We start from the raw sequence: 72,089 nt of genomic DNA on the forward strand, positions 1-72,089 counted from the left end.
TTACCCTGAAATTTCTGCACGAATTCGCCACCACACCACACCACATATATAGTATACTATAATATAATTTACCCAAACAACAGATCCCTTAATTCTGTTGCTTGCTCATATACATTTAATTTCTGTCTGTCTTTGCCATTTCAAAACCATGTTGTGACTCTTGGGTGACTTTAATATAAGCTATTGGAGCTGCAATATTGTCCGTTTTACACTCTCTTGATTAATGTGGAAGATCGTAATTTAAAATACATAGGATGATAATAAAGAATGTTTGCTTTCTTATTTGTCGGTCACGGTAAGCAACCGCAACGCCCCGCATACCATCGGACAGCTACAGCGATTCTGAGCAATATTGGCAGTATGATCCAATTTCGATTCCTGAAATTTCTGCCTGAAAGCACTCGCTCACTAATTGGAGCGAGCCAGCCTTAAAGGGCCCAGATCGCATTACTGATGGTACCACATATTGTTCTAATCCGTACTGTTGTGACACAGACATTTGACATACAGTGACTACTAATATTAGCAGGATAGGCTCAATGTATAATGTTCCGAATATTTTGGTATATTGCTCGGCATTACTGGTTCTTTAATACATTTATTTGAGTCACTCTGTTTACGTGACCTGATGTTTACGTGATCTCAGCCTAATTGTTACGTTGGCAGATTGTTGGGGGATGGGTAGCCCTGCATGTGCATCGCAGAGAAGTGCAAAACAGCTATCAAGGAAACAATAGCCCTAGGCTGGCAAGCCCAATCCAGGTATTTGTCCCCTCATCTCAGAAGCTGATGTTAACGGCTTTAGTAACTGACCTGCTTGATTCAAATGCTGATGACTCCCAGGCTGAGGAATTTGTAACTAAATAGTTGGATTAAAAATATTTGCATCATTGTAATTTGCTCACAACTACAGCTAACTTGCATGTGTGGCCCTGTTCCCTGTCCCTTGTTTTCTTCTGCTTATCACTTACTTTTAGTTGAATTTCCAATTGTCATCTCCATTGTTTAGTGCTCAATGTCTTTGATAAATATCATATATATAATATGTCTAATATAAGTTTAATAACTTTATAATTTAATATAAGTTAAGACAAGCTTAATACTAATTGTATATCAACTATATATATCATAATTAGCCCTTCTGAAGTCTGTTACCCGTCATCTCAGATGTTGATGTTAACCGCTTCAGTAAGTAACCTGTGGGTCGCTCTGGTAAAATAGTTGAGGTTATTTTTCCTTAAACGGTCATCATGTTTTTATGCTGTACTGTAGGTTGTCAGCTTTATTTGCCTGTGTACATTTTATATTGTCGGTCATTGCTTTGACCTCTGTGATTTTGCTAAGGTTATCCTGCTAATTCCCTTGCAAACTGTAAAATAAAAGCGTGATTATTTGAGTAGACGGGCTGTGTGTTTCAGTTCGTCACGTGCTTTGGTGTATTTGCGGTGTATTACAGGTCAGTGTGCCATGCATCAGATAGGTAGTGGCCCAGTCTATAATGCTCCAAATATTTTGAAGGGTTACTCTAAAACTGCTGGGGCTATTGACATGTGTCTGGTCTCTGTGTGGACCACAAATGTTGTGCTTTAATTTGACGCTTAATTTGGCTTTATAGCCTGAGGTAGGACCTGAAACAGACCTCATTCCAGGCATCCGTACAGACTGTAAGGCCCTTCCGAAGTCTGTTACCCCTCATCTCAGATGTTGATGTTAACCGCTTGATTAAGTGACCTGTGGGTCGCACCTAAAATACTGTAATACTTGGTGCAACGACAAGGTCTTAAACTTTATACATTGTCAAAAAAACAAAAACAAAACAATTATACCTGGATGTTACTAGAAAAGTGTCACTTTATTTCACATTTAAAGAGTTATTTCACATAAAAACTGCATACAAGAAAATAGTACAGTGCAATCAGGATGTACTTGGGCCAATAGATTAGAAATTAAGAGCTTTAAATTTGATGAATGAATAATCTTTTTCAAAATCAGTCGCCCTATTCTTAGGTAATAAGAAGCCCACCAATCAATCTCCGTCTTTTCCCTTTATATGCTCTGAGGATGGTTTTGTATACTTGGGTATTCATGTGACCCCTACTTTTGAAGCAATTATATAAAGTCAATTTCACACCATTGTTAGGAAATATCCATGATGATTTGAATAGGTGGATGGCTCTCCCTCTGTCATGGCTGGGGAGGGTGGCTCTGATAAAAATGAATGCCTTACCCCACTTACTGTATCCATTGCAAATGATTCCTATTTTATTGTCTAATAAGGCTATAAAAGAGTTAACTGGGTGGCTCAGTTCATTTATTTGGAGCAAAAGGAAACCCAAATTAAAACTATCTAAACTTCAGCTCTCTAATGCAAAGGGTGGCTTGGACCTCCCAAATATTAGATTATATCAGTTGGCTTGCCATCTTAGATTTATTAATGAATGGCTTATTAAAGACCCTAAATCAGTGTGGCTTGATCTAGAATCTTTACAGTGCAGCTGCCCCTTACAAAACTTATTATTTGTTTCTAATTCAAATTTATGCAGAACTCTGTATAATAGTCCTTTAGTACCCAATACCCTCAAGGCATGGCGTGCTATTCATGGATGGAAGGCAAGAGCGATATAACCTCACCTCTTCTGCCTATTTTGAATGATCCAGAGTTCCTGCCAAGTGTCACAGATTCAGGTTTTAATCTTTGGCCTATTCTTGGTATTTGTAGGATGGGTGACTTGTTTGAGGATGGATCTCTAATGTCTTTTGATAATTTAGTTTCTAAATATAATCTACCTAGACCACTTTTTTAGATTTTTGCAAATTAGAAACTATATATTCAAAAATACCACACTTATCTCTATAATACTCTTTTTCTGTTATTGAGGAAATCCTCTGGAACTCCCCATCACACAGGTTGATCTCCCTTTTCTATAAAGCTCTATGCTCCTATGGTGCAGATAGCACTTCATATCTAAGACTGATTTGGGAAAGAGACCTGGGGGTGGATATTCCAGTAGAGGAATGGGAGACAGTTTGGTCTCAAGCTAACAGGCTCTCGGTTTGTAATAGGGCAAGAGCCATTCAGCTTAGAATTTTACATAGACTACATATCATGCCACAATTAAGACATAAATATAATGCAAGTCACTCGCCACTCCGTCCTAAGTGTAAGTCTAATGTAGGAGATTATATTCATTGCATTTGGAACTGTTATAGGATCCAGGCATATTGGTCCAAAGTTGTGGCTCAATTGAACAACATCTTTGGCCTGGATCTGGATCCCTTGTTACTTCTCTTGGGCTTTCCTTGTAAGCTCATTCCAAATAAATTTGAAAGACGACTTTTTAGTTTGTTGTCTTTTGCTGCCAGGAAGAATTTGCTGATGTCATGGATCAGTGATAAGCCTCCCTCCATCAAAGGCTGGCATTCAATTATTAGGGAGATTATCCCTCTGGAACTCTTGACCTGTATTATTCATTTGACAACTGATGCTTTCATTCGCATATGGACTCCATACCTTAATTTCATAAATGCTTCTACCTGTGACATCTTGTGGTTTGGAATGTGTTACTAGTGGTGTATAGATAATTGATGTATTCTCCCCGGTTATTGTTGATTTTGATCTGTGAAATAATACTCTGTTTGTCATTATATGTATATTTTTTGCTTTCCTATTCCAGCCAGTGTGTGTATGGTTTTGTCTTGCTAAAATAAATAAATAAATAAAAAATTAGGGGGTGCAGTTCGGGTATGAGGGCCCCACCACCACTGCTAATTAAGCTGCTAATTTTGTTGCTAAAGCTGCTTTTGTTTGGTGGTATTAAGTAATTTTGTTTTAGGGACCAAAGAGCAGTCAGCTCAATTCATTAAAATGAGAGGTGAGAATGACCACCTCTTCACCGGGGCCAAGAATTCGGCTACCATGGCTTGGAGGTATAAAAACAATAATCTGTCAGTTTAAACATCTTATGCTTATGAATGCAGTTTAACCCTCATCCTGTATGGAACCCATGACATCAAGACAGGCAATATAGGGGGCAATATTGTGGGCAGTGGTGGCTTAATGGTTAGGGAAGCACCCTTGTAATTGAACGATTGCAGGTTTGAATCCCCACCAACAAATAATTTATTTTTGTATAGCGCATTATCACAACATTACATTGTCTCAAAGCGCTTTACAGCATCCCCACCCAAAGCCCCCAGTGAGTAAGCCATAGGCGACAGTGGCAAGGAAAAACTCCCCAGAAGGAAGAAACCTTGGGAGGGACCAGACTCAAAGGGGAAGCCCATCCTCCAGGGGCCGGCAGGGAGAGTCAAATACAGTTAAATCTGAGACACGAACAGGGAGCAGGGGGGAGATGGCAAGCCGGTGCCACCGCTCCCTCCAATCGCCAGGCAGCCAGAAGGCAGGGAGCGGGTCATACAAGGAAGATGACACGGGCAGAACGGCGAGCTGGATGCATGGACGTCATTGTTAGAGGCGACGTCACATGTAGCAGGGTGTGCTGGACATCTTGATAGATTGAGGTCTCCAGGAAGCTCCCCCCAGGAGAAGTAGGGGAAATAAATGCAATTAGTCAAAGTAGGGGAGACTATAGGCAGTGCTAAAAGGTAGATCGGCAGATATGGCTATGGCAGCATAAGTAGGAGGGAGAGGCAGGTGGGAATGCAGGCATGGGGAGTCCCTGAAATGTCAGCACTCCAATCCCACAAGCAATTGTGAAGCTAGAGTGACAGCACTGTCAATTCAGTTTATCCAATGCCAATGGCACCGATCCCCACCCAGCTCTACACCTCACACTATAGGTTTAACTAGGAGTGAGAAGCTAGCTAGAGCTAGAACTAGTGTCCCTAAAAGCTAAACTAAATAGGTGTGTTTTTATTCTAGACTTGAATATTGAGAGTGAGTCTGAAACCCGCACATCTGGTGGAAGACCGTTCCACAGCTGAGGAGCTCTATAGGAGAAAGCTCTGCAGCCTGCCGTAGCTCTTTCTACCCTGGGTACTAACAGATATCCCGCACCTTGAGAACGAAGCAAGCGTGGGGGATTGTATGTGGTCAGCAGATCACTAAGGTATTCTGGTGCAAACCAGTGAGGTACTCTGAGCAGCACTGCCAGAGACTCCCTTATTAGCCGAAAATCAGGCCTGGAGTCCTGCTGGTTAAAGAAGCGGTCCAGGACTGGGACGCTAAGTTTAATCCTGCAGAACAAGGGTCTGATCTGGTTAGGGAAAAGATGGAGAATAACAAAAACATCTTTATAGTATTACGGTAAGATTTGGGTTATTTTAAATGATCAAAGCATTATTCAGATTATTACACTTAAGTAAAACATACTAATACTGTCAGGGTCAGCCCCCCACTGTGGTCCTTCCGTGCCCCTTCCCCGTTTGACCAGCAGGTGGTGCTGGTCATTCCATCCTTCACGTCAGTCCTTGTTCTCCCCTGTTTCCTGTCTGGTCTCGTGGCTCAATGTTTTAAGCATGTCTGTTTGCCCCTCGGTCCTGAGTTCCCTCTTGTCTTGTGTTCGAATCCCACCTCCTCTGTTTTTGTATTTAGCTCCCTGGTTTTTTCCTTTGTGCTTGATATACCCTGGTGTCTGATTTAGTAATCTGTTTTGGTTTTGTTTCTTATTCCCCTGCCTGTGTTATTCCTATGTACTTCCCTAGTGTTGATATATGCATTCTTGGTTAGTTCTTAGTTTCCCTGATTGTTAGTTTCTTTGAGTTAATTGGTTTCACCTGTGTCTTGTTTCCCTAGTCCTTGTTAATCAGTCTCACCTGCCCTGTGTTAGTCATTACCCCTTTTAGTATATTAGTTCCTGCCCTTGTTCTGTTCCCCGCTGGTTCATCGTGTCTAAACTATTGTCTAAGCTCGTGTCTCTGATGTCTACGTTTGTCTGTGGTATGCCCTTGTCTCTGGTTTCCCCCATGGTTGGATTTTACTTCAGTGTCTTGCTTTTCTAGTTAGTTTTTCCATGTGTGTTACTTAGTCTAGTTTATTCCTCCCTGTTTAGTTTTGACCCCTCGTGGTCTTTTGGTTTTCTTGAGTTATCTGTTTGATTTAATAAACCCTGTTTTGTTTGCTGGAGCCGCAAGCGGGTCGTCCGCCCCTTCTTTGTGCACCATGCCTCGTTCCCGTTCCCGTGCCCAAGATGCCCACAACCATGACAAATACACTGTGGAAACACTCCAGTGTCATATACTTTATCTGTGGATATCAGGTTTGTGAAATTTTTCAAGCCAATCGATTCACACAGGCCAGCTAGAAGATCAAATGAACTTTAGGAAATGTTCTAGTTTATTCTAAATTTGAAAGTTATTTAGTTTATACAGCTACAACGTGTATCCAATCGTGGGTCATTCAGTTTCCGAAATTATCCGTAAAATTAAGTAACTAGCTATGTTATAATTTAATATTAAATAACATAGTAAACTCTCCAGTCGTTGTCACCACAATGTCAGAAATGTTGGACCAAAGTCGACAGCCAGGTTGTTTTTATTTAAGTTGTTTTTAAGTATTAGGTTTCTGCCATTTTAGCCAGTAGCAAGCAGGACCATTAAAGCTACAAGGAAAGCTGAAGAGAGCTTAACAGTGGACCTTTCTCAGCATTTCCCTGAAAGTGAACCTTAGCCCAGTGTTGTAAGTATTTGTATTTGGTATGTTCCATACAGCTGTGAGCATCGTGGCCCTTTTTTAAACATACTCACATCTACAGATGTGCACACTTTGAAACGTCCCATTATTGACAATTCATCCCTGATGCACACACACACCCTTTCCATCCTCCTTTCTACTAGGACTACTCCTATGCATTGGCCGATTCTCCCACTCGTCTAAAGGCTGGACTTGGTGACGCTTTGGCTAGAGTGGAAAGTCTGGAGGGGGAGAAGCAGAATGGTAAGGCCCGAGAATAGAGGGCAAAGATAACGGTGAAGAGTCTTTGCGAAGATCTGAATAAAAAGAACCTCATAAACAACAAGTAGAAAGAGAGGCTTGATTTCTACCCGGGTAAAATAAATTGATGAGTACAACTTGGAACTTCATGTATATGTTATGTTAACACTCTTTTTAAAAATTCATATACTGTAGGTATTGTTTCAATTAATTGAATTTCAGATCTTCAGATAGACCTCTTTGGGGGCCATGAATACACAAAGGACCAGAGAGTGTCTGCCCTTACACTCGACCTCCATGGTCCAAAAGCATACAGCTGCCTGAGGGAGTCTCTGCATCTTCCCCTCCCACATCCACATACCTTGCAAAGGTATTGTTCATGTTATGTGATTAAACGTTTTTTAAACATACTGGTCCAACTACTAAACCACTTCAGCCCTACATACTATGTTGTACGACAAACAGCGAACTGATGTATACGCTGTGAGCTTGTTGATCTGCTATTTTCACTACTTTTGAAAGTCTTAGAAAATGCGAACAATTTCAGAAAAAAATGAGAGATAGAAAAAGTGCCTGAAATAGGGATGCCAGGGTTAAAATGCTGAAATATGCTATTTGTTTTCTTTTTGCAAATGTGGATGTAATCAGTGGATGCCAAGCCTGGACTCAATACGATGATGTTGGACATGTTGCAGAGATGACTTACACAAGACCCACCTAAATATGGTTGTGTGGCACTCATGTTGGATGCCATGGCCATCATAAAACAGATTCAGTACAACCCCCATAGGCGAAAAATGTCTGGATTTGTTGGTATGGGGGATGGCAGGGATGAGACTGATGTAGCCACAAACATGCTTGTTTTCATGGCGGTTGGCTTACAGCAGGGGTGTCCAATCTTATCCGCAAAGGGCCGGTTTGTATGCGGATTTTCGCTGCAACTCCCTAATTAGATTACTAATTAGAGGACTGATTGGCTGAAGAGTCCTCACACCTGGGTTTGAACAGCTGACCTACAGGTTATCCAAAAAACCTGCATACACCCCGGCCCTTTGCGGATAAGATTGGACACCCCTGGCTTACAGGGTCATTGGAAAGCTCCAATTGCCTACTACCTCACAAAGTCGCTGTCACCAGACACACAGAAGGTCCTGGTTGTCCATGCTTTGGAGGAACTGCATGCACGCAGGGACGGGTTACGGACCGGGCCAGCGGGGCCGCTGCCCAGGGGCCCTTGGGGTGCAGGAGGCCCGTGGGGCCCCTAGCCCAAAACAATTTGCAACGCTTATCAACAATGTATTTTCGTTTGTCTATTTTAGAGGGCCTACATTCTTTGATCCTCTGCCTACAAGGGCCCCTGACCCTACAGGGCCTCTGATGGAAACATGGAGGGAGGGCGTTTGGCTGCCAAGGGCCCTTGAATTGTGGTGGTTGTGGTGGTGGTGCTGGTGGTGGTGGTGGTGGTGGTGGTGCTGGTGGGGGGGGGGGGCCCTCGCAAACGTTTTGCCCAGGGGCCCACACAACCCATAATCCGTCCCTGCATGCACGTAGCATAAGAGTGGTCTGCATGACAATGGATGGGCATGCCTGCAACACGAACATGTGCAAGCACAAAGGGGCAAGTTAAAAGGAAACCCTCATGAGCCATTACAAACCTTCTTTGAACATCCAGTGACTGGTGACAGGGTTTTTGTGTTGGTGGATGCTTGTCACATGCTGAAGCTGACATGCAACATGTTGCAGGCTTACAGTCCAATAAGCAGCACTACTGGAGAAATCAACTGGTCATACATTGTTGATCTCAAAAATGTCCAACCAAAAGATGGACTCTGTAGCAGTAGCTCTATACACATTGAGGGACCTTGATATTCACACTATAAACACTGTGAAGAAACAGTTGAATTCATTGAGGTAATACAACATGAAAACATTGTTATATAACATTGCATATTCTTCATGAAACCCAACTCTGTTTATACTTACCTTTCATACTTACCTGTAGGGGGAAATCCAAGCAAAGCTTAGGACTTAAATGTTTATTTGTTGTATATATTGAAATTAGATATTAATTTGATCTCTTTGATACCTACAGACACCCTGTTATGGTGATATTTAAGATGGTTTTGGTTAATAGTCATTTGTTTTCTTAGATGATTGACAGGCTCTTTGACATCCTGAACAGTTGCAATCCCTGTGCCACAGGTTTCAAAGCTCCCCTGGGTAGAGTTCTTCTTGAGAGGCAGTTTGGTGATGAAAGATGGCACACCCCTTCGTCAAACAAAAAGGTCTTTTAAAATAGTGAATGGTTTCCATGAAAAGTTCATGAAATCATAAGTTCAGATTATGCTCCATTATCTTGTTGTGCATCGAGTTCATAAGATGCTCTGTTCTCTTGTTCTGATATTCTTGCTATCTGCAGTTTTGTTTCTGTTGAGTTCTGTCAATGTTTTTCAGGTCATACAAGTGTCAAAAATTGTATGTATGTGCATATGATGCTGTGAAAAATGGTATTTTCATATGATGCTGTGAAAAATGGTATGTATGTTTATATGATGCTTTTGTGTGCAAAGCCTTTTGGTGTCTGCAGTTTTGTTTCTGTTGGAATTTTCTTGTGTTCAGTGTTCTTCTGTTCATACAGGTGTCAATTGGTTTGTATGGCATGTTCTTGTAAAACTTTCCCAGTTCAGTTTCTATATTGTTCCTAGTTGCTTTAGCATCCTCGAGGTAAATCATTGATTTCAAGGACCTTAATCTTGACATTCTGAAGAAGCACCCAGTAATTTTGCAACCAGTAGCTTTGTAGTCATTTGCCAGTCAGGGACATTACTGGAGAAAAAGATGTATTACTGTTACCATCCCTGTCATTACGTGTTGTCACATCTCATGGATATTTGTTGAAAAGTCATATAAATAAAATATGCTAGACGCTCTCAAGGTGTCTTGTCTTTCCATTATCATATTAATAAAACATTTTTTTTTAAGGTACCTGTCAGTCAATGGCTTTGTCATCAACACTGAGACATTTTTGATGGTGATTCCTGGCCTGCTCCAAGTTCAGCATTATGTCTGCACATACAGCTTCATTCAGGATCACTTGGAGCTTCTCTTCAATTCTCTCAGGGCATCAGGTAGGAGTTTCACATTTATAGCTACTCTTCTTCTTGAGCTGCCACCTTTGAGTGCTCATATGTTTCAGGGGTCTACCAAGGCAAATTGGTCCTAGGTGAAGGGCCAGACGAAGAGTGGTCCAGAAGACCTCAGGAGGTTACTGGGGCCCTGCCCTGGAGCCAAGCCAGGGGAATGGGCCCGTAGGTGAGCGCCTGGTGACTTGGCTTTTGCAGTAATCGGACCTGTTCCCGGTGAGGGTTGGACTTTGCCAGGGTTCATAACCTTAATGGACAGAATTTCTAGCCGCAGCAGGGTGATGGAAGGTTAGGGTTACATTAAACCAGGTAAGCGGAAGATGCTAATACAGTATGGTAATTAGTCTTTTCTAAAACTTGCCCTATGTAACCCCAGTTCCACTCACTATGGCGAGTGGTAGGTGTACAGGGACCAGTGTGCTAGGTTCGGTGGGAGCAGTGACAAAGGAGCAGACCCAACCACAGATTTAAGAGATTATTTACACCTCACTTTTACTGAGGCGAAAAGGGGAGAAAAAAAACATATATATACCCACCTAAATGCATATACAGAAAAAAAAACAATTGTAGTAAAAGTATTTTTGCCAACGGGCACAATGAGTTTACTCCCCTTTTAAATTATATTTCTTCTTTAAAAAAAAAAAGAAATTCCCAAAACCATATAATTACAGCTAATGACTTCCGTACGATACCAATTTTCAACAAAAAAAAAATACAGCGACAGATGTACAAATGTCAATTGGACAAGTAACAAAAAAAACAAACAAAAAAAAAGTAATAGAGGTACACTGATTAATTTCAGAGTCACCGTTGGTGACCTGATGAAGGAAAAACTTAGCTCAATGTCCAAAATAGAGCTCGCCATCGCAGTTAGGCTCTGCAGCGCTGAGGCCGAAGGTTTCCAATGGAAAAAAACCCAACCTGTATAGTAGTACAGTGCCGTACAAAAGTTGTCAATTACAAAAAAAAAATAAAAATTCAATACCCCATTTCCTTCCACTGCACCCAAATCACATAGGAAAAAAAAATTAAACAAAAGATTGCCGTACACAGCCTCCAAGATGGCAGATTCACGAAAAGGGTAACAGAAATGGCGCCGGTGTTCTGAAATTCTTTCCTACCCATGAAAATGTCCTACCCGAGTTAACTGCACATGCTCGTTCGCTACTTAACACACCCATAAATATCTGCTGCTTTCGAGTCTCTGCTTTTCGAAGAAGAAACAAGGTTAGTTTTATCGCAATTTTAGAAATATATATATATGTGTGTGCGTGTTTGAGTGTCATACATTTTCGACTTGCCATGTGCATGTGTATCAGAGTGCAGTTTGAATACACTCTTGCCTGCAAAGCATCCGCGTGATTTTCACGCTGCTTTAAAACTTGGCTGTGTGCGAAATTAACTCAGGGCTTGCAGTATCCATAGTTTGCATAACAATTTAAGTCTCTATGGTAACTGTTCATCTTTCATTCTGAAACATGTTACATAAAATCGCATTCCTATTATCTGTTAATAAAAATGAATAAATAAGATTTCTATTTCATGTACACGTTTTTACTCACGAAAAAGTGAACAGTATTTCTAATGATCTGAGCATAATGTTTGCATTAACAATCTAATACTGCACTTGGGCCCTGTGAAACGTAATGAAAACAAAATGTATGAATCAATAAAAACAGAATTTACTTAATTTTTTAGTGCTGAAAGTCATGTCGTGACTTCTCTATGCAAAGACTACGTTTTATCCCAAGACACATTATATTGGAACACGCATGAATATATTATCCTTTCTGTTACCATTTCTGAAAATATCAGTTTTCTGAAGAGTCATGGGTTATAAGAGTTTTATATTTTCTCTTTTACAAGTATGTGTCAGGGTCAGCTTTGTGTAACATTATAAAATTTCCTCTGTTTTCAGGTGCTGTATAACTAATGAAACTAGTGGGGACATTGTGATTGGACAAAAAAATCAATATCTATACTCTACACCAGGGCTCTTCAAATCTGGACCTTGATTCCAAATCCAGGCCTTGTTTTCAGTTCTCCCAGGTAGTTTAATAATTACTGATTCTGATTGGTCAGAGGCTTCACATCTGGCTCACAGGTAAAGGAAGGCTGGAGAACCAACAGTGCTTGGACCTCGAGGACCGTGATTTGAATAATAGGGCTCTACACTGTGGTCATCTTATATGAAATATTCATATTCCCAAATGTTTTAAATATGAAATGGGTTGGGATGGGTTAGGATACCCAGAGATACATTCACTAAAGGGAAGAACGTGGACATTTAAAGATTAACTATGACAATATGAAAGATAACTATATCTATATTTCTGTATCTTTAATAATGTCCTACCACCCTTAACATAGAGGGGAGCAGATATTTATGGAGTGTTTACGTCTATAATAATGTCCTACCACCCTTAACAAAGAGGGGAGCAGATATTTATGGAGTGTTTATGTCTATAATAATGTCTTACCACCCTTAACAGAGAGGAGAGCAGATATTTATGGAGTGTTTATGTCTATAATAATATCCTACCACCCTTAACAGAGAGGGGAGCAGATATTTATGGAGTGTTTACATCTATAATAATGTCCTACCACCCTTAACAGAGAGGAGAGCAGATATTTATGGAGTGTTTATGTCTATAATAATGTCCTACCACCCTTAACAGAGAGGGGAGCAGATATTTATGGAGTGTTTATGTCTATAATAATATCCTACTGTACCACCCTGTGATGGCTGCCCCCATTTTAAGGGAAGTATCATTTATGGTCATTTGTTATTCTATGTTTGAGTTTGTTTAGTTTAAGTTGCAATATATTAGTAATTAACATTTAATTTATGTATTTCTTTATTTGGCACATTTAACCAGTTTACTAGATGAGGCGCACACATTTGGTTAACTGGAATAATGTGTTGAGTATTTATTGAGTTTAATTTGTTTCTTTTGATTTACCGTGTGTGGAGTGCAGGGGAGAATTCCTTGCTGCTCCAGGCAAAAGAGGTGGCCAACATGGAAGCTGGGCTAAATGCAGGAAGTTGGACAACTCCAACTGGCTGTTTGCCGTGGGAGTGGAATGGTTTGCATTTAGTTTCTTTTTATTGTTTAGGTATATTTTTTCGGATTCACTTAATTTGATTTGATTTTGTTTGTTTTGATTGAAACATTATCTGACTTTTGTATGGGTGTATTTGTGGTATTTGTTATTGGTTTTACCCCTTTTGTGTCTTGTGGTTTGGCCAACCAGTGTATATATAGCCCTCATGGTGTTTTGTCTATAGGAGGTCAGTATGTTTGGTTTAGGTTATTTAGTTATTGATTAGTTGACTTTTTTTTGTGGGCCCAAGTTTATTCTTTGTTAAATTGCTTTCTTTTTGTGAATTAAAAAAAAAGGATTTTTTCCTAATCCGCCTGTGTTCCTCGTGCCTTCCATCTCGGTCCCTGACACACCTTTAAAGGGGAGCAAATATTTATGCTGGTAGGAAAAAATTTCAGAACACCGGCGGTATCTGCATGTCTCGGCATATCTCGCGAGCGCGTGTATATACCCCCGTGTACCTCTTGGATGTAGCCTCTGTTTACTTTGTATTAGTTAGTGTACATACTTCTTGTGCTGGGTATCCGGTTGTCGCGTGTGCCTACTTAAAATGCATTTATTCATCCAAACGTTTGTAAACGGGCGGGCGATTTTCTACCCGTGTTTTAAATAAGTTTTATAAAATCGCGCATGAATAGACGATCTGGGGTCTTGGTTTCACTTTAAAATGCCATCGCTTGAATGCCTGAAAAGTTTTTTTGGTCACCAGATGGCACTATCGCTCCATTATACAGATTGCTGTCTGCTTACCTGCATTTTTAACACTTGAAAAGCGCCGTTCATACCCTAATTTGTCTTCTTTCATGAGCAAAATTGTGCACGGGTGTGCAGATGAGATCTAAGTTTGTAATTAAAAATGAAAAATGGCATGTTTTATCTGCCAAAAAATCAATGTGACGTTTCCGACCCGTGTTTTTAAAATTCTTGTAATTGAATTAATCACAAGATTAATAAATGAGGTAGGTCTTGGTTTCATTTTTAAACGCCATTGCTAACGTACCTGCAAAACTTTTTTGGATCACCAGATGGCACCATTGCTCTATTATACAGCGGTCTCCTCATTAGCATTTAGCACCTGATAAGGGCTGTTCATACGTTTCATAAGTTTTTTTTTTCCATACCAAAATTGGTACACATGTGCAAATTAGGCCCCAATTTATAACAAACAAGGGAGAAATCAAATGCCATGTTTCTGTAAAATTTTATTTAATTTCAACTGTTGAAGCCCCATTCACTCATGCAAATATGTGAGTTTGTTCGAAGTCCATGAAAGTACCCTAAAGCTGATTTTTGCACACCCAGAATGTGATCACTTGTCCTAAACCGATCAAAGATTATAAAACAGAATTTGTAATGGAAAAAAAGATCAGGTGTTCCGGGCAATTCAGTTTTCCTATATTTCCCCTGTCGCGCGCTGATTTGTACACGGTTTCACTGTTGTTTTCATGTCTTTTTACGAAGCTCTTGAGGTAAACAAGCCATATATTTTAAAACATCACATGCCTTTTCGGTGTTTTTTGTTTTTACAGATAATACATGACAGTATTTAATTTGCTGGATAGAGATATTTCTTGATGAAAACGGTATAGTATTGCTTATAAGACTACACTCACCTAAAGGATTATTAGGAACACCTGTTCAATTTCTCATTAATGCAATTATCTAATCAACCAATCACATGGCAGTTGCTTCAATGCATTTAGGGGTGTGGTCCTGGTCAAGACAATCTCCTGAACTCCAAACTGAATGTCAGAATGGGAAAGGTGATTTAAGCAATTTTGAGCTTGGCATGGTTGTTGGTGCCAGACGGGCCGGTCTGAGTATTTCACAATCAGCTCATTTAATGGGATTTTCACGCACAACCATTTCTAGGGTTTACAAAGAACGGTGTGCAAAAGGAAAAACATCCAGTATGCGGCAGTCCTGTGGGCGAAAATGCCTTGTTGACGCTAGAGGTCAGAGGAGAATGGGCCGACTGATTCAAGCTGATAGAAGAGCAACTTTGACTGAAATAACCACTCGTTACAACCGAGGTATGCAGCAAAGCATTTGTGAAGCCACAACACGCACAACCTTGAGGCGGATGGGCTACAACAGCAGAAGACCCCACCGGGTACCACTCATCTCCACTACAAATAGGAAAAAGAGGCTACAATTTGCACGAGCTCACCAAAATTGGACAGTTGAAGACTGGAAAAATGTTGCCTGGTCTGATGAGTCTCAATTTCTGTTGAGACATTCAAATGGTAGAGTCAGAATTTGGCGTAAACAGAATGAGAACATGGATCCATCATGCCTTGTTACCACTGTGCAGGCTGGTGGTGATGGTGTAATGGTGTGGGGGATGTTTTCTTGGCACACTTTAGGCCCCTTAGTGCCAGTTGGGCATCATTTAAATGCCACGGCCTACCTGAGCATTGTTTCTGACCATGTCCATCCCTTTATGACCACCATGTACCCATCCTCTGATGGCTACTTCCAGCAGGATAATGCACCATGTCACAAAACTCGAATCATTTCAAATTGGCTTCTTGAACATGACAATGAGTTCACTGTACTAAAATGGCCCCCACAGTCACCAGATCTCAACCCAATAGAGCATCTTTGGGATGTGGTGGAACGGGAGCTTCGTGCCCTGGATGTGCATCCCACAAATCTCCATCAACTCACCTAAAGGATTATTAGGAACACCATACTAATACGGTGTTTGACCCCCTTTCGCCTTCAGAACTGCCTTAATTCTAAGTGGCATTGATTCAACAAGGTGCTGAAAGCATTCTTTAGAAATGTTGGCCCATATTGATAGGATAGCATCTTGCAGTTGATGGAGATTTGTGGGATGTCAAAAGTCAAAGTTGCTCTTCTATCAGCTTGAATCAGTTGGTCCATTCTCCTCTGACCTCTAGCATCAACAAGGCATTTTCGCCCACAGGACTGCCGCATACTGGATGTTTTTCCCTTTGCACACCATTCTTTGTAAACCCTAGAAATGGTTGTGCGTGAAAATCCCAGTAACTGAGCAGATTGTGAAATACTCAGACCGGCCCGTCTGGCACCAACAACCATGCCACGCTCAAAATTGCTTAAATCACCTTTCTTTCCCATTCTGACATTCAGTTTGGAGTTCAGGAGATTGTCTTGACCAGGACCACACCCCTAAATGCATTGAAGCAACTGCCATGTGATTGGTTGATTAGATAATTGCATTAATGAGAAATTGAACAGGTGTTCCTAATAATCCTTTAGGTGAGTGTATATGCACAGCAGTAAAAACGGTGGGTAACCATTTATATCCTTACCTTTTTTATCACTAATGTTAAGTAAACGCTGTTTTGTAAATTTAAAAGGTGCGTAAATGGCGTTTGTGTGCATTTACCCTCCACTACACCACTGAATGAAGGATTTGCGTTAAGTAATCTGAATAATTGCATAAAATAATCCAAAAACTCCACAACGTCACATAATACATCAGTGTCTCTCCGACCTAATTTCAGCTAATTATCATCAAATTCTGGCTTCTAAAACAAGATTCTGCTGTGCCCGCCTCCGCCATTTTTAAACTTTTTTTTCAATTCTCCCAGAATTCATCACGTAAGCTTCTCAAGGCACGCTATTGGTTCTCGTCACCTTTTTCCTTTTATGGCGATCGGCATCCAGCTTAATGGTACTTTACTGCCACCGCGGCTTTGGTTAGCTTACTGCTCCCAAATTAGGAGGTAACCACTGTACTTGCGTGTGTAATAACGTAGACCCAACTAATCGATTATTAAATTAGTTGGCAACTATTTTAATAATCGATTTTAATCGATTAGTTGTTGCAGCCCTAGTTTTGTACAAACAGCATGATATCATCTGCACAGATTATTTTGTGTTGAGGTATCGGTATGAATTCCATTTATTTCACTTTTCTGTCGTATTGCTGCCGCATGTGGTTCTATGAAGATGCCAAACAATGAAGGAGAGAGTGGGCAGTGATCCCATCTGTGACCACTGTAGCTTTGGATGAGGTGTACGGTCAGTGATGGGCGGTAGCCATGTAGCGAAGCTATTTGTTTACTTACATTTTCTAGTAGCTTGCCTGTAGCGTCGCTGATTTCTGAATCAAATGATTTTCCAGTAGTTACGTTATTTTTTTGATAAAGTATAGCGACCTAGCGTCCATAAAAGCTACAATTCCCAGGACATGTCTGAGAAAAGCATCTTTGGGATGTGGTGGAACGGGAGCTTAATGCCCTGGATGTGCATCCCACAAATCTCCATCAACTGCAAGATGCTATCCTATCAACATGGGCCAACATTTCTAAAGAATGCTTTGAGCACCTTGTTGAATCAATGCCACGTAGAATTAAGGCAGTTCTGAAGGCGAAAGGGGGTCAAACACCGTATTAGTATGGTGTTCCTAATAATCCTTTAGGTGAGTGTATATGATGTTATTTATCAAAGACATTGAGCACTAAACAATGGAGATGACAACTGGAAATTCAACTAAAAGTAAGTGATAAGCAGAAGAAAACAAGGGACAGGGAACAGACCACACAGGCAAGTTAGCTGTAGTTGTGAGCAAATTACAATGATGCAAATATTTTTAATCCAACTATTTAGTTACAAATTCCTCAGCCTGGGAGTCATCAGCATTTGAATCAAGCAGGTCAGTTACTCAAGCCGTCAACATCAGCTTCTGAGATGAGGGGACAAATACCTGGATTGGGCTTGCCAGCCTAGGGCTATTGTTTCCTTGATTGCTGTTTTGCACTTCTCTGCGATGCACATGCAGGGCTACCCATCCCCCAACAATCTGCCAACGTAACAATTAGGCTGAGATCACGTAAACATCAGGTCACGTAAACAAACAGGGTGACTCAAATAAATGTATTAAAGAACCAGTAATGCCGAGCAATATACCAAAATATTCGGAACATTATACATTGAGCCTATCCTGCTAATATTGGTAGTCACTGTATGTCATGTCTGTGTCACAACAGTACGGATTAGAACAATTATGTGGTACCATCAATAATGCGATCTGGGGGGTATTCCAGAAAGCTTGGTTAACTTACCATTTGGTAAATCTTAACCTCTGGGTTGATATACCCCAAACCCGCATACCATGAGTATGTCGGTTCCAAAACACCTGAGAAGAGTAAGTTCAATCAACCTCCTATTGGTTACCCAGAGTTAATGCGCGTGCACCGTGCATACATAAAGACGTTTTCAATTGATCGCCGATTTCACGAGTCAGAATGGAAAATCAAAGTGAAAAAAAAGAGAGCGGCATACTTCACAGAGGCGGAGTTGGAAGTTTTAATGCACGCATATGAGGAATTCAAGCCAATAATAATGAAAAAAAGCAATACGGCTGCATCGGCTAAAGAAAGAGTTGGCTTGGCAAAAAATAACGGACAGAGTAAATGCGTGTGTATTAAATTGCAAATTTGACATCGCCTCCCCTTTTATTATAATGCAAAATAATTAAACACATAACCCTTCCGCATCCTTTTTACTGTTAAATCACTATGAAAGCATTTACTTTTCCTGCCATTCATTTCTTTAGGTTAAAATAACAATGTGTATCGACTAGGAATATATGGTTTCTTATTTAATAAGGTGTAATCCTTCTGGAGACAGAAGAACTTTGAGCCAAGTCAAAATGAAACACAAAAACATTCTGCAAAAAGGTAATTGATTACACGATCACTTAACTATTTATTAAACATGATTTAGTATATTCTTTCTGTCATGTAGCTAATAGAAAAAAGGCTGAAGCCCGTCTAACTGGCGGGAGCCCACCACCACCTCCCCTCACCCCATCTGAGGGCAACCAGTGGTAACCAGCATTGTACTGTCCTGTAATGATTACCTATAGTTAGTGGAAAAAAGTAATGAGTTTGATGATTTTAACAAGGCAAAAAATTAAGGATACAAAATCAAGTTACCTGCACATTGATACTATGAATAGATTTCCTCCGCTATCTCGCTGTACTTGTATAGTGACAATAAAAACATCTATCTATCTATCTATCTATCTATCTATCTATCTATCTATCTATCTATCAACATAGTCTCCCTCATTTATTGAAGGAGCTTTAATAGGAATGTAGGTGCCATCAATGCACCCAATTATGAATGAATGAATGAATGCCTTTTATTGTCACTATACATGTATTACATGTATTCCAAATTACATTTGGAAACCCTGAAATAGAAAGTCATATAGGGAAGTATCAAGTGTGTGTGTGTGCAGGATGAATACATGTAGGCTATAGATATAAATAGTATGACTATATATTAAATATGCATCATAGATTTTACTACAAAGGACAAACCTACCATACCTCTTTAGTAACACGCAGAGCTTTATGGACAGGGAACTGTATAAACGTGTGTAAGAAGCGTTAAGTACCAGACATACTGTGCGAACGGCTCTACACACAGTTGTCTTTCCCACATGCTCTGCGTCGCCCATATTGTACAAAAAATGCCCTGACGCAAAAAACCGAAGTGCTATGCACAGAATGTTTTCTGTGCTAAGCGCAGACCCGCGGTTTGGGTTTGTGACATTTGCAATATGCGGTTTCAAGAGATGTTAAGTAAATGAACGATTCTTTTGAAAACTGATAACGCTTTTTCAAATAATCATTAGGAAATGACAAGACATCAATACGCGGTCTTATAACTCTCTCCCGGCGAAAAAAACCTTGTATAATTTATGCCTCCACGTTCACAGGATCGTCATCAAAAGGGCACGCCATGCTCAGTAACCTTCTGCAACAAACTTACCCTGGAACATAACCTGCTCAGTAGCAGGTTATCTTCAGAGAGTAAGCTGCTATGGTTACGTACATACCCAGAAAGTTAACCTCCGTTTTTGGAACCGAAAGTTGAGGTTATCCACTAACTTACCCTTAAACTTACCCGGGTATGTCACATAACCTGCTTTCTGGAATACCCCCCTGCTCCATTGGTTCACCTTGATAGCAAGGTAAAGTTCACCCATTTTACGCAATTTACTGGAGACAGCCTCGGCTTCTAGACTCTACTTGAGATATGTATATAGATATTAATTATATGAATCACTATATTATTCAATATATATAATATTATATATTGAATCACTGTTAATGTTTGGGTGTTCCATTGATAAATGATTAACATATTGACGTATTGTCCCTGAATCGCTGAAAATACATGGTTAACATATGATTAGTATGATTAACATAAGTATGATTAACATGATGCAATCAATTGCGTAACATATTATATTGACTACTACAACTACTTTAATAAGCTATAACTCTTTGTGCACCAGTTGGGGCGGCTTCGAGTCTCTTCTTGCAAGTGGTTTCTCCCCCCCTTTGCTCCACTGTCTGCCTCTCCAAGGTCCGAGCTTCTGCGGAGCCAACTGCAGGCAGCTGTCACAAAGCGAGGTCACACAGTATTCAAAATAATCTCTTCTGGCCTAAGGCCTAAGACATAACAGACCCAATATGCCTCCCCTCCCGGGCCTACTAATGTCCAATTTTGCTTCCACATTACGAGAGCCCAACCTTCACTGGGAACACGTCAGACTTATTACCAGCAATGCGGACCAAGCTTCTGCTCCATTCAAACAGGGACCAAATCGTCCACCATAGTGGACCATGAACCACATACTCCTGAAGCACCTCCCACAGGGCACCTCGGGGAAACCGGTCGTAAGCCTTTTCCACGTCCACAAAACACATGTAGACTGGACAGGCAAACTCCCATTTGCCTCTCCTGGAGCCGACACCTTATCGTGGTGGAGGGCTTTGCGTGTTCCAGTGATCCCATGAGCTAAGTTGCCTGGGGTTTTATGCCCCTGGTAGGGTCACCCAAGGCAAACAGGTCCTGGGTGAGGAACCAGACGAGATCCCTAATGATGAGAAATATATTGGATCCACGGCTTCCGTTGCCTGGACGCAGGCCACTGGGCCCCCCCCTGGAGCCAGGCCTGGGAATCACGATTTGAAACAACGCGATTAGCAAGTCGCAAAAATTGCGATTTAGGATATACATTATACAGCACGGCGGACCCAGGTTTTAAAACTGCTGTGAGAACTAAGAATAGTTTTACAAATTCATGCTGTGCTCCCTGCCTGACAGTCATTCTCACCAATCACGCGCCGTGCTTCTCGCATGCCAGTCATGCTCATGCACCAATCAGAAGTGGCCCAAGAAGGCGTATAGGCCCACAAACAGCAAACACGTGAAACCCAAGGAAAATGTTACGTTCGCGGTAGTGGTGTGCGATACTACAAGATTTGGTATCGATGCGATACCAAGTAAATACAGGGAAAGTATCGCCGATACGATACCGATATCGATACTTCTTAATAATTAAGGTGGATGCATCATCAAATTGCTAAAACTGAATTAATTTTCATTACCTTTAGGTGTTTTTGTGATTTTTTTTTTTATTAATTAGGTAAAACCCAGGACAGAATTTGGGCAAAGTTTATATGTAAATAAATACTGCAGCGCGGAGCTTGTAAATAGTTCTCAGTAATCCCTTGTGTGATTATAAATGTGCTGTGTGTTATGTCATGTATAGCGGTTAATGTTTATTGTTGTATGTAGTGTGTGTGTGTGTGTGTGTATGTGTGCGTGCGCCAACCATGTGTATGAGTAGTAAACGGGGCGACGTGCACGGTGAGCAGTGCCGGTGTGTGCGTTGTAGTAGTGCGGGTGTAATAAACGCCATCTGATGATTAAACCCCGAACTATCCCTGCTGTTTAATTATTGCGAGCATGACTCAGCCACCCACTATTATAATACTTTATTATAAATAATATAGTGTATGTCCGCCCGCCTGCGCCTGTTTGCTAGCCTGGCCCGCTGAGTCACGTGACAGCCGGGAGCGGCAATTGAGAGCAGCAGCGCGAACACAGACAGCCGCAGTGCATTCGGGAGAGAGATTGAAACTGAAGTATCGATCTCATTGAACTGGTATCGATCAATATCAATACCAACATTATTATCCATATTATCGATACTTGGATCGATCCGCCCACCACTACAGGAGTCTGCATTTGGTCTACCCTCTTAGTTCACTGGTTTATTCTGGCTGTATACAGTTGTGAACATGCAAAGGGGATATAGTAGGTATGTGAAGAGCGCGACCAACATGGCCGCCTTTTTTGTTCCAGATTCCTGTTCCACCATCGGGTCATCTGAGCGCTGGGTATACCCCAGAAAATACGCATTCTTATTGTATCGCATTGCGGAATTCCGCGGTATTCCCACTGATAACATAGATGGGGAACCCCTCTTCGTCCTCCGTTTTGAATTTTCCTTTTCCGGAAACGTTGAAAAATACACTCGATTTCAACATACAAAAACCACTTCAAAGGATTAAGTGACGCTTTTGAAAGCTAAATTGACATATTGTTTATCATTTCATCTTTCTAATCCTGCAGTTTCATAGCTTTCTATGAATCAGAAAAAAAGTTTACTGACCAGAACACCGGCAGCATACAGGATCGTCACGGGCCAAAAATCCTGAAATCTGCTGTATGTTCATCAGTGATTTGTTGCATCAATATGCCATGATATTAGGGAAATAGATGTGAAAAACCTGCGAGTGCAAATTCACACTTCTGACTACTATCTTCCCGTAAATACACCTTCATCTTCTTCAGCATGTTTTTTTACTGGAAGGCCAGGATTGGTTGTTACCTTACCTGCAGCTTTATGATTGGCTAGAATATGAATTAATTTGATTGGTGGCTATGCGAGCAAATGTTTATCTGCAAAGCTAGACAAGTTAGTGCCAAAATTATTTATATGCGCAAGTGTGAATTTGCACTCGCAGGTTGGTATTTGCAAGAGGACTTGGATTTGCAATACAGGTTTTGTACTTGAAAATCATTCTATCTTTGTAAAAAATATTTTTATGAAGATGTTTGGTTTCGCATTTACAAAAAATATTGACTTGTATTTGCAAAATATTTTTTTTTGCGAATGAAAATTGTGTTCAGTGCGAGCAAATTTCTTTTTACGGGTGCAAATTGGAAAGTACACATACAAGTACATATGGCACTATTCTGACTCCATACAATAATGTCAGCAGAATCAAAGCAGCTGCGGGACGGATCCGCGGGACGAGCGCGCGAAGCTTCATTTTCTGGAATCTGACAGGATCACCACAGCTTACGGTCGAGGAAAACCGAGGAAACCGCTTCATTGAGGTACGTACGAGTCACATAGTGCGATCAAAATATGCTAGAAGACAACTAGTAGCTTTTTGATTATGGTGGGTCGTTAATTGTTAAGTTAATCTTAACATCTGAGACTGTTAGCTATAGCGATCTTACTAAAATAAGCGTGGGTCGGTTAATAAAAGACAACTGAGAGTTAATATACTGTGAAATATGTTTTTATTTCAATTAATTGTATTCTTCAGGTGAGTTTAGTAGATTTAAAATGTGCAGAAACATTTGACATTCAATAGCACACTGTCTCCATTCTAGGTTCGGCCACATATCCAAGTTTAAGTATTGTTTTTTTATTCTTATTGTGTAATTCTAGCTATCTGGAAAGAGTAGAAATACCATCGTGTAAAACTGTTGTCTGACAATTATACAATACAAATTGGGGGAAAAACGTTTAAACGTTAATGAGTAAGTCAGAATCTCAGTGCACGGAGGAGTTCATTGCATTCATTGTTTATTTGCTTATATACCTTACTGTCTCATTCTTTTTCCCATGTAATGTTTCTCAGTAAATTTAAGAAAACCGTTTTGTAGCAACACAGTTTATTATATTTTCAGGACCCGAACTCGAGCAGCCGCAACTTCAGTCTTTTCCTCTTGATAAAACAATCCCCGTGAGTGTGACTACTGACACCTAGTGGTCAGGTTAATACTGGCAACTCAAATACATTCTATCACCACATCCCCTTTCCTTTAGATGTAAAGAACAAGTTATTCCAAGGAGTTATGCAAACGTATCGATTGAATAACCATTAAACAAACACTGTATAAATTGTAAGACTTAATACAGAAAATGACAGCCTCCAGAATTATTGAGCAGTCACAATCAACAAACCGCATTTTTTTTTTAAACTCAAATGACTCTTTTATGATTAGGCACTATTTACAGGTCAAGTCTATCAGGGGGCTTTACTGTGCGTTTAGATCTTCGCAGTACAGGTGAATGCATGGCTTCAGCTGGTTCCTTGTCAGCCAGTACTGGAAGCGGTTCAGGGGTTTTTGATGATTCTACACAGTCAATGTCCTCTGGAGACAAATCCGCTAGCACTGTCTCTTTCGTTTTCAACTGACTCCTCCGATTTCTTCACAGGATTTGACCATCTTCTGTCCTGACAGTGTAAGATCTCGGGTTCACCTCCTCTAGGACTGTGGCTCTGCTAGACCATATACTGCAATCCCCAAGTCTTACTGTGCCATTATTGGAGAGTGGTTCCAATCCTTTTGATGTCTTGTCATAATTTGTCTTTTGTCGCTGTCTCAGGAGCTGTTGTTTCCTCTTTAGATTTTTGTTCTTCTTTGGTGTTGCTAAGCAAGGACGTGTGGTTCGTAATCTGCGTCCCATCAGGATTTCCGCAGGAGACACACCATGTTCTAATGGTGAAGCACGGTAATTCAGCAGAGCTAAATAAGGGTCTGATCGACTGTCTCCTGCTTTCTTGAGTAGTAACGGCACAATGTGTACTCCTTTCTCCGCTTTCCCATTCGACTGTGGATATAATGGGCTCGATGTCACATGTTGAAACCCATACTCCTCAGCAAATCTCTGAAAGTCTTTGCTACTGTAGCATGGCCCATTATCACTACAAACAACCTGTGGGATGCCGTGTCTCGCAAAGATGGACTTCATCTGTGTTATCACACCCACAGTAGATGCACTGGTAAGCAACGCAATCTCTGGATAGTTTGACAGATAGTCTATCACAAGCAAGTAGTTTTGTCCATCCAGGAAAAATAAGTCAGTCCCAACTTTCTGCCATGGTGCGTCCGGTGGGTCATTGACAATCATTGGCTCCTTCTGTTGCTTAGCTCGATGCTTCAGACACGTATCACAGGTTGACACCATCCTGTGAATGTCGCCGTTTATTCCAGGCCAATAGATTGCAGTTCTAGCCCTTCTTTTACATTTTTCTGCTCCAAGGTGGCCCTCATGTAGCCTTTTCAACATCTCTTGATGCAGTGACTCTGGGATGATGACCCTGTTCTGTCTCAGCAGAAGTCCTTTGACCACACTCAGCTCTGTTCTGATATTGTAGTACTGGGCACATTCTCCTCTAGACCAGCCATCATTCAGATGCGTAATGACCTGCTGCAAGCAACTGTCTTTCTCAGTCTCCACTACAATTTGCTTGAGCTTTGCGTCTGTGACTTTAGGACATCCATGAGCCTTTTGTTGTGCTGTTCTATCATGGAGCCCCACAGTACAATATCATCCACATAAACACGCACACCCTCAATGCCCTCAATTATGTGTTCCATAGTTCTGTGAAACACTTCAGGAGCGGAGGAAATTCCAAATGGCATCCTTAAAAAGGAGTATCGGCCAAAGGGCGTGTTAAATGTGCAATACCTTGTGCTGCCCTTATGTAGTTTCAGCTGCCAAAAGCCTTGGGATGCGTCCAGCTTTGTAAAGAACTTGGCTCCTGCCATCTCGCTTATGATTTCTTCTCGTGTCGGAATTTGATAATGTTCTCTCTGAATGTTGGAATTTAAGTCCTTTGGATCCATACACACGCGTAGCGCACCATTTGCTTTTTTCACACACACCATTGAATTGACCCACTCAGTAGGCTCTTCCACTTTTTCGATGACTCCCATCGATGTCATTCTCTCCAATTCTTGTCTCAGTTTCTCACGAAGAGGTGCAGGAACCCTTCTTGGGGCAAGGAATACTGGCTGTGCATCTTTTTTCAACTGTATTTTGTAGGTGAAGGGTAATACTCCAAATCCTTCAAAGATGTCTGGAAACTGTGCCACTATATTTTTCACAGTGTCCTTTGTCTCTCCACTATTTATGAGTTATACTCTTTTCACCAGACCTAGGTCTTCACATGCCTTGTCTCCCAACACAGAATCATGTCCACCTGGAACAACCACAAACTTGAGGTGATGTATTTTGTTTCTCATTTTTACCTGTAGTCTGCATGTTCCTTTTGTTGGGATGTGCTGTCCATTATAGGCTTTGAGTCGCACTGTTTTTGGGCCTATTCGTGGCTTAATTTTTATTGCTCTGACATCAGGCTCTGAAATCAGATTGACTACACACTTCACTGTATCTAGCTTGAGTGACACGATAATTTCCAGAGCTGTCATCCACTTGTCCTGCGCAACAGTATTTACATCAGTCTGTTCTGTTATTTCCTGACTGGAATCATCCTGCTCCACCAGGCCAATAAAAAATTTGTCACTGAGATCTGTTTCCTCCACTGCATGGACACGCTCCTTTTGACCCTGTTTGGCTTTGGAAAAGCACTGTTTGGCAAAATGATTCTGCCCTTTACATTTAGCACAGACTTTGCCATAAGCTGGACACTGCTTTGGGAGGTGTCTTCTACTACATCTCTGGCAATTAAACAGTTCTTTCTCCTTTTGTTGCTTCATTTTACTCATCACACATCTCTGCATCTTCCCTGTTACTGCAGCTACAGCTGAACTGTCAATTCCACTTGTCTTTGCAGTTTCATAAAATGTTTTAGCATGCTGAAGTGCTATTTCACTGGCATGACATATACGCATAGCACCATTCAAGGTAAGCTCCGTCTCTCTCAAGAGCCTCTCCCTTACTTTTTTATCAGTGATGCCAAACACAATTTGGTCTCGAATCAGAGTCCTGCAACTGTCTGAAGTTGCATGTTTTTGCTTTCAACTTTAAATCCATTAAGAAACTGTCAAAAGTCTCCCCCTGTTGCTGCAGAAGAGAACGGAAAACATACCTTTCAAAAGTCTCATTCTTTTTCCCATGTAATGTTTCTTATTAAATTTAAGAAAACCGTTTTTGTAGCAACACAGAGTTTATTATATTTTCAGGACCCGAACTCGAGCAGCCGCAACTTCAGTCTTTTCCTCCTGATAAAACAATCCCCGTGAGTGTGACTACTGACACCTAGTGGTCAGGTTAGTACTGGCAACTCAAATACATTCTATCGCCACAGTAGGCTATATGCATTGATTATTATGACAGAATTCTGTGGTGGTGTGAAATTGATCTGTGCACCCGCGCAGAGATTTGCGCACTTGTATTTCAATCTTGTACACCCCTGCAACAAAAGGCAGACTCTGCTTGTAATAGAATTCATCACAGAATGTAAAGACATGAAATGACTATTGAAGGAAAATGTTTACCATAGATTCAAAAGTGTCAAAAAGGGTAGTAATATTTTATGGATTGTGTATTTAAATGTATAACAATTTCTTTTTCAGATGTTTTTAGTCGTTGAATTTCTGGATACCAAGACTGCTAATGTTATAGCTGAGTCATGGTTTGAGGATGGTGTCACTTGGTGGCCAAATTATACTAGTGATGAATGCATAAACAGAGCTGTACAAAAATGTGAGGAACCAGGGACTGGCTTGTCTCTTGTAGAGACAAAATTCAACCCAACTGGGTTCTGAAATATACAGACTGCATAATGACCATAATTAAAATTCTAATTATCAATTTGATTCACCAAGATTTGCTTATTTGATGTATACAAATGCCTGTTGCTGTGTCAATAATGTATTCCTTAATTTACATAAATTTAAGTCAGTACTTGGTTGAGTTGGAACACTTGTACTATTTTTTTTTACATTTGGCATTAGTTTCTTTTCAAAGAAAAGGACAGCAGTGTAAATTATTGCTGAAATGGAATCTTAAAAATGTACTCTGCTTAATAAACTACTTAGCTAGTATAGTGACCAAAGTGAAATAATAGTTCAACTTGAGCTCAGTGTGTAAACAATGTGCTTTGTAAGACACAACAGCAGGTAAGGTTGTAGCCTTGCTGTTGGAGTTTGCATGCATGAAAACAGCATTACTTAAAGGATCAGATTATGCCACAAAATGCAACTGCTTGTGTACTTTGTGTAAAGTGATACATTTAAGCATTTCTTACGTGTGAGTTTGCATTTATTGATATTTTGTGAATTCTGATCAGGTGATTATGGAAAGGCAAGAGAGAGCACATACTAGGTGTTGTGCTGCTATGGTAATATTCCATAATTATCAAATAATTAAGTAAAAGGTAGTTTGTAGTGTGGCTATTAGTCCTGCACAACTTCAAAGGTCAAATGACACAGGGATTCATTGATAAGATCTATAGTGTAGACTAATTGAATGTTTAGTGTCTGGTTGAATTTAAGCAATTCTTACTCATTTTAATGCAGTTTATTGATGTAGTTTAAACAAACTGAACAAGTCTGATACAAGGAGTCTCTGTCGGTTTTGACTGTTTTTACTCATGCCAAAATATTGACTACGCTTGACTGTGATTTGTTTTGTTTGTTAGGCAAGTTTTTGGTGATACAGACTCAGACAATGAACTAGAAGTGGGTAAAAAGAGGAGATGCAGCAATATCTCCTCTGCACCAGCACCACCTATTCCTCCACCTACTCCTGACATACCATCTGATTCAGCTTGCCAGACCTCTACTGGACCTCTGCTAAACCTGAGGCATACTGAATATCCTTGTTTTACGAGTATGTTCCTTTGTTTTCGTTGAATCATTCTGTAAGCACCGGTTATGCTAATATCCACCTATTAAACATTAATATAACTATTCAGTCAGCTTAGTTCCGAAGGACTGACAGTTACTGTAACTACATGTGCTTAGCAGAGCTCAGCCAGATGAGTCATTGAAACTTGTTTAATTTACTGCTATGATAGTGAATTCTTTTATATGGCTGTTTATTTCTAATCATTGTCATTTTTCACAGCTGCACCACCTGCCCCCATTACGACATTTGGCATGCCTTCCAGTCCTCTGCACCACTTCTCCATTAGACATTCTGAACACGGTCGTTACACAGGTACTATACTTTTATGATTACTTTATAAAGCTTTGCTCATCAAAGCGATCACTTGCATGCATTCTACTTGCCTCTCTCCAGCTCCAGTGCCTGCAGTTGTCACCCCCATCTCTCACATGCCCTCAAGCTCTATGAGCCAGGTCTCTGCTACACCTCTTTCTGATGAACATCAGGACCATTCATTTAACCCCAGGTTTAGACTGGGGAGGACAGGCACTGGACCTATTCCTTGCTCTGGTAAAATTCTTTCAATTTGAAAACTGAGTCTGTGACTAAACGATGTTTAAAAGAACTTGGTAGATAATATTGTCCTTCTGACCACATTATGAATATATATGTAATAAACCTAAATCAACAATTTTAATTAAATACTTTCCCAACTCTTTGTAGCCGCTCAACTGCACATCCTAACACTGTTGGAACATATCAAGGTACAGCAGATGCAGCTCGCTGCTGCCATTAGTAATCTCACTGCACGTATGGCGACAGACACCATGTCTGAAGTTGAGGAGTTGGAGGAGTGGCTTAAAGATTCAAGAAACTCGCATGCTAAGCAAACCATGGTATTGTAACTAGAGTTGAGCCGGATACTCGGCTGAAACGAGTATCCGGTACGGATAAAGCACTTTTGACGAGTACGAGTATCATACGAGTAATACAAGTCAATATCTGTGCTCGGATTGAATAAAAATTCTCATTGGGTAGCTGACTGTGTCTGCGTTCTGTGATAGACTAGTCACAGCGCCCCTCCCCTACACACATACAGATTTATTGTGTTGCTGTGTCCCGCACTGCTCACTCACACACAGAACACTGAGAAGAGAAGAGAACAGCGCTCTCTCTCTCTCTCTGTCGCTCCCTCAGTCACTCAGGATCGCGGGTTTTTTTCCGTTAACGTTTAGGGTTTCTTCAGCTTCAGGTTTGTTTGTAGAATGCGACTCGCGTCTCTGCCTGTCGGAGTTTTTTTTTTCTTTTTTAAACCGTCAGCTGGCTCTAGCCAGTTTTTTTTACTTCACGCACTGAGTGTCTGACACTTTCTTGCTGTATTTTATAAAAAAAAATAAAGGTAGTTGTGGTATAATTAATATTACAAATTAAGCTACACACACAAACACACACACACACACACACTCCCCCCCCTCTCTCTTTCTCTCTCTCTCTGTCTCTCTCTTACTCACTCACTCACTCACTCACACACACACACATATCTGGTGTGGAAATAAAAAAAATAAAAAAGAACCAAAAAAAAAGAAATCACACTGATCATAAAAAAATTAAAAGTTAAAAAAAGAAAGTTATGTTTAGATGAAAACTCTTGTTCATTACATTTTACTTCATAATTGCAACCGCATGTGTTGTATTCATTGTTGCAAAACTTGTTCTGTATATAGTTCGTTTGTTATCGTGATCAAAACCACTGATCTGAAGCTCAATGCTGATGCTGTCATGTAAATAGTTTTCTAATCAGCAATAAATATAACAATTTCTGATCAACCCATATCAATTGCATGCTTAAAATAACATACCGGTTAAAGCCCCACCCATTTAAAGACAACCCGACCCACTTCCAGGTCAAACCCCGCCCACTTCCGGGTTAGGCCCCGCCCATTCCGAGTACAGATACAGATAATTCATATGGTTTACAGATACAGATACAGATAATGCTGTACTCGCTCATCCCTAATTGTAACCTTTTTTTAATTTAAATAATTTAAAATGTAAATAAAACTGCATCATTACTGTGCCAATATACTGCTTATATTGTATCAGAGGCTTGACTCGTGTTCACAACATAGTTAGTATGTGGAATCGTATTTTCTGAGCAATAGCTGCTAACCTCCAAAAGGAAAAGGACATTTAGCATTTAATGTCATACCCTGCTACAATAACAGTGCACCCTGAGTGCAGCTGCAGCACATTTGTATGGCAAGATATAATGTTACAGTATAACCGTACAAAATACATTTCCTAAACGGCTGTCTGTAGCTGGGTCATGCAGCTCCTTGATGACGCTGAGCGAAACTTACACAAAGCCTACAGTAAATTGTATTCTGGACCTGCAAAATGCACCGTCATCTTGGGCCCGGGTGTCAAAGCAACACCAGTGCTCTGCCTTGCTGCCATGGTTAATGCGCTAGATTTATGTTTCAATGAGAGGAAGTGCCATGTGAATGCAGTGCAGGACTCAAGTGTGGCTGCCTGAATTAGCTCACAGGTGTCACATTATTTAATGCAACATTATAGAGGTAAAGTTTACATAACATTAAAAAGCATGTTCATAAGACATGCTCAATACATTAAGAACTATAAAAATAAGATTTTTTAAGACTTAAGCACCCGCATAAACCCTTTTAGAAACAGGAGTTGGACAACATAAAATAACTATTACCTCATTCTCCTGAAATGATTGAACGTCGGTTAATCACCCACCTTTCCCTCATGTCACCTACAAATCAAATTTGATTAAAACTTCAGATTATTTTAGTTTCATATCCTTCATACTTTTTTGCCAGTATGGATGTGAAATGTCTTACATTGTCCCCAAAGAGGTCTAAAAAGATTTTAGTCTTAAATTTAACTTTTTGAAACTTAAAGAAGCCCTGAAATTTATGTTTGTTTCTTGGTCTTTTTGTTTGCAGATGCCTCTTGGGAATTAAACAGCACGTTGGGAAGCAAAATATTTATGAAGTTTGTGTATAATTTTTCATTGAATTCACATTTAGTATTAAACAATTTCTAAATTTACAGTTAGTGAATTTTTGTATGTTAAAAAATAATTAAGTAGTCATAAATATACAGTCAGTACTTGTGCTTGTAAAACTGATGTAATTTTGCATAAAGTTTTCTTTTTTTTGGTCCTCTGTGTCCTGCAGTTGGGACAGCGGACCCGTCGTCCTGAGGGGAGCCACTCAGTCTCCGGGAACAGAGCATGGGAGGGGTCCTGCAGAATCCTACACGCTGTTCTTAGAGTTTGCTGCTCACTCAGGGATGAAACTGCTCTGACTGGGAGTCGGATGATCTTTTACTGTCCTGTGGAAAGCAATCACTGCAGCAACAAATGCAGCAAGCAACTCTTTGGGAAGCTTAGTGATGCTGCCACTGTTGGGCAGAAGCGTGGGAGGCGTGGGTGCAGGTGTGGTGAAGGTGGGGGCTGAAGGTTTGACTGAGAAGAAACAGAGGGGACACTACTGTTGGACAACCACTGCTTTAAAACTGGGCCAAATGCAGTTTCAATATAAACTGGATGGAAACCTCACCAGTCAGTCGGTATTTCAAGCTGGTCAAAACCTTCTTGTTGCTGTCCAGTAAATGGCACTGGTACAATCCTTGCTCGTCCAAGTTTATGTGATTCAGCACCATACTTGATGAAGAGCTGGCTGAGAACTGGTACAGCTTGTCTCCCTCCACCAAGTTGTGCCAAGGAAAAGAGCAGTCCAGGACTTTTGCAGCCTTTAAGGCTTCAATATAATACTCTGAGTGGAAAAAAAATCTGGTCACTATTGACAGTCACAATCAAGACTACAGCTGATAAGTGCCACACCCACCCGGTCACGCCCACTTCTGACATCAGCAACAACAGCCGGTCCTGCCCACGAATGATGGGACTCCCTATTTGAGCCCCGCACCGGCAACAGGTCGGTGCGAGGTATTGTTGGCATGCCACTACTGAGCATCTAACTCTGCCTTTCCCGCAGTTACGTTACGTCTCTCTGGTCCTCCCTTAGTTACCCGCACCTCCTGCCTGCCCTCCTTCCCGTCCGCCCTCCCCATAACTCCCCTCGTGGATCTCTCCCCTTCGTGTGTCTGCGTCCTCGGACAGACTCCCTGGCTCTTCGACCCATGGAATCCCTCTCGACTACGGCATCTGGACATGTTTTGGCTTCAGGCGATACCTACCGACGGACTCCTGGAAAGACCTCGCTATGACCTCTGACCTCTCTCTGTCTCATCCCAAATAAACTTGGTAGCTCGGAATATTCTGTCCTGGTCTTGTGTTCCAGTACAATAAGTTCGCAATATTTTTGAATTTATAATTAACAATTGCATTACTTGCAATTTGATAAATACAAACTACTTTTAAAAATGTATAATTCAAACGTGATAAGCATGAACAATTTTTTAATAAAATAATCTTTATAATTTATCAGTACATGTGATACAAGTGATAACTATGAACCATTTTTAAATGAGCTAATAATCTAAATTATGAAATCAAGAAGGAGCAGCTGCTGTGAAGCAGTAATGTGTGCTTCAGAGTGGATCTGTGACGTAATTTCCGGACCAACGGTGGACTTCCTCCCTGTCAATGGATGTATCATAGAAGAGCTCCTCCGCTCTAATTCGCACTAAACTGCTCTGCTCAACACCGCTCCTTGCTCCACTAAAATTTCCTCCTGCTCCATCAAATCGCTCCACGCTCGCTCCAATTTAAAAGAGGGACAAATAATCTGCATGCCTAACAAATGTCACCTCAAACCAAAGCCTTATATCTTAAAGAAATATGAGTAACGGAAACATTGCCACTCAGAATAGAAAATATTTATTTTTAAACAACATATAGGTGTAGGATTACAAATTTATAAAATGTAGCTTCCAACGTAATAGTATATGAACTGAAAGAGATAGGTACATTGGGTTTGCATTTTGAGGTAAAGATGGTGACATTTTAAGAATATCAAGTCTGGGAGCCCAGGTGTCTGACACATTAACCTTTTGTCTTTATGGACTTCCTGACCACTGGGTAGGGTCCCAAAGTAAATGTGAATGCTAATCTTTGTCGCTATGATAATGTGAAGGTCTGGGTGATACTGTCAGGCTGATTAGATTAGCACCTATGCATTTGAAAGGCACTGCTATGCTGATGAGATCAGGGCTGGGGAACTTCCAGGCTGATGCCTGGACTATACTTTGAGAGAATGTAATGTTGTGATAATGCGCTATACAAAAATTAATTTGTTGTTGTTGTTGTTGTACTATGCTTTGTTTAGATTGTCTCCACCTCTGTGTATCCCTCCGCCCTTCAAACATATAAACTCTCCCGAGCTGAGTTTTAGTCAGACTTGGATGACTACAGCGACACACGGCAAGTTCTCAATAAAGAGTAACTTCTGCTTGAAAGATATCCCAAGGTCTCCTGGTCTCTGCTTCGACAAAGGAAAACGTTTCCAACATAGGCAACAACGGACAGGTTTGCCAATGGCATTCCACACAAAAATAGGCTTAAAAATAAAGGAATCATAAGAACATAAGAACTATACAAACGAGAGGAGGCCATTCGGCCCATCGAGCTCGCTTGGGGAGAACTTAACTAACAGCTCAGAGTTGTTAAAATCTTATCTAGCTCTGATTTAAAGGAACCCAAGGATTCAGCTTGCACTACATTATCAGGAAGACTATTCCATACTCTGACTACACGCTGTGTAAAGAAGTGCTTCCTTAAATCCAGTTTGAAATGTTCTCCCGCTAATTTCCACCTATGGCCACGAGTTCTTGTATTTGAACTAATGCTGAAGTAACTATTTGGTTGAACAGCATCCAAACCTGTTAGAATCTTATAGACCTGGATCGTGTCCCCCCTCAGTCTCCTTTGCTTGAGGCTGAACAGATTTAGCTCAACTAACCTTTCCTCGTATGACATTCCTCTAAGACCAGGAATCATTCTTGTGGCCCTACGCTGCACCTTTTCTAAGGCCGCAATGTCCTTTTTAAGATATGGTGACCAAACCTGCACACAATATTCTAGGTGAGGTCTCACCAAGGAATTGTATAATCTTAGCATTACCTCCCTTGACTTAAACTCCACACACCTGGAGATATACCCCAACATCTTATTGGCCTTTTCTATTGCTTCCCCGCACTGGCGAGAATGAGACATGGAAGCATCAACATACATACCAAGGTCTTTCTCATAATCAGTTACCTTTATTTCAGTAGGTCCCATAAAATACCTGTACTTTATATTTCTGCTCCCTACATGGAGTACCTTACATTTGTCTATGTTAAATTTCATCTGCCAGGTATTGGCCCAGTCACTAATTAAATCAAGATCTCGCTGTAGCTGCTGAGTCGCTAGTTCAGTATCTGCTACACCACCCACCTTGGTGTCATCTGCAAATTTCACCAGTTTACTGTATATATTGGTGTCTATATCATTTATGTAAATTAGGAACAATAGTGGTCCTAAAATTTAACCCTGCGGCACCCCACTATGAACGCAGGCCCACTGTGACATTGTGCCTCTTATAACTACTCGCTGCGTCCTATCTGTTAACCAGTTATCAATCCAGGTCGCTACAGTTCCTAAAATACCTGTCGCTTTGAGTTTAAGTAAGAGCCTCTTGTGGGGGACAACATAAATCAGTGGGCTTAATAGCATAAAGAATAAACAGGCTAAGCATCCACGTTTTAAATTCCTCATTTTTTTCTGTTGATGCTGCTGCTGCGTCTCTATAAAATAAATTTTCACTGACAGCATTACGTGAAATTAAAAAAATCCCATTAGACCTACTTTGAATGAATTTTTTGATTACCAATATTTACTTTATTTAGGAATAAACTGGTGACCTGCAACCTCTCCACGTGTCAGCTGTGAATCTCTTCACCTGGTGGAGACGGTGTACTCCAACACAGCCCTGCATCAGGCCACGCAGGCAAATCATACATCAAATTAAAGTAAAGCATTTGTAGTCCACAAAGAGCCCAGACACATACTTATAGCCCCAGTAGTTTTAGAGTAACCCTTCAAAATATTAGGAGCATTATACACTGGGCCACTACCAATCTGATGCATGGCACACTGACCTGTAATAGATTGGAAATACACCAACGCACATTACATACTCAAACACACACCCCGTCTGCTCAAGGAATCATGCTTTTATTTTACAGTTTGCAAAGGAATTAGCAAGATAACCATAGCAAAATCACAGAGGTCAAAGCAATGCAATCAGTGAAAATAGCCTAATTGATCAGGCCTGATCTGCAGCAGCATCACAGACAATATAAAATGTACTCAGGCAAATAAAGCTGAAAACCTACAGTATTTGTGGAGCATAAAAACATGATGACTAATGGGACCATTTAAGGAAGCCTCAAGAATTACCAGTGTGACCCACAGGACAATCGTTAACATTAACATCTGGGATGAGGGGACACATACCTGGGATGGGCTTGCCAGCCTAGGGTGATTGTTTCATTGATGGCTGTTTTGCACCTCTCTGCGATGCACATGCAGGGCTATCCATCCCCCAACAGTCTGGGAACACAACAATTAGGCTGAGATCACGTAAACATCAGATCACGTAAACAGCAGGTCACGTAATAAAGCAGAGTGAGTCAAATAAATGTATTAACACTAGATCTACTGAGCTTTTTATTTTCTGGTGAAAAATACCTAGAACTACTAAGGCAGCGCAGATTTCCACAGAGCCATCAGCTCAGACTTTGAAACAGACAGACAGACAGACTGTGAGGGAGAGTAACCACTGAGACAAAAGACAGAATGAGCATGTTATCAACCATGGAGCATGACTTCACTCAGCTTGTGACATTTGGAGTGTGTGGAGTTTAAGTCAAGGGAGGTGATGTTACATTTATATAATTCCTTGGTCAGACCCCACCTAGAATATTGTGTGCAGGTTTGGTCACCATACCTTAAGAAGGACATTGCTGCCTTAGAAAAGGTGCAACGGAGGGCTACGAGAATGATTCCTGGTCTTAGTGGAATGTCTTATGAGGAGAGGTTAGCTGAGCTGAATCTGTTTAGCTTTGAGCAAAGGAAACTAAGGGGGGACATAATCCAGGTCTATAAGATTTTAACGGGTCTGGATGCTGTTCAGCCAAATGGCTATTTCAATATTAGTTTAAAAACTAGAACTCGTGGCCATAAGTGGAAATTAGCTGGAGAACATTTTAAAACAAATTTGAGGAAGCACTTATTTACACAGCATGTAGTTAGAGTATGGAATAGTCTTCCTGCTAGTCTAGCGGAAGCTAAAAGCCTGGGTTCCTTTAAATCAGAGCTAGATAAGATTTTAACAACTCTGAGCTATTAGTTAAGTTCTCCTCAAACGAGCTTGATGGGCCGAATGGCCACCTCTCGTTTGTAAATTTCTTATGTTCTTATGACTTTTGTGTACAAACATACATTGGAGACTGATGTGTAAGTATGTTTTCACTCTATTCGTTTCATTCTATTAGCAACTTTTCATTTCATTTTCACTCTATTTTTTATAAATAAAACAGACTTGTGTTTCCATATATTTTGTGAATATGTGTCTTTCATATTTGCAGGTCAGTCTGTGTGTGGGATATTTTGTATAGATATGGCAGGCTTTTGTGAAGGTTTCCATGTCACACACAAAGGTTTGGGCTACCAGTCTGAGTAAATGCAAATGTTTCAGGTTTCACAGGTAATTGGTGTGTTTGCACAACAAAAGCAGGAGGGCAATGAAGCTAATGGCTCAGCGAGAATCTGTGGCAGGCCTAGTAGTGCTAGAAAATTTAGCCAAATTTGTGCAGGTTTAGTACTTCTAGCGTTAATGACTTATTTTGGAAGTTTTTTTTCTTTTAACCAGTAATGCCGATAGCCCCATTGGATGAAGAGCAATACACCAAAATTTTAGGAACATTTTAGATTGAGCATATCCTCCTGCTAATACTGTAGTACTGTAGTAGTCACTGTATGTCAATTTGTCTGTGTCAGAACAGTACGGATTAGAACAATCTGTGGTACCATCTGTAATGCGATCTGGGCCCTTTAAGGCTGGCTCGCTGCAAATAGTGAGCGAGTTCGAGTGTGCGTTAGAGCAAGACGGGGGCGGGGTGGCAATTTCAGGCAGAAATTTCAGGGTAAAAACGGGGAAATCGAAATTGGATCATACTGGCAATGTTGCTCAGAATCGCTGTAGCTTTCCGATGGTATGCGGGGCGTTGCCGTGACCGACACATAAGAAAACAAACATTCATTATTACATTCTATTTATGTTAAATTGCGATCTTCCACATTAATCAAGAGGTAAAACTGACATAATTACAGCTCCGATAGCTTATATTAAAATCACCCCACAACATGGTTTTGAAATGGCAAAGACAGACACAAATCAAATGTATATGAGCAGCAACATAAGGGATCTGTTGTTTGGGTAAATTATATTATAGTATACTATATACATATGTGGTGTGGTGGCGAATTCGTGCAGAAGTTTTAGAACTGCACTCTATTTAGAAATATAAATTCGGTTCTTATCCTTCTTAAAAGTTACTTTGTTTCACATTTGAAATCGTCTTTCAAAGTGTCCCTCACAATGCCACTGGGGGTGGGGTGGGCGGGGCTACGTGGGGGGGGGGGACGCGGTCAGAATGGTATATTAAGAGGAGACCTCCACATGTACTGTTACTCTACCTCTGCTTCCAGCGAGACAAGAGCTAAAGACTCTGTAGAAGATTTCATCTATTGTTGAAGAATTTATCAAGAATGGCTTCCAAATTGTAAGTTATGATCAATTTATTATTCGATTTGAATCTGTAAAAACTGTGGATAAATTTGTTCTTCCTTGTATTTACTTTACTGACACTGTGCAAAAGTCTGACTACTTATGATTGTTAAACAAAACTAAAACAATTTTTCGAAACAATTTAAGTGTAGAATACTATTTTTTCATTTGCAGTGTTCACAAAAGGCTTATACTGCTTAATATCAATGTAACTAAATAGTCAACATGATTATGATTAAGAAATTTATTGTCATATGCATGGTAAAAACAGTCAGTTACACCGTACAATGAAAATCTTACTCCACATGTTCCGTTGCATCGCCCTAAACATAGAACAGTAAACACAGAGTGACAATACAATGTGCATTACAAAAATAAATAATATTTAGACAAAGGCTATTGTGCAAACACATAAACCTTCAGAAATAATTTACAGTATTGTGCAAAAGAGCAATTAAATGAGACCTGGAGTGAATATAAAGTTCACCGACTGGCCCATGTGGTGTACAGAGTCTGCAGAAATTGTTCTGTGTGTGTGTGTATGTGTGTGCATGGGTGGAGAGTGGTTATGGTTCTCCTTGTTCACAGGGTAATTGTCCTGACAATTAAGTCAGTGTTATGGGGGGAAGGGATAGTGGGTGTGAATCATTCACCAGCCTGATGGCCTGTGAATAAAAACTGTTCTTTAATCTGGTGGTTCTTGATTTCACACTTCTGTAGCATCTTCCTGAAGGCAGAGGTGTGAACAGTCTATGCTGGGGGTGGCTATTGTCTCTAATGATGCTATGGGCTTTCCTGATGACTCTGGGGTGATAGTTGTCCTCCAGTGATGGTAGAGCGGCTCCAATAATGGTTTGGGCAATTCTCACCACCCGTTCCAAAGCTTTCCGGTCCTTTGCAGTTGAGTTCCCAAACCAAACTGTGATGTTGCTGGTGAGAATACTTTCAATAGTACTTCTGTAGAAGTTTTTAAAAATTCTGGTTGCCATTCCAAATTTCCTCAGCCTTCTTAGGAAATACAAACGCTGTTGAGACCAGCTGATTGATGTTGTGAGACCAAGTGAGGTCATCACTCAAGTGAACACCAAGATATTTCACTCTCTCCACCTCCTTCTCTTCAATATGCAGTGGTGTGTGTTGTTTTTCTTTCTTCCGTGGGTCTACAATCATCTCCTTGGTTTTGTCAGCATTTAGGGGGAGATTATTGTCCTGACACCACTCCACTAAACTCACCACCTCTCTCCTATATGCTAACACTTCCATGACCTAACTGTAAATAAATAAATGTTTGTTTTTTTTTTATCCCAAGTGCTTCCAACAGGCATTTCCTGCTCTGCCCCATGTGCAAGAAGACACAGACACGCCTTCCAGTGCATCTGACTAGGGTGTGCATGAAGAGGTCTTCAAAGAAGGACATCCGTGAAGTAGTGGAGAAGGCGAAGCAGGATTCGCTTGAAGTTCTGCAGTGGGGCAGGGTGTTCAGCTACAGGCACCTGCAAGACATTTTGGATGATGCTAATCCTATGAGCAGGTTGGTGGGAAAACTCTTCAGTCTTTTTTACACATCTCGCGTCGTTTCTTCAGTATGACATTTACTAAGAGTTTTTTATTTACTTATTTATCTGAAAGGCTGATCCAGGAGCTGGAGCATCGGCACATGGTGGTGACAGACACACCCTCCCCAGCAGTGGTGGCGCAGACCAGCAGTGTTCCTGTGGTGGCTGGTACAGTCACAACCGGGCAGCGACCGGAGAGCGCTGAGAGTGAGCAGTCGGACGATGCAGTCAGTGTCAGCAGCGGCGAGTACTTTCAAGTGTGAGTATGAGTATCTCGGCTTTACAGCTTCATTGATACTCTTTGCTTTTGTTTGTGAGCCAATTGAATGTGCAATTGTATGACAAAATATATTTTCCACATGGCAGTACCCGGGAGGTGCAGTGGCCACAGACCTCCAGACACATGATGCAGGAGAAGGGACTGTACAGGAAACATTCTCTGGACCATCCCCTTCTGAAGGGCTTCGCCACATACTTAGAGAAGGATCTCCTGAATGAAAATTTTAAGCAGGAGGTGAGGATTCCCTTAAAATGCACTTTTCTTTTACCTTTATAGTAAGTAATATATTCATATATTTATTCATTTTCATTCTGTTTTTTTCTTTTTAGGTGGAAAATGCCAGCAGGTTCATGTTTTACATGAACCCTCTGAAGCCTTCCCTGGAATTTGTCAGGGAGAGGGAGAAGGCCAGGCTCTTCTTCCGGGAGCTGAGTGAGGCCGGGCTGTCCGGGCAGACCCAGGTGAACTACCTGAAGAGCTTGAGGAGGTTGGTAGCTTGTTTTGTATATTTTTTTTTAATAATATTTTAATGTGTATTTTATATATGTGCTTAGGTGTATATGTATATATGTGCATATGAACATATATGTATATCATACATATGAATACTTAGATACCCGTACTTCCTCTGACAGATTCCTGAAGTACCACACTGTCATCACCGACCTCCGGCATGACAGCAGAGGACTGTGGAACGACGCCAAGTTCTTCATGGAGGAACTGAGCTCACTACAGCTGAGCTGTGCTAAGCTGGCGAGTAAGGAGATCGTCCAAAGGAGGTAAGTTCAATTGTTATAACCTATTTCATTTTTTACATCGTGATTTGCTTATAAATTCTGCCCATAGTCTCCTCCGTGTTACTCGCATTTTAAAATGTAGACTGTATAAATCAGGATTGAGAATAATTGATTTTTCTATAGGCATGCCATTCTGACAGAGAAGAACCCTCTGAATCCAGAAGATTGCTGGGCCGTGCTGAGGGCTGCCAAGCACGACTTCTTGGCGATCGTCGGAAAGGTTTATCCAGAAGAAACACCCCTGGAGTTGAAAGAGTGCTGCCTCCTGCTCTACTACCTGGAGGCCATTGTCATCCTGAAGCATCTCCAGCAAGCAGGCGTGGTGGAGCACATGACTGTAAGTATTGTACTCTTCTTTTGTCTGTCACTGACACTTTTGCTGTTACCTTTATTAATCAGTGTGACGTCCTTGTTTTGTGCAGGTCCAGGAGTGGATGGAGAGGACCAGAGATGAGTCGGGCTACACGGTCATTGGGGTAAAGGAGCACAGATCGTCCACACGACGAGTGGCTGCATTTGCCCTATCCTCTGAGGAGGAGAAGGTAACTTATTCAAATTGGTCCAGATTTATTTCATATTTCCTGCATGAACCAAACAGCATCTTTTCAAAATTAAATCCTTGTTCATGTTTTTCCTCTGCCGACAGTGGTTTGATACCTACTTCAGTCACGTGCGTCCGCAGCTCCTGGCCTCCAATTGGAGCAAAAGAACCACCAATCAGCAGGGGGGAGATGAGAGGTTCTTTGTCTCCACCTCAGGGAGGCCGATATACAATGCATCAAATGACCTCCACCGGCTGCACCAAAGGTAAGCTAACCATCGTGATGCATTTCCCCCACAATATGTGCTGAATACACATTATCAGGCGTCATGTGAGAAGTTTTAATAAAGGCCATGTTAATTTTGAACTTTAGATACCAGCTGGACCCAGTGACCAGCCAGACTGCCCGGCGAGTGTTTGGGACAGCCAGCAAGAACATGACCGACTCTGAAAAGACTTTGGTGGCTGATTATCTTAGTCATTCTGCTGCGACGGCTCAAGATGTGGTGGCAGCCAGTAAGCTGCTGAGCAAGCTGGCAGGTGACTTAAGGTAAGCATGATTTATGTTTGCTGTCGGACTTTCAACACACACAATCAAAGCCCTCATAACTGAACACTAATCTTACACTGTTTGTATTTCAGTGCCTCCTCTGCAGAAGAGGGAACCATCCGTGCTACCCGTGGCGCTGTGCGGAGTGCTGCCCCCGGATCAAATCAACGGACCGACGTCCAGGCAGCATATGACCGGCTTCTGCAGACTCATCCGGTGACCCTGGATGGAGACGTGTCAGACAGGACCGTTCGTTCACAGACGTCAGGCCAGATCCAAAGGCAGCTTTACGAGCGCTGGCTGAAGGCCCAGATGAAACTGCGCGTGAAGCATGTCCTCTGTTGAGTATTGTTATTGACACTAATTAATGACCTTTTTACTGAGAAACTATCCTATGTACACGATTCACATGGTCTTCTTGACTAACCAACCAATTTCATTTGCTTTTGACAGCACACTTTGGCAGGCGGGAACCCACAGAGTCGAGGGTCAACGCTTGGATAAAGAAGCAGGGTTGGAAGAGCAACGTCCCCAGCGCTGCCAGGATCCTAAAAGACTGGAAGCCCACCGGATCTGTCAAGACGGCGATGGACTCGAGGCGCATCCAGAAGCTCATCACCACACAAAAGTGGAAGGGACTGGTGGTGGCGGACATTGTGGGGAAGGGCAAGGGCGTCTGCACGACCCGGCATTTCCAGGCTGGTGAGGTGGTCTGTGACTACCATGGGCGGGTAGTCACAGCCACAGAGGGCTGGCAGATCCACCAGGCTACAACTAAGGAGCAGACTGGGTATATGTTTTTCTTCAAGAACAGTAAAAATAATCACATGTGCATTGATGCACACGCACCTCAATGTGAGTGCCACCCCAAGAAGCAAACTTTTGGACGGCTAATTAATCATTCCAGGAAGAAAGCCAACATTCGGCCCAGGCTCTACACCATGGAGATGGACGGGAAAGAGCAGGACGTCATCCTTTTCTTAGCTCAGGGGAAAATTGATCTTGGTGAAGAACTTCGTTTTGATTTTGGTGTAGAGCGAAAGTCATTCAGAGGAGAGGGTTTAGAACTATGCTGGGTGTGAAAACCTGCATGGGGCTCTGTACATGTGTGGGTTCATGTACAAGAAGTTCTCCACTGACCTCAATATATAGTTAGATAATGTATGAATTTCTGTGACATAATGTAAAAATATGATCTTCCACATTAAACTAGAGATTGTGAAGCCAAGTGAGTCCAGCTCTAATAGGGTACGTTAAAGATGCTGCAGTTATTCATGTTACACAGTTTACATACCGCTGACACCAATGCCAACTGAAACCAACCATGATGGAGAGAATAAAACCGCTATCAGTCCTACAGCCGAGTCCGAATCCTATGGATGAGACTTTTATGTTGTACAGAATTAATATGTAAAATGCATTTTCTGATATGAAAGGTAAGCTTCAGTGTCTGGAGCTTATCCCAGAAGCTACAGGCACGAGGTGAGAAACAACCCAGGATGGGGGGCCAGCCCATCGGAGGGCACACTGACACTCACTCACACATGCACACCTACGGGCAATTCAGTAATTCCAATTAGCCTCAGCATGTCTTTGTACTGTGGGGGGAAACCAGAGTACCTAGAGGAAACCCCATGACAACATGGGGCGAACATGCAAACTCCACATGCATGTAACCCAGGGGGAGACTCAAACCTGGGTCCCAGAGGTATGAGGCAACAGTGCTAACCACTGCACCAACATGCCACCCCAGGAGACATTTAATAGTTATTTAATTAAGGCAAGACGTTTTGAAAAGCATTCAGAATTGCAAGAATGTTTTTATTTTAGTTACAACTAGTAAGTAAACAGTCTAACATCACACAAAAAGGAATAAAAAATATCTAATCATTCATTTCATTACCTAAGACACTGTTAACGAGTCAAAAGACAGACCAAAAGCTATTGCATTTGTTATCACACACAAGTCGCATTGGGGGAATGCATTATTTTTGTGGATTTCCATTATCTCAAAAACTAGAACCAATTCAGCAAAATTATTGATTTCAGCACCCTCAAAGTACCCTAAATCCATTCAAAAAACCTTGGAACCTGAATTTTTTTTGTAGACCTGTGTAATATATGCTCACCTACAGCAAAGACTCCCAATGTTAATGCTTCTTAATATGTAGTTGTTCTTCATCCACCTAGTTTTAGAGCAACACATCAAAATGTTAGGCACATTGTAGAAAGAGTCCTCCTGCTGCTGCTAGGGCTTTTGTTTCCTTGATGGCTGTTTCACACCTCTCTCTGATGCACACACAGAGGTACCCGTCCCCCAACACACTGGGAACACAGCCATGGCTGACCTGCAGGTCGCATAAACAAATAGAGTGAGTCAGATAAATGTAATAAAGGTCTTTATTGCATTTTTGCTATAAAATGTGGCTATACTTTTTTTTTACCAGTGAGATTCCTGTCTTCTCAAAGTTACACCCTTCTAAGTCGTACTGTTAAATTCATATGTCTCTGTCTGTGTCAACACATGCCTACACACGTGCCTACACATATAAGAACACAAACATATAAGAAAACAAAGTCTGAAGTATTACAGCTCAGATACTCCGGTCACTTCCTTAAGCTGAGAAGATCTCCATGTGTGCTGAAAGCACCTACACTTGGGAAGGCTCTTACAGTCTGTAAGCGTGCTTGAAATGCAGCCTGTTTGGACCACTACAACAGGCCACACAGGTCACTTATGCTGTTCCCTTTATTTTAGCTTAATCACAAAACCTGTCTGCTCAAGGAAGTGTGCTTTCATTTTATTGAAATTAGCAAAAAAAATAAAAATCACAGAAGTCAAAGCAACGCCATCAGAGAAAATAGCAGGCTGAATCTGCAGCGACATTACACAAAAAACATACAATGTACATGGGGAATCAGGGTTCGATTCTGCAGAGGGAGTCTGAGAAACGGCTACCACATCCAAGGAAGGCAGCTGCTGAATTTTTTCTGTTTTCTTCTATGTACTATTTTCTTGTATGCAGTTTTAATGTGAAATAACTCTTTAAATGTGAAATAAATTGACATCCAGTGAAATAAAGTGACATTACATTCTAGTAACATCCAGGTATACTGTATGTTTCAGTTCTGAAAATTGGTCAGCAATGGCAAAAAGATTATTTGGAGATTAGTCAGAAGCAAATAAAAAGTGGCTAAGGACAGTGTGGAACCAAAACAGGAACAAAGTAAAAGACAGAGATCTGGAGCATCAGACAGTGTTCTCAGGCCATGCAGAAATGAATCTCTCAAGCTTATCAAAACTTTCCTTTCCATCACAAGATCAGTATGTCCAAACTCCACAAGAAGATGATCCCACAGACAGCAAACAATACAGTCTATTAACAGATCACTCACCATGGAGTAATTATGAGGATTTTGTTGCTTCCACTGCACACCAGGAAGAAAGACGTAATGGAGACTTTGAGGATGCTACAATTGAGTATGAAGTCTGTTCCATTTCTTCAGTTTCAGATTAAGAGCAGTCAGTAAAAAAACAACCCTCCTTAATTATTGTTTTCTTTTTTGTTCAATGGATAAATGCTTAATGCTAATGTATTAAATGTGACGAAACACGTAATCAAGCAATTCAGCTGCGATACTTTTGCTTTGTCCCATGGTGCACTGCCTAATTCACACTTTACAACTTACTTATGGATAAATTTGTGTTATCAATTAACTGTCAATATGTATGAAATGGAGCAATGGCATGTAATATGGATGCGATGTAATAATTAATAACTGCTAGACAGAAAGTGATCTTGAAAATCCAAGGGGTGTGCATTGTCCCCCAGACTCCACTGATGAAAGCACACTCAATTGGACATGGCTGTCCCATTTTGTTTCAGAGCTATTACCCCTTTAGTGTGTTGCCCCATTGCACTTTAATTGGATGCAATATATTAACAAATAACTATTACAGACAAAAATAATCTGAAAAGGGGTGTGCATTGTTCCCTGTAGTCCACTGATCAAGGCACACTTTATGGGACATGGCTGTCCCATCTTGTTCCAGAGCTATTAACCCTTTAGTGCATTGCCCCTATGCCATGTAATATGCATACAATGTATTAATTAATAACTGTTAGAGTGAAAGTTTTTCTGAAAATCTAAGGGGTGTGCATTGTTCCCTGTAGTCCACTGATCAAGGCACACTTTATGGGACATGGCTGTCCCATCTTGTTCCAGAGCTATTAACCCTTTAGTGCATTGCCCCTATGCCATGTAATATGCATACAATGTATTAATTAATAACTGTTAGAGTGAAAGTTTTTCTGAAAATCTAAGGGGTGTGCATTGTTCCCTGTAGTCCACTGATCAAAGCACACTTCACTAGATGTGCCTGTCTCATCTAGTTTTAAAGTTATTAACCCATTCATGTATTGTCCCATTGCACATTATACGGATACATTCGAACATTCAAAAATTAATTAAAAATCGTACGTAAAGTAATCTGGGAAACAAAGGGGTGTGCAACAGTCACCATGAGCCCAAAATGACCACGTCATTACAGCTGACAGGACCTATTTTATTAGCTATTAACATGATTTTGCACAAATCACGAAACGGTTTGAAGCGAAAAAATAATCGGTGTGCATCGTTGTCTGTGGACTGGACAACACGATTTTATCACTAAAAACGCCCCACCTTACTTCCGTGAAAAGTTATTGAAGCTAGAAAACTGAATATCGAATATGAGTTAACTTAACCGCAGTGTACTGTCTTACAACTGCCGTGGCCTGCGTTTAGGGGATAAAGCTCGGCGTTCAGTTGTTGACAGTTTGCTGACATAATGTGACATCTTATGTTTACAAGAGACATTTTAGCTAAACAAGACTTAGAAAAATTGAACTGTATTGATCAAAACTTCCTGGGTGTGGGGGAGTCAAATATTGGTCTTAGTGAGACGATAGTTAGAGGTAGAATTCCAGGAGGGGTAGCTGTGCTCGGGGATAAAAAGCTCGATGGTGTAATAAAGCCGATTAGGCTCGATGTAGATTGGTGTATTGGTATACAATATACTCATGAATATAATCATTTTGTCATTCTAAATGTGTATATGCCATATGAGTCTCGTGAAAATGAGGATGAATATCTCAATAAGCTGGCTTTTATTAATGCATTTATACAAGACATATAGCACCTACAGTGTTTATGTGGTGGTAGACATGAATGCTGATATTACAGATAGTAACTCTATTTGCCAGTCATTTGATCCCCTTTTGTGGAGATAATAATTTTATCCTTTCAAGTAAGGTGTTGCTGCCCGCAAAAAGTTACACATACATATCTGTTCAACCAAATAGTTACTTCAGCATTAGTTCAAATACATTGACCATACACAAACCATTAACAATGTTAATGGTTTGTGTATTCAACTTGGTTTACCTTCTCAAATGATGTCTTAAAGAAAAAAAATGCAAGAAATTTGGTTTAGTTGTGGATTTTTTTCACATGTGGAAATGTATTTTTAAAAATAGAAATCACATAAAATTATATTTAAACCTGTTAAATGAAATTTTCACATGTGTAATTCCCAGGCATTATTAACATATATACAGAAATAAATACATGAAAAAATGTGGGAATACAGAAATAAACGAAGATGTGTATGAAAATAGAAATGTAGAAAAAGAGAAATTAAGTGTATAGAGCTAATTATGGCATTTTCAGGGTTGCCTACTCTCACACATCTGGCACGACGCTCGCTTTCAGACTCTCACACTCACAAAAGAAATCTTATAGCAAATCAATTTTATTCCATTATTAACCTAAAGTGAGTTTTATCAAAAACATTGGGGTAGTTTGCAAACTCTTCTGACTGTTTACAAAGTAATTGAACTGTTACATACATGGAAATGCATGTGCATGTGTGTGTAGATTTGCCTTCAATCGGGGGTTTGTTCCTGTCATGTTATATGCACAGTCCTCATCATTAATGTCATTAGGTTCTCCCTCCCTCCAGTAACTGAACAACAAACAAGAATACACAACATTAATAACAATCATAATCATTATCATCAAACAAAGGTGATTCATCATTTTACCAAAGACCACACACACGTTATTAAATAAGCACAAAACCTGTCTGCTCAAGGAAATTAGCAATAGCAGTTGCATATTTGTGTAAGTTAATGAGGGATTTACTGCTGCTTATCGTTATTTTGGTCATGTTACTAGGGCTGCAAGTAATGATTATTTTGGTAGTTGACAAATCGCTCAAATTTTTTGTCGATTAGTCACGATTATTTCATGCCTATGACCTGTGGTTACACATCCTGTTCTGGGCTCCAGTGCATGTCTTACCTCATCTGCTCACGTCTGTCCCCCTGTGAATGTCCCCCTGATGTGTCTGCATTAAAACGATTCAAATTTATAATAATCAAAATAAAATAACCAGTGATACATATGAATTTGAAAATAATCAGATGTTTTTATATTAGTGTGCCCATCACAATAAAAAAGAAACGCATTAAACAATACAACTAAAGTGCACATTGGTGACACTGGTGTGTCTTAAAGTCCAGAAGTTTAAATAAAGCTTCAAGTCAAATAAAATAAAACTATGTATAAAAGATTCAGTTCAGTCTTTGACAGTTGACGTCTCACTCACTATATCGTCAGTGTATTGTGGGTCGAATCGCCATTTTGGTTGTATACAACTCAAGTGCCAGCATTTGCGTGAAACATTATCTTTGGTAAGATGGGACACTTGTGCTGTGTGAAAGGCTGTCATACTAAATCACATGGTAGAAATGGCAGAAAGGTGGACCACAACATGAGATTTTTTCGGTTTCCCACTTGGAAAATAGGATATGGACAGCAGGTAGAGGAGGTAATGAAGAGGCGTCGGGTGGCCTGGGTCCCAGCGGTGAGATGGAAGGAGGCCACAACTTCATACAATTACTAACTTTGTCCCAGCAAATTGCTCACCACAGTGTGAATGTCATCATTGGACGTATAGGAGTGATGTCGGCTAACCGTTTGCAAAGGTTTCACTTATAGCAATGTTTTTTCAGAGCATAACGTTAGACCTTCTTATGCGTTAACATTAGCCTAATAACAAACCACACTGGCTAAGTGGCGAATTAATTTCAGAATGGCACAATTTATTTGTGATAAAATGAGAATGAAAACATAGGGTATTATGTTTATTATCACTATTACCCACTGTAATCCTTTGTATACCCACCTCTGTAGACTTCTAAGAGCATCATTACCACCAAAATAAGAGGGTTACTGTTAAATTGTCAGTTGTCAGCACCATGTACAGCAGCCTAGTGTTGCTTAAAAGGGCATTATGCTAGGGCTGCACGATTTGGGAAAATATCGAATCGTGATTTTTCTGACAGAAATTGCGATTACGATTTGATTTGCGATTTAATTTTTTTAATGTCAAGCTTCAGTTCAACATTCAGTGTGACGCAGCATGAGATACCATCAGTATTAACTGGTCTATATTCTAATGCAAGGATGAGAATTTAAAGATGTGATGTGTCAAGTTAAATAAAGTAATGAAAACAATTGCAGCAAAAAGAAAAATATAGATCTTGCAGGTAACGCTTATTACAATACTAATAACAATAGAACCACCTTTTCCCACGCCAATGAACAAACAAGAACTACTTGGGTGTATGCAGCCCTTTTGTTCGCGATATTGTGTTGTTAGCTGCTGTTATTAACACTAATAACACTAAAACACCCGTAATGTTAATCAGAGTGTGAATTACCCCTCCATAATTGGGGGGTACTGCCTTCATAACACTTCTATGACCATTATGGTCCGCTACCGCGTCAATACGAATAGCCACCAGGATCAATGTTAAGAGTGAAAGATGCGCTAGGGGTGTTTACTAACATGTATGCAACACACGGCCATGGTCTGGACATGCGACACAATGAGAATCAATACAGAAGATCTCATTGTCCTTATCCCTGTCCAAAAGAATTCGGATTTGATAACTCCCAGGAATTATCCTAGAAGTATACTACTAAAAGTAATAAGCCTATACATTTACAAACAGCCTGGTCTGGTCCAGCAGTCTGGTGTTATTCCTGCCCTCTCAGTCCCCCCAGCTCCAACAGGCTTCAGAAATAAATATTTGCCTATTAGGCTAATATCTGTCTTGATGATACAGTAGATCTTAAAGTGCAGCCTAATTTCTAACTCACCTCTTGGTTCTTCGCTCTGTCCTCATCCTGCCATCTCCCTGCTCCTGTGCCTCTCCTGCCTTCTGCTGACCACCACTTTCCTTCATACACATTAAGTTTGCAAAACTGCACCTATACTTTTAGTGTAATGTTCTTTTACCTCACCAAATAAGCCGGTTTTAAATAGAGAACTTAGTCAATTTAACTAGAAAGATAAGCTAACGTTGACTGTACCGGCCTCAGAAGGACAATGGTAAGTAATTCAACTTATAAAGACGTCAGCTTGCATTAGTAGATGAAACACTTAAACGAATAAATGAAGGTTGTAAAATAACAGATTTTCAACAGGCTAGACTTCTGCTGGCTATTTACACTTACCAATGCACGACAAACAGCACCATGACAGACAAACACAATGAACAGGTCACTCAATGAGAATGAATGACGCAACCGGCTGGCTAAGCTATTTCTAGCGCCGAGGTGGTTAAAATAGTACGGTCCACATTAGGGGTGTCTGAAATTGTTTTACATAGAAATTTTCCTACAAGGTGAAGGTAGCTTTTTTTTTTTTCTTTACAACAAAAGAAAAATGTTAAGACCCCCCAAACTGCTATATTTGTCTCTTTGGGGGGTTCTGGATCTTGATCGGGGGTTACTGTACCCCCCAGTTCCCCCCGTAATTCGAACCATGTGTCTATGCTGCTTAAATGAGCCTTGCATATTGCGAGTTGGACCGAAATCATCTTAGTGAAGTTTAGTTTGGTATTTGTAAAGCTGGCCTATCCAGTCATGCAAAAGGTTAAACTTCTTAATTAACTATATGCAGTGGTGTAAAATTCAGCTTTCTTACTTTTGACATGAATTAACTTACTTTAATTAATTAAGCTACATATCACCCATCCATGTTTCCTAGCATTTCCAGCACTGGAATGAAAATGATGCAAAACTTAATTAAAGCACTGAACAGCTGTTGCCATCCCGCCAGCAGGGGGCAGGGCTGCCCTTCATCATATCAAGCAACGCAGTGTGAGGCTTCCTATGCATCTTGCTCCCTCCCTCTCCGCCTTGGCTTTGTTCAGCCATCTTACTTTGTGTTTCTGTGCCTGTGTGCTTTGCTTGTTTCAACTGATTTTAGGATCTAAACTGGTCAAAGACCATGGGGCGGCTGGTTTAGGAGGCTCACCAAAGCCTACACTGTCTGTAGTCTACGCTGCCTACCCCTCACCCAACAAATCGTCAGTCTCATGACACCAGGCAGATGGTACTGGAGTGTTAATACCAGAACATCCCGACTCCGGAACAGTCTGTACCCCCAGGCCAACAGAAGGATCAACTACTGCCACCCTCTGCCAGCTGTGCCCCCACCCCAGGCACTATGGTAATGGTCACCCAGCTCACTGCACTCTGCACCTTACATGCAGTTGCACCTGCTTTTTATACTGGACTGATAAGCACCATCACTTCATGCTGCAGTTTCTTCTTCCCTACGGTCCTCATATGCATGTATATTGTCATGTATAGGTTAAGTTTGCTGGACTGATAAGCAGCAGCCACTTTGCACTGCACATTCCGACTCCATACCCATATCTATAGTTTACATTGTTATGTATAGTTCCTGTATGTATGCATGTCTGTTTTACATTGGTAACTACATATATTTCTTTATTCCATAAATTCTACAGAATAGTGGAATACCTGCATGGATTTAAATTCCCCGCTGCATTCCACTGTGCGTTTCTGTTTGTCAGTGCCGTCCTTCCACGCACACGGACTCTGCCACGGGCATGTGCACACGTACGCCACACACTCACACACATCACGTACTTCACATACTCGCGTATCACATCTGCCATTTCCTACCTGCCTCACACCCCCATCAAGATTATCCATTGTTTGTTGCAGTTTCTGTTAAGCAAATAAATGCTTTTTTATTAAACCAATCGCTGTTTTGTGTTCATTCAGGTAAGACAGAAGCCAGCATACTATCCAAAGAAGCCCCACAGCCTTAAGGTATATTTATGTTCATTGTTGAACTACTTATCTGATGGGATTTGGTGGGATATGAGACTGACTGAGACTGATTAAATTACCAGTATCACCCAGCATCAACACATCCCAGTTTGCTGTTTTGACCACTTTAACCCTCAATGGGTCCTTGTCAGAAAGTTACGTTCCAGGTCCTTGGGGTTCAAGTTGCACCCCTATCCATTGGCATATATAATTCAATGGTACCAAGCTCAAATTCAATTAACTAAAGTTAAGATACATTTATTAGTTAACTGAATGATGCTTGCACAGCTTACGCAGTGAGATAGTGCAGTTAAAGGGGTTGCGGCAGTGGGGGGGGGGGGGGGCAGCAGAGGGGACTGGTCATATAATGCACATTCCGACTGTATCCTCTTGCAGAATGTGTCGAAGAGCTTCAGCTGTGGAATACCTAGCCATGGTGTTATATCTTTTCTAACAGTTGAAATGTAAACAAAACAAAATGGCTGACTTTTTTTAATATCCGAAAATGTTCTAGAATATAATAACATAAAAAATTATAGTAGCAATTATCACTAATTAACTGAATTTGTCGATCATATCAATGTCATAAATTAACCCTAAAAAGGGTTATGTAATAGCAACTGGACTTTGTTTTTCATAGAAGATGTTTTGCACTCCATCCAGAGTGCTTTCTCAATTGTGACTGACTGGCATAGCAGGTTGATGAACTCTGTGGAATCCTCAAGTTGTTAGCACTAGATGGTCACCTGTGGGTTCTTGTTGTTCCTCCTGGCTTTCATGTGTTTCACTGATACCACCTGAGGCCGAGCGTGAACGACTTTGGAAGCGTCTTGGCAAAGGTGAAAGAACTGCATTGTAGGTGGACCGGGAGGACAACTGCTTCAAATGAATGACCGTCGTTGAACAGAGGAGGTGGCCTAAGACGTCTATCACCTACCTACAATGCAGTTCTTTCAACTTTGCCCAGAAGCTTCCACAGTCGTTCACGCTCAGCCTCAGGTGGTATCAGTGAAACACATGAAAGCCAGGGGGAACAACAACAACCCACAGGTGACCATCTAGTGCTAACGACTTGAGGATTCTACAGGGTTCATCAACCTGCTATGCCAACCAGTCAGTCAGAATTGAGAAAGCACTCTGGATGGAGTGCAACACTTCTTCTATGAAAAACAAAGTCCAGTTGCTATTGCATAACCCTTTTTTAGGATAACCATGACCTGGATAACTGAGAATCTCCACAGACATCTGTCATAAATTAAGTTTTTTTTGGGGTGCATTTTGCACCCCCGAAGAAAATACGCCAGCGATAATTGACGTAAACACTTTTTCTATCATTTTCTGCATGACCGTATGTAAAACTGGTGCACTTACAATATCCTAGAGGATAACTGCTGTAATTTTAATAACAACATGGTAGTAGCCATAGAAATGGGCAGGGGGTGCAGAACGCACCCCAAGGAACCATTGAGGGTTAAATCATGCATAAGATGTTGCTTGTTGGCCATAACTGATTACAGAAGCATCATATACTTTGATGTGAACTAATGTGTAGCCAAACTGTTTTCCAGCAAGCTCACAGAATAATTTTTATTGCATAATTATTTTTATATTTGTTTTGAAGAATAAAATATAGTTATTAAGGAACTGTGTGTGGTTTATCTGTTAAACTGACCACTGAACTTTAACATAAACAGAGGAAACATCACATAATGCTATAATCACAATTAACACAAATGCTTCGTCAAGAACCCCTGGGTTACATCACAAGCGACTGTCTCTGTGAGTGAGTGGAGTCTTTGGCTCTGTAGCCCTTTGTGATGGTGTCTGTATCTCATGGCTGTTCCCTTGCACGCTGCTCTTCCAGTGTAGGTATTGAGGCACTGATCAGGTTGTCTGTCAGGTGGCTGAGGTGAGTAGAGCAAATACTGCAGCACCGGCGGGGCTCATGTCCCAGCATGCCCCGCGCGCATTTGTAAATAGCCCTTGTATTGTTGTTGTTATTGCTAATGGTTATATTTCCTTATTGTCGCGTGTGTTTACCTGTGTCTTATGTGTACCCTGTCCGATCCTCGTGTGTAATTAGCGTCCGTAAATCTCCCACCGTGTATGCGTCTTACAGTTGAGCGTCTGACAACCTCGTGTTTCCTGTATGTAAGTGGTTCGGTGCTCTTTGGGTGCCTGGTGTAGTTCTTTTCTGGACTATTAATAAAGAGCGTGTTACCTCGGCAAGAGAGTGTTGGCAGCTGGGGTTACCAGAACAATTCCGTAAAATATACAGCAAAACAATAATTGCTTTTACCGAACATGTATTTTCTACGGAAAAAAACTGGCAGCTGGGGTTACCAGAATAATTCCATAAAATATACAACAAAACAGTAATTGCTTTTACTGAATAACATGTACATTTTACAGTTTAAACCAGCATATAACACACTGGACTTCTGTTATATTTACTGGTTTATACTGTAAAATTGACATGTTAATCGGTAAAAGCTATTACTGTTTTGTTGTATATTTTACGGAATTATTCTGGTAACCCCAGCTGCCAGTTTTTTTCCGTAAAAACTACGGGATTTTTTTTACAGTGTAGTGCATACAAATTGCTAATGGTTTGTCGACTCAATAACTTTTTCTGGCATTAACTCCTGCACAAAAACTGTGTACTGGGAGATTCTTGGAATGGGCTTCCATGGCCTTGCAAGCTTTACATCACCAGACACGATGCCAAGCATCGGATGGTGTGGCATAAAGCACACCACCACTGGGCTCTGGAGCAGTGGAAATGTGTTCTGCGGAGTGACCAAATCGTGCTTCTCTGTCTGGCAGTCAGATGGACAAGTCTGGGTTTGGCAGATGCCATGAGAACGTTACCTGCCTGATTGCATTGTGTCACCTGTAAAGTTTGGTGGACGAAGGATAATGGTATGGGTAGGGTACCATATTTGGTGAGATGAAAAAGAGGACGTGTCAGGCGATCAGAATATTACTGAGTTTTTCACGTTCACTGGCCAATCAGACAGCACTTCTTTTATAATAAGTGTTCCCTAATCATCTTGTAAAACGAAAATTCACGTCCGGTGAAGGCAGACACAGAAAATATTAGTATATGTATATGGAAAGTATGTCTTTTTAAACAAAAGTTACAAAATGGTAAAAACTTTTTTAAACCTAAAGCAAATTATGCAATTCACTATAATTTTTGGAAGTTGACTTCAGTCAATCATTCTTATGAGCCAAGTAGGCCTGTATACACTGAATTTGACATGATATATTCTATCCTAATAAATATTAAAACAAAGTCTTAAGGGAATAAGCAGGGGATTAGTTTTAAAGAAGCAAAAAAATATGTAATAATAAAATAAATTCAAATATAGAGTGAAGTGCCCAGAATTTGGAAGAGTTTATGGCCGAGGTGGGAGGGGTCGGCGATGATCTCGCCAGGTCGCCTTTTTGTTCTTGGGGCAGGTAGTGAATCACTGAGGTTGAGGCTGCAGCCAATGAGCTTCTCTGCTGCTTGGACGATGCCCTGCAGCCTCCGGATGTCTTATATAAAATATTTAATATTAATTGTTGTGTCTATCATTAGGAAAACAGCGATACTGAATGGGGAGTCTTAAGTTCACCACTACATTTTAACACCACGTTCCAGATCTACAATAACATAACCTGAATGTATTATTTTACAAACGACCATTTCAACAGGGTGGCGCGGTGGTTAGTGCTGCTGCCTCACAGCGAGAAGGTCCTGGGTTTGGTCCTGGGTTTGGTCCTGGGTCCTATCTGTGTAGAGTTTGCACGCTGTTTGTGTGGGTTTTCACTGGGGGCTCCAATTTCCTCCCACGGTCAAAAAATGTGCAGGATAGGTTAATTGATTAGTCTAAATTGGCCCTGTAGTGTGTGGGCGACTGCCCAGGGTTGGTCCCTGTCTGTGCCCATTGCTCCTGGGATAGGCTCCCTATGACCCTGGTTGGGATTAAGTGGTTTCAGAAGATGGATGGATGGACAACCATTCTGTTGAATATATTTCATTATTCTAATTTCAGTTCCAAAAATGACTTTACCTTAAGAAGAACAGTGTTCTTTACTTTTTAATCATTTTCCCACTTTTTGCTGCTGTTCTCTTTCAGGACGAAGGGAATAATGATAAACTGAGGTAAGCCTTCAGCAGCATTTACAGTAGTGTGGTGTCCAGCTAGCAGCATTTACCTGGTCACACTGTAATGGTGTCACGTCGAGGGCAAGGACAGAGGCGAAGACAGGCATGGAGGAAAACCAAAAGGGGCTTTATTAAAGAAAACTACACTACAGGAAGGGCAAAGGAGACAGACCACAAGGGGTCCAAACAGGGTAGGGAGGATCAGGCAAGAACATTAAGGTTAGTGTTCAGTGGTGAGGGCTTTGGTTGTGTGTCTTGATGTTGGTAAGTGTGTTGACAAACAGAAAACATGCCTACCTTGAGTCACCTTCCAGCTTCTTCAGCAGCTTACTGGCCAGCACCACATTCCGCGACTGCTTCATCCGGTAGTGCTCGTCAGCCGTCGCAGTGGAATGAGTGAGGTAATCGGCCACCAAGGACTTCTCTTGGTCCGTCAAGTCCTTGGTGGCCGTCTCAAAGATGCGCCGGGCCGTCTGGTAGGTGACTGGATCCAGCTTGTATCTAAAATACAAAAATACATTTATTAATACGTCTCACACAACACGTATGTAGAACATATTATAGGGGGAATTAATCATGACGATCAGCTCACTTTTGGTGCAGCCGGTTGAGGTCATTCGAAGCGTTGAACGCCGGCCTGCCTGCGGTGGAGACGAAGAACCGTTTGTCTCCTCCCAGGTCATCCAGTGTCGTCCGGCTCCTCTTGGAGCTCAGGAGCTGTGGCCGTACCTGGGTGAAGTAGATGTCGAACCACTGTTGGCAGAGGAAAACAGATTAAATCGCTGCTCTTGAAATAAACTATGAAATAAATCTTATCAAACTTGATATACTTACCGTCTCCTCCTCAGAGGACAATGCAAACGTGGCCGCTTGCTGCGCCGACGTCTTGTGTTCCTTCACCACAATCACCGTATGGTCGGCCTCGGACGTGCTCCTGGTCATCCACTCCTGGACCTACACAATACAATGATGTCCCACTGATAAATAAGAGTATCGGCAAAAAGGAAAAGTGAAGACAAAAAGAATACAACACTTACGGTCATGTGCTCCACCACGCCTGGTGGCTGGAGATGCTTCAGAATGACCGTGGCCTCCAGGTAGTAGAGGACAAGGCAGCACTCTGCACACTCCAGGGGCATCTCCTCCGGATACACCTTGCCAAGGACTGCCAAGAAGTCGTTCTTGGCAGCCCTCAGCACGGCCCAGCAGTCCTCTGGACTCTTCTCTGGGCTCATCTCCGTGAGAATGACATGACTATGTGGGTGGGAGAAGAAAATTCAATTACTGTCAATCCTAATCAATACAGTACACATTTCAATAAAATGTGCTCACAATGTAAAATGGCTCTGCTTCTCCATGCAGTGCACTCCAGGAGCAGTGAGGGAGATAAAAAAAAACATTATGACTGTTTTAAACACAGTAGAGGAGATGTATAATCAAATCATAATATGGAATTTAACGGGTGTTGACAGTTGAACTTACCTCCTTTGCGTCATCTCCTTACTCACCAACTTTGCAGAGCTCTGCTGGAGTGAGCCCAGGTACTCCACGAAGAACATTGCCTCATTCCACAAGGCAATGTTGTCACGCCGGAGGTCGGTGGCCACGGTGTGGTACTTGAGGAATCTGTCAGAGGAAGGACATGTATGTAAGTATCCATATGTACATAAACTTGTACATGCCACCATGACAATAGTGGGAGGACTGAACTTCCTTGAAGAAAACAGATATGACAATACAACACAAACCTACAATATACTGTTAAAAATCTACATGCTACCAACCTCTTCAGGCTCTTCATGTAGTTGACCTGAGTCTGCCTGGAGAGACCAGCCTCAGTCAGCTCCCGAAAGAAGAGCTTCGTCTTCTCCCTCTCCCTCAGAAATTCAAGGGATGGCTCTTCAGGGTTCACAAAAAACATGAACCTGCTGACGTTTTCCACCTGGAAAATAAAATCGGCATTACTTAATGAATATATTGCGTAGATATAAAGCTCCAAAAAAATAATAGAGTGAACTTTTATGGGAGACCTCACCGTCTGCTTGAAATTCTCATTCAGGAGATCCTTCTCCAAGTATGCGGCGAAGCCCTTCAAGAGGGGATGGTCCAGAGAATGTTTCCGGTACAGTCCCTTCTCCTGCATCATGTGCCTGGAGGTCTGTGGCCACTGCACCTCCCGGGTACTGCCATGTGGAAAACATATTTCGTCTTAAAATTGCACCTTCAATTGGCTCACAAGCAAAAGCAAAAGGTATCAATGAAGCTGCAAATCCGAGACACTCATACTCACACTTGAAAGATCTCGCCGTTGCTGACACTGACTGCGTCCTCCGACTGCTCAGTCGCCGAGCTCTCCGGTCGCTCCACAGGAACACTGCTGGTCTGCGCCGCTACTGCTGGGGAGGGGGTGTCAGGCACCACCATGTGGCGACGCTCCAGCTCCTGGATCATCCTTTCAGATAAATAAGTAAATAAAAAAAACTGTTAGTAAATGTCATACTGAAGAAACGAAGCGAGATGTGTAAAAAAGACTGAAGAGTTTTCCCACCAACCTGCTCATAGGATTAGCATCATCCATAATGTCTCGCAGGTGCCTGTAGCTGAACACCCTGCCCCACTGCAGAACTTCAAGCGCATCCTGCTTTGCCTTCTCCACTACTTCTTGGATGGCTTCTTTCGAAGATCTCTTCATGCACACCCTAGTCAGATGCACCGAGAGGCTTGCCTGTGTCTTCTTGCACACGGGGCAGAGCAGGAAATGCCTGTTGGAAGTACTGCGGATAAAAAAAAAAACAATTAACAGTTTTATGTAACAGTCAAGGAAGTGTTACTTAAGATTAGATTTAATTCATGATTTTCAGGACCCATTCCAGTCATCATCATCAACATTGTTCATTCCTCAGTGGTTTGGATAAATAACATTTGCATATCTATTGTCATCCTGGTGGGTCCCAGACTGAGAAAAGTAATTAGTAAACTACATGATCACAACTACTGAAACATGTTTACTAATTAGTTACATTTATATCAAGCAATACAAGCCCTTTGTGATCACTGCAAATAAAAAAAATGGTATTCTACACTTTAATACTCCTTACTACTAATTTAAAGATAATTATTAAAGATAATTACACTTTAATACCATCTTTACTATACCTTTTAGTCTGGTCGGATTGACGGGGGACCGCAGGCCTCAGGAACTGCGATGGGTCAGGCTAAAATTCTCTGTCCTCGACTCCAGAGGGGTACCTCGTCGTCCTTCTAGGACTCGCGTCCTTCTCATGGTCCTGGAGGTAGGAAGGAACAGATGAGTCCAATGGTTTAGCTTGGTTTCATTTATTGAGATATCTTTCTATGCGTGCTCGGGGAGACTCTCCACAGACAGTTCTGAGAAGTTCTCCAAATAGCAGACGCAGCTGCTTTCATTTTATATTGACAGACAAATGACCCTTCTCTGCAACCACAACCGGAAGACCCATGTCTGCTTTTGCACATTCTATGCTCAGGACAAGCTTATCGTCTAGCACAAGCATCTTATATTTGCCATATATAGAATAAAAATCTTGTCTAGCTTAACATGGGTAAGGTCTAAAACCCCCTCCCCAGTCTCTTGCATCTGTTTCTTCAAGCATAGCAACCTTATTTTGCAGCCTAACTTCCTTAGTAACCATCGGACATCATGCTTGGTGGTAATTTTCCACTACAAGAGATGGGGAGTTTTGTCCACCTGTTCATCAGACCAATTATTGAAACTGATACGGGCTTATAATTAGCTGATACAATTACATTAACAGTTGGTGTAATTTTAATCCCAAGATAAATGAAACCGTCTTGTGACATTCTAAAGGGTGTCTGAACTGGTGGGAGAAGCCTTTCCGCTTTATGAAGGAACATCAACACAGATTTAGAATTATTAATTTTATACCCTGAGAATTCTCCAAATGTTTCGATCAAATTTAGCAATGCTTGGATAGAAAAGGAATATAACAATATCATCTGCATATAGTGAGATACGATGTTCTGAAGGGCCAATTGTAATACCTGAAATGTGTATATGTTTACGGATTGCCATAGCCAGTGGCTCCGTCGCTAGGGTAAAAAGTAAGGGAGAGAGCGGGCAGCCCTGGCGTGTTCCCCTGTGGAGTCTGAAAGGGGCAGATATTCCATTCATTATTATCTCAGCTGAAGGGTTAGTATACAGGATCCATACCCATTTCAAAAACCCATCCCCAAACCCCATTCTTTCCATAGTTTTAAACAGGTACTGCCATTCAATCCTATCAAACGCTTTTTCAGCGTCTAATGACAGAAATGCATTATCACAAGTATTCGATTTCTCATGTAATATATTTAATACTCTACGAATATTATGCAATCCTTACCTCCCCCAAACAAAGCCATTTTGATCCATGTTAACAAGCCTAGGCAAATGTATTTCTAATCTTTTTGCTAGCACCATGCAAAGAATCTTTAATTCATTATTCAGAAGGGAGATGGGTCTATATGAACCACAAGCAGTTGGTGGCTTGCCGGGTTTTAACAGCAGAGTTATTATCGCCGTATTCAAAGAGGGAGGCAAAGCCTCATTTTCCAAGGATTCCAGGAACATGTCTAAAAGGGGGCCAATTAATTTATGATGGAAAATTTTATATAACTCTATTGGTATGTCATCAGGCCCTGGGGTCTTCCCTCCTTTCATACTGGTAATGGCCTCAGACAGCTCCTCAGATTTTAGGTCCTCTTCAAGAGATGCCATGAAGACCAAAACTGTGGATTTGAAGTCCAAAGCATCTAGAAAAGCTTTTTCTCTCACTGCAGCACTTTCCAAATATTCAGAGCTGTGAAGGGTCTGATAGTAATTCCTAAAGATGTCATTTATCTCAGTCTGATCCAATGTTACCTCACTCTCCTTTATCTGAATGGAATTTATGGCTCTTTCAGTTTGTAACTGCTTAATACGCCAAGGCAGTAACCTGCCCGCTCTCTTCCCCCCTTCATAAGTCTGTTTGAGTCTTAGCAAGCTTTTCTTTACGCGTTCCAATGAAAGTTTGTTATATTTCATCTTCAATTTGTGCAGCTCCAGAAGAAGATCAGGTGAAGTTTTTTTGGTATACTTCAAATTCAATTTTCTTTATTTTGTTTTGAAGGTCTACCATTTCTACTTGACAATGTGTCATGGTTCCGGATGGCATCTCTGGCACGGGAACGGGGCATGATGCAAAAATAAGGGGCGGACGACCCACTTGCGGCTCCAGGAACAATAGAGGGGTTTATTAAAACAAAGACAACAAAAACACAAGAAAACCAAAAAGACCACGAGGGGTCAAAACTAAAACAGGGAGGAATTTACTAGACTAAAACACACAAGGAAAACTAACTAGCACGACACTAAGGTAAACTACAATCAAGGGAAAACCAGAGACAAGACTAGACAAGGGCATAGATGACTTAGACAAACCATAGACGAGTGTAGACCTCAGAGACAATAGTCCAGACACGATGAACCAGCGGGGAACAGAACAAAGGCAGGAACTAATATACTACAAGGGGTAATGACTAACACAGGGCAAGTGAGACTGATTAACAAGGACTAGGGAAACAAGACACAGGTGAAACCAATTAACTCACAGAAACTAACAATCAGGGAAACTAAGAACTAACCAAGAATGCATATAATCAACACTAGGGAAGTACATAGGAATAACACAGGCAGGGGAACAAGAAACAAAACCAAAACCGATTACTAAATCAGACACCAGGGTTTAACAAGCACAACGGAAAAGAACCAGGGAGCTAAATACAAAAAACAGAGGAGGTGGGATTCGAACACAAGACAAGAGGGAACTCAGGACCGAGGGGCAAACAGACAGCACATGCTAAATACATTGAGCCACGAGACCAGACAAGTGACAGGGGAGAAACAAGGACTGACGTATGGACGGGATGACCAGCACCACCTGCTGGTCAAACGGGGAAGGGGCACGGAAGGACCACAGCGGGAGGCCGACCCTGACACAATGTTTGTATTTATAATTTGTATAGCTACTCATTCATCCTCTTATAAAGGCTTAAAATGCTTCCCACCGGACTGAAGCAGATGTTTGATTTGTGTTCATTTCAAAATAATAATCTATCTGTTCATCAATTAACTCCAAAAATTCGGGATCTCTCAACCAGGTCATATGTAGGTGTGAAACTGCCATCAATCAAACAAAAGTCCTGGCAGTAACAGGAGGACGGGCACAGCCTATAATGATCCATATGAATTTAACAGTATGACTTAGAAGGGTGTAACTTTGAGAAGACAGGAATCTCACTGGTAAAAAAAAGTATAGCCACATTTTATAGCAAAAATGCAATAAAGACCTTTATTACATTTATCTGACTCACTCTATTTGTTTATGCGACCTGCAGGTCAGCCATGGCTGTGTTCCCAGTGTGTTGGGGGACGGGTACCTCTGTGTGTGCATCAGAGAGAGGTGTGAAACAGCCATCAAGGAAACAGAAGCCCTAGCAGCAGCAGGAGGACAGACTCTTTCTACAATGTGCCTAACATTTTGATGTGTTGCTCTAAAACTAGTTGGATGAAGGAGAACTACATATTAAGAAGCATTAACATTAAGAGTCTTTGCTGTAGGTGAGCATATATTACACAGGTCTACAAAAAAAAACATTCAGGTAATTCTGCTGACTGATAGCGGTTTTATTCTCTCCATCATGGTTGGTTTCAGTTGGCATTGGTGTCAGCGGTATGTAAACTGTGTAACATGAATAACTGCAGCATCTTTAACGTACCCTATTAGAGCTGGACTCACTTGGCTTCACAATCTCTAGTTTAATGTGGAAGATCATATTTTTACATTATGTCACAGAAATTCATACATTATCTAACTATATATTGAGGTCAGTGGAGAACTTCTTGTACATGAACCCACACATGTACAGAGCCCCATGCAGGTTTTTACACCCAGCATAGGTCTAAACCCTCTCCTCTGAATGACTTTCGCTCTACACCAAAATCAAAACGAAGTTCTTCACCAAGATCAATTTTCCCCTGAGCTAAGAAAAGGATGACGTCCTGCTCTTTCCCGTCCATCTCCACGGTGCAGAGCCTGGGCCGAATGTTGGCTTTCTTCCTGGAATGATTAATTAGCCGTCCAAAAGTTTGCTTCTTGGGGTGGCACTCACATTGAGGTGCGTGTGCATCAATGCACATGTGATTATTTTTACTGTCATATACCCAGTCTGCTCCTCAGTTGTAGCCTGGTGGATCTGCCAGCCCTCTGTGGCTGTGACTACCCGCCCATGGTAGTCACAGACCACCTCACCAGCCTGGAAATGCCGGGTCGTGCAGACGCCGTCTTCACAGATCCGGTGCAGACGCCGCCTTCACAGATCCGGTGGGCTTCCAGTCTTTTAGGATGCTGGCAGCGCTGGGGACGTTGCTCTTCCAACCCTGCTTCTTTATCCAAGCGTTGACCCTCGACTCTGTGGGTTCCCGTCTGCCAAAGTGTGCTGTCAAAAGCAAATGAAATTGGTTGGTTAGTCAAGAAGACTATGTGAATCGTGTACATAGGATAGTTTCTCAGTAAAAAGGTCATTAATTAGTGTCAATAACAATACTCAACAGAGGACATGCTTCACGCGCAGTTTCATCTGGGCCTTCAGCCAGCGCTCGTAAAGCTGCCTCTGGAACTGGCCTGACGTCTGTGAACGAACGGTCCTGTCTGGCACGTCTCCATCCAGGGTCACTGGATGAGTCTGCAGAAGCCGGTCATATGCTGCCTGGACGTCGGTCCGTTGATTTGATCCAGGGACAGCACTCCACACAGCGCCACGGGTAGCACGGATGGTTCCCTCTTCTGCAGAGGAGGCACTGAAATACAAACAGTTTAAGATTAGTGTTCAGTTATGAGGGCTTTGATTGTGTGTGTTGAAAGTCCGACAGCAAACATAAAACATGCTTACCTTAAGTCACCTGCCAGCTTGCTCAGCAGCTTACTGGCTGCCACCACATCTTGAGCCGTCGCAGCAGAATGACTGAGATAATCAGCCACCAAAGTCTTTTCAGAGTCGGTCATGTTCTTGCTGGCTGTCCCAAACACTCGCCGGGCAGTCTGGCTGGTCACTGGGTCCAGCTGGTATCTAAAGTGCAAAATTAACATGGCCTTTATTAATACTTCTCACATGACGCCTGATAATGTGTATTCAGCACATATTGTGGGGGAAATGCATCACGATGATTAGCTTACCTTTGGTGCAGCCGGTGGAGGTCGGCTGATGCATTGTATATCGGCCTCCCTGAGGAGGAGACAAAGAACCTCTCATCTCCCCCCTGGTGATCGGTGGTTCTTTTGCTCCAATTGGAGGCCAGGAGCTGCGGACGCACGTGACTGAAGTAGGTATCAAACCACTGTCGACAGAGGAAAAACATGAACAAGGATTTAATTTTGAAAAGGTGCTGTTTGGTTGGGGCAGAAAATATGAAATAAATCTCAACCAGTTTGAATAACTTACCTTCTCCTCCTCAGAGGATAGGGCAAACGCAGCCACTCGCCGTGTGGACGATCTGTGCTCCTTTACCCCAATGACCGTGTAGCCCGACTCGTCTCTGGTCCTCTCCATCCACTCCTGGACCTGCACAAAACAAGGACGTCACACTGGTTAATAAAGGTAACGGCAAAAGTGTCAGTGACAGACAAAAAAAGAGTACAATACTTACAGTCATGTGCTCCACCACGCCTGCTTGCTGGAGATGCTTCAGGATGACAATGGCCTCCAGGTAGTTGAGCAGGAGGCAGCACTCTTTCAACTCCAGGGGTGTTTCTTCTGGATAAACCTTTCCGACGATCGCCAAGAAGTCGTGCTTGGCAGCCCTCAGCACGGCCCAGCAATCTTCTGGATTCAGAGGGTTCTTCTCTGTCAGAATGGCATGCCTATAGAAAAATCAATTATTCTCAATCCTGGTTTATACAGTCCACATTTTAAAATGCGAGTAAGACGGAGGAGACTATGGGCAGAATTTATAAGCAAATCATGATGTCAAATGAAATATAACAATGGAACTTACCTCCTTTGAATGATCTCCTTACATGCCAGCTTAGCACAGCTCAGCTGTAGTGAGCTCAGTTCCTCCATGAAGAACTTGGCGTCGTTCCACAGTCCTCTGCTGTCCTGCCGGAGGTCGGTCATGACAGTGTGGTACTTCAGGAATCTGTCAGAGGAAGTACGGGTATCTAAGTATTCATATGTATGATATACACACATGTTCATATGCACATATATACATATACACCTAAATACATATATAAAATACACATTAAATACTATTAAAAAAAATATACAAAACATGCTACCAACCTCTTCAAGCTCTTCAGGTATTTCACCTTGGTCTGCCCGGACAGCCCGGCCTCACTCAGCTCCCGAAAGAAGAGTCTGGCCTTCTCCCTCTCCCTGACAAATTCCAGGGAAGGCTTCAGAGGGTTCATATAAAACATGAACCTGCTGACATTTTCCACCTAAAAAGAAAAAAACATGAATGAAAATATGAATATATTACTTACTATAAAGCTAAAGTGCATTTTAAGGGAATCCTCACCTCCTGCTTAAAATTTTCATTCAGGAGATCCTTCTCCAAGTATGTGGCGAAGCCCTTCAGGAGGGGATGGTCCAGAGAATGTTTCCTGTACAGTCCCTTCTTCTGCATCATGTGCCTGGAGGTCTGTGTCCACTGCACCTCCCGGGTACTGCCATGGGGAAAATATATTTTGTCATAAAATCGCACATTCAATTGGCTCACAAACAAAAGCAAAGAATATCAATGAAGCTGTAAAGCCGAGATACTCATACTCACACTTGAAAGGTCTCTTCAAGCTGCCCGCTGCTGACACTGACAATGTCTTCCGACTGCTCACTCTCAGTGCTCTCCGGTCGCTGCCCGGCTGTGACTGTACCAGCCACCACAGGAACACTGCTGGTCTGCGCCACCACTGCTGGGGAGGGTGTGTCTGTCACCACCATGTGCCGACGCTCCAGCTCCTGGATCAGCCTTTCAGATAAATAAGTAAATAAAAAAACTGTTGGTAAATGTCATACTGAAGAAACGACGTGAGATGTGTAAAAGACTTAAGAGTTTTTCCACCAACCTGCTAGTTGGATTAGCATCATCCATAATCTCTCGCAGGTGCCTGTAGCTAAACACCCTGCCACACTGCAGAACTTCAAGCGAATCCTGCTTCGCCTTCTTCACTACTTCATGGATGTCCTTCTTCGAAGACCTCTTCATGCACACCCTAGTCAGATGCACTGAGAGGCTTGCCTGTGTCTTCTTGCACATGGGGCAGAGCAAGAAATGCCTGTTGGAAGCACTGGGGATAAAAAAACCATTTATTGACAGTTAAGTCATGGAAGTGTTACTCAAGATTAGATGTGATTCATGATTTTTAGTTGAATAAGGAAACATTCCAGTCATACTCTCCATTGTTCATTCCTCTCTGGTTTGGATAAATAACATTTGCATATTTATTCTCATCCTGATGGGTCCCAGACTGAGAAAAGTAATTAGTTAACTACATCTATCACAACTACAGAAACAAGTACAGGTAGACTACAGTCAGTTCAGATTGGGGGCCGCTCCTCTGCTGTACAAATTCTCAACACAGGGACTCCTCAAGGTTGCGTGTTTAGTCCCCTGCTTTATACCCTCTTTACTTCTGACTGTACTGCATCACAGAGCAACACCAGTATCATCAAATTTGCTGATGATACAATGGTCACTGGAGTGATTACTGGTAGTGATGAGACAGCATATAGGAGACAGGTGGTGAGTTTAGTGTCAGGACAATAATCTCCCCCTAAATGCTGACAAAACCAAGGAGAAGATTGTAGACCCACGGAAGAAACAAAAATAACACACACCACTGCATATTGGAGAGAAGGAGGTGGAGAGAGTGAAGACATTTAAATATCTTGGTGTTCACTTGAGGGATGACCTCACTTGGTCTCACAACATCAATAAGCTGGTCTCAACAGCGTTTGTATTTCCTAAGAAGGCTGAGGAAATTTGGAATGGCAACCAGAATTTTTTAAAACTTCTACAGAAGTACTATTGAGAGTATTCTCACCAGCAACATCACAGTTTGGTTTGGGAACTCAACTGCAAAGAACGGGTGGTGAGAATTGCCCAAATCATTATTGGAGCCGCTCTACCATCACTGGAGGACAACTATCACCCTAGAGTCATCAGGAAAGCCCGTAGCATCATTAGAGACAATAGCCACCCTCAGCATAGACTGTTCACACTTCTGCCTTCAGGCAGATGCTACAGAAGTGTGAAATCAAGAACCACCAGATTAAAGGACAGTTTTTATTCACAGGCCATCAGGCCGGTGAATGATTCACACCCACTATCCCTTCCCCCCATAACACTGACTTAATTGTCAGGACAATTACCCTGTGAACAAGGAGAACCATAACCACTCTCCACCCATGCACACACATACACACACACAGAACAATTTCTGCAGACTCTGTACACCACATCGGCCAGTCGGTGAACTTTATATTCACTTCAGGTCTCATTTAATTGCTCTTTTGCACAATACTGTAAATTATTTCTGAAGGTTTATGTGTTTGCACAATAGCCTTTGTCTAAATATTATTTATTTTTGTAATGCACATTGTATTGTCACTCTGTGTTTACTGTTCTATCTTTAGGGCAATGCGACGGAACATGTGGAGTTAGATTTTCATTGTATGCAGTGCTTGAAGTGGGCCGGAACGCAGCGGAACACAGTTCCGGAACTTCTGTATTTTCGTCTTTTGGGTTCCGCCACTTTTTTCTGCGTTCCGGTACTTACTGAAACTGATCCGACGCAGCGACAGTGGTCCGAGAATAGACAATATCACAAGACCGATAAAGGACTACATTACCCACGAGTCACGACAGTGCCCTATCATATGCATCCACTGAGTCCCAACCAATCGCATCAGCTTTAGTCCTAGTCTATTGTTATGACTACAAGTATCACACTGGTCTGGTTCATGTTGTTTTAATGCTTTTTCAATATTCCATTTGTGAATTAGAAAAAAGTAGCCTATGCCTATAGGTTATTGCTTGGAAGAATGATTAAATTAAAATAGTTTTTGAACCAACACATCCTAAAGACTTGATTTTTTTTTCACCGCACAAATGTCAAATGTCGGAAAATTAGAGTTCCTGCACTTATTTTTTCCCACTTCAAGCACTGATTGTATGGTGTAACTGACTGTTTTTACCATGCATATGACAATAAATTTCTTAAGGCCACTTGAAATTAATAAATTGTTTTACATGACTCAAACTTCTAAAATATTGGTGAGTAGGGGATTTTATATTTTATATTTTTAGCGAAAAGACGAACGGCAACAGAGATATACTAAAACTAGAAAAGTTCTCAAACAGCTCGCGAAGGGTAATATTACTTACCATTTGGAAGCCATTCTTGATAAATTCTTCAACAATAGATGAAATCTTCTACAGAGTCTGGAGCTCTTGTCTCGCTGGAAGCAGAGGTAGAGTAACTGTACATGTGGAGGTCTCCTCTTAATATACCATTCTGACCGCGTCCCCCCTACGTAGCCCCCCCCCCACGTAGCCCCGCCCACGCCACCCCCAGTGGCATTGTGAGGGACACTTTGAAAGACGATTTCAAATGTGAAACAAAGTAACTTTTAAGAAGGATGAATCTTTTAAGAACTTTTATAATTTATATTTCTAAATAGAGTGATAAATGAATAGTGCAGTTCTAAAATTTCTGCACCAATTCGCCACCACACCACATATGAATATAGTATACTCTAATATAATTAACCCAAACAACAGATCTCTTATGTTGCTGCTCATATACATTTGATTTGTGTCTGTCTTTGCCATTTCAAAACCATTTTGTGACTCTCGGGTGACTTTAATATAAGATATCGGAGCTGTAATTATGTCAGTTTTACCTTTTGATTAATGTGGAAGATCGCAATTTTACGTAAATAGAATGTAATAATGAATGTTTGTTTTCTTATGTGTCGCCCCACATACCATCGGAAAGCTACAGCGATTCTGAGCAACATTGCCAGTATGATCCAATTTCGATTTCCCCCTTTTTACCCTGAAATTTCTGCCTGAAATTGCCACCCCGCCCCCGTCTTGCTCTAACGCACACTCGCACTCGCTCACTATTTGCAGCGAGCCAGCCTTAAAGGGCCCAGATCGCATTACAGATGGCACCACAGATTGTTCAAATCGTACTGTTCTGACACAGACAAATTGACATACAGTGACTACTAGTATTAGCAGGAGGATAGGCTCAGTCTAAAATGTTACTAAAATTTTGGTGTATTGCTCTTCATCCAATGGGGCTATCGGCATTACTGGTTAAAAAAAAAAAACTTCCAAAATAAGTCATTAACGCTAAAACTACTAAACCTGCACAAATTTGCCTAAATTTTCTAGCACTACTAGGCCTGCCGCAGATTCTCGCTGAGCCATTAGCTCCATTGCCCTCCTGCTTTTGTTGTGCAAACACACCAATTACCTGTGAAGCCTGGCACATTTGCATTTACTCAGACTGGTAGCTCAAATAAGCCTTTGTGTGTGACATGGAAACCTTCACAAAAGCCTGCCATATCTATACAAAATATCCCACACACTGACTGACCTGCAAATATGAATGACACATATTCACAAAATATATTGAAACAAAAGACTGATTTATTTATAAAAAATAGAATTAAATGAATAGAGTGAAAACATGCTTACACATCAGTCTCCAATGTATGTTTGTTCACAAATGTCATAAGAACATAAGAAATTTACAAATGAGAGGGGGCCATTTCTCAGACTCCCTCTGCAGAATCGAACCCTGATTCCCCATGTACATTGTATGTTTTTTGTGTAATGTCGCTGCAGATTCGGCCTGCTATTTTCTCCGTTGGCTGCTGATATTCTCTGTCGCCCTCCCTATCTGTTCCGATTAGGTAGCCTTGGCTTGCCGGCGCGCCAGTCAGTTCTCGTTTTGATTAGTTACAGCCTTATAGAATCATTCCCTTTATTTTTTAATTATTCCCTCAATTCCCCCTTTTGATCTCCGCAAGGAGATCACCCTGATTATGCTGATTAGTAATATTTTGCCTTATTTATGAAATTTTGCATTCCCCCTTTTGGTCTCCGCAAGGAGATCACCCTATTGGCGGGGGAGTCGTAGTTCAAAGCTGTCCAAATGACCTTTGCCCCTCTCCGGCCCGACAGGCAGGAGAGGCATCATCCGCGCATAGGTGCCATCCCGCTTCTCTATCACGGTAGTGATGAGACGAACTGACAGTGCGCGCAGGCAGGGAATACAACAACACCCGCAAGTAACTAAAATCGCAGTAAAAGTAGCAAAGGATAATAAAAGCGAGCCCATTAAGCCTTTCCACTGTCCGAACGCTGAGGTCAGCCAAACATCCCAGATGTTACTGATCCCGGAGTGTGCATGCATTGTTTTGGAGAGGGTCCGGAGACCCTCGAGTGCCCTGGTCACTGAGCTGTCTGGTGCTGTGTTGTTGGGAATGTAAGTACAACATACTTCCCCAAACATAGCGCACACTCCCCCCTTTAGGACTCCAAAGAGTTCCACACACAATCCTGTCCATCCAGCCTAGGAAGGAGGGCAAAAACCCTGAGCTTCAGGGAAATTCCACTCCCAGCCCGCCACAGGCGCGGCCCCCCTTCGGAGTCCATGGCTGGCATGGCTCACAAACCACTAATCATTAATACTTTAAGCATTTTAAGCATCACACATAACACACTTGTTTCCCCCAACATTCCCCTTTTTATCTTGATCTCCATCCTGGTGCTAGTGTTGTCTGGCAGTGGATGAGGTGCTTTTGTTCTTTCTGGTCGTTGGAGCAGGGGTGGACTACCATGCTCTGGTTGCTCAGGTCAGGGGATTATTCTGCCCCTTCTGTTGAGACCTGAGTTGCGTCTAGTTCAGCCGAACTGACGCTCTGGATTCCTTCCCTAAGGGCCTCCTGGATCTCTGCCGTGGTTCTCCCTGGGTCCTCCGCAGCCGCGCACTGGCTCCAGTGAAACCACGTGTCGCCTTTGCCTTTCAGATGAACCGCGTGTGACGTCCTCTCAGTGACCTGGAAGGGGCCCGTCCACCTGGGCTCTGACCACTTCCGTTTGATGACTTTCAGGAGGACCCACTCCGCCGTGTGTGGTTTGGCTGGCTGGTTCTCTGGTCTCGCCTCCTGGATCTGTTTAGAGAAATCTGCAACGAGACCTTGCAAACAATCATAATATGCCCTAGGATTTTGCTCCCCCTTCTCGTCGGGGGTCCAGGTTAA

General features: G+C 41.6%; 1 protein-coding gene and 1 long non-coding RNA gene across 5 annotated transcripts; one reads left to right on the forward strand and one right to left on the reverse strand.

The window, feature by feature from the left end:
* Positions 1 to 22,044: 22,044 nt before the first annotated feature.
* LOC140582939 (uncharacterized) lies at positions 22,045 to 33,185 on the forward strand. Of its 4 annotated transcripts, XR_011985744.1 has the most exons (8): positions 22,916 to 23,007; positions 23,229 to 23,346; positions 27,175 to 27,261; positions 28,635 to 28,825; positions 29,063 to 29,155; positions 29,237 to 29,392; positions 29,546 to 29,586; positions 31,795 to 33,185. It is a non-coding gene; the product is annotated as an uncharacterized lncRNA (long non-coding RNA). The 4 variants fall into 4 exon arrangements; XR_011985743.1 differs by lacking the exons at positions 22,916 to 23,007; positions 27,175 to 27,261 and adding an exon at positions 22,045 to 22,261 and having other exon boundaries at positions 31,795 to 33,182; XR_011985742.1 differs by lacking the exon at positions 27,175 to 27,261 and having other exon boundaries at positions 22,897 to 22,970; positions 31,795 to 33,182.
* Positions 33,186 to 57,022: 23,837 nt separating this feature from the next.
* LOC140582737 (uncharacterized) lies at positions 57,023 to 57,964 on the reverse strand. The gene is made up of 4 exons (XM_072707050.1): positions 57,767 to 57,964; positions 57,564 to 57,683; positions 57,322 to 57,482; positions 57,023 to 57,230 (listed from the first exon to the last, which is right to left on the reverse strand). The coding sequence occupies exons 1-4, from the start codon at positions 57,962 to 57,964 to the stop codon at positions 57,023 to 57,025; spliced, it is 687 nt and encodes a 228-aa protein (XP_072563151.1).
* Between the last annotated feature and the right edge of the window lie 14,125 nt (positions 57,965 to 72,089).

Source organism: Paramormyrops kingsleyae, chromosome 25 (assembly GCF_048594095.1).
Source record: "Paramormyrops kingsleyae isolate MSU_618 chromosome 25, PKINGS_0.4, whole genome shotgun sequence".
NCBI lineage: Eukaryota > Metazoa > Chordata > Actinopteri > Osteoglossiformes > Mormyridae > Paramormyrops > Paramormyrops kingsleyae.

Bases quoted from the DNA above. Each gene is read 5' to 3' on its own strand.
- LOC140582737 (XM_072707050.1), bottom strand. From the start codon at position 57,964: ATGAGCCCAGAGAAGAGTCCAGAGGACTGCTGGGCCGTGCTGAGGGCT. The intron at 57,483-57,563 runs GTAAGTATATCA...CTCTGCCAACAG, and splicing joins TGTCCTCTGAGGAGGAGACG to TGGTTCGACATCTACTTCAC. The intron at 57,231-57,321 runs GTGAGCTGATCG...TTTGTATTTTAG, and splicing joins CTCAACCGGCTGCACCAAAA to ATACAAGCTGGATCCAGTCA.